This window comes from Zalophus californianus, chromosome 10 (assembly GCF_009762305.2).
Source record: "Zalophus californianus isolate mZalCal1 chromosome 10, mZalCal1.pri.v2, whole genome shotgun sequence".
Taxonomy (NCBI): Eukaryota; Metazoa; Chordata; class Mammalia; order Carnivora; family Otariidae; genus Zalophus; species Zalophus californianus.
Genome location: NC_045604.1, coordinates 96,985,480 through 97,038,585, shown reverse-complemented (window position 1 = coordinate 97,038,585; position 53,106 = coordinate 96,985,480). Strand labels below are relative to the sequence as shown.

The 53,106-nt window shown below is 49.1% G+C and overlaps 3 protein-coding genes across 5 annotated transcripts; 2 read left to right on the top strand and 1 right to left on the bottom strand.

The window, feature by feature from the left end:
• The first annotated feature begins 20,368 nt into the window (after positions 1-20,368).
• Positions 20,369-22,677, top strand: LOC113933101 (cardiotrophin-2). Its single transcript, XM_027612858.2, has one exon. It carries the CDS (start codon positions 20,764-20,766, stop codon positions 21,226-21,228), a length of 465 nt encoding a protein of 154 aa, XP_027468659.1. The 5' UTR covers positions 20,369-20,763; the 3' UTR covers positions 21,229-22,677.
• On the bottom strand, positions 22,620-26,211 carry CTF1 (cardiotrophin 1). Of its 3 annotated transcripts, none has more exons than XM_027612856.2 (3): positions 26,148-26,211; positions 24,863-24,981; positions 22,620-23,171 (listed from the first exon to the last, which is right to left on the bottom strand). In XM_027612856.2, exons 1-3 carry the CDS (start codon positions 26,170-26,172, stop codon positions 22,689-22,691), a joined length of 627 nt encoding a protein of 208 aa, XP_027468657.2. In that variant the 5' UTR covers positions 26,173-26,211; the 3' UTR covers positions 22,620-22,688. The 3 variants fall into 3 exon arrangements, 2 of the variants coding, with proteins under 2 accessions (XP_027468657.2, XP_027468658.2); XM_027612857.2 differs by having other exon boundaries at positions 22,678-23,171; positions 24,863-24,978; positions 26,148-26,172; XR_003523237.1 differs by lacking the exon at positions 22,620-23,171 and adding an exon at positions 24,749-24,762 and having other exon boundaries at positions 26,007-26,188.
• A 2,321-nt stretch (positions 26,212-28,532) lies between these two features.
• BCL7C (BAF chromatin remodeling complex subunit BCL7C) lies at positions 28,533-32,633 on the top strand. The gene is made up of 6 exons (XM_027612855.1): positions 28,533-28,886; positions 29,409-29,487; positions 29,810-29,918; positions 30,021-30,182; positions 31,802-31,887; positions 32,438-32,633. The coding sequence occupies exons 1-6, from the start codon at positions 28,795-28,797 to the stop codon at positions 32,561-32,563; spliced, it is 654 nt and encodes a 217-aa protein (XP_027468656.1). The 5' UTR covers positions 28,533-28,794; the 3' UTR covers positions 32,564-32,633.
• The last annotated feature ends 20,473 nt before the right edge of the window (positions 32,634-53,106 follow it).

Genomic DNA, 53,106 nt, shown 5'->3' with positions numbered 1-53,106 from the left:
CGTTAACTCTGGCCAGTGTAGTGTGGTCTTAAGTTTGCAGGGACTGGCCTGAGGCTGTACTGAGGCTCCTTCCATTTCCCACCTTATCAGGAAATCCTTGGTTTCCACAGGATTGTCTCCTCTGTGTCCTGTGGTAGAGCCAGGATTCAAACCTAGAACTCCAGAACCCATCCTGAGGACTACTGCAACATCCACAAACATCAAATCCAGCCAGATGTGTACGCTTAGTTTGGCACAACAACAACAAATTTCTCCTGCAAAAATGGATTTCCACTTTCCTGAAATCTAGCAATACTGAGCCCCTGTTCCTTGAACAAGAAACAACTGGACCTGAGCAAATGGCTGCCCCTTTGGATAAGACATGTACTCACCAGTTCAATACAGTCCCCACCCACCCACCCACCCCCCAGCTTGCTTCAGTTCTAATGTAAACATTATGGGCCCCACTCCACTAACCGAGACAACCCGTATAAAGCCTATTGAGGGTAAAGACCATTTCTTACACTGTATATATAGCACCCCAGTGCCAGGCTCATAAACCTTATTTATGCATTTTGTCTAAGACACTTTGGAAGTGGATGGCTTAGGACCACTCAGTGGTGTGGTTTTCTTTGTGAGGGCCTGGACTATAGGACTACAGACCAGTTTCAGAAATAGGTCCGACCACTCAGTATCTAGAGGAACTGCTAAAAAGGAATGAAGGGCACTTGCCTACTTTCAGAACTATCTGCAACCTTGGAATGAGCACACTGAATTCAGGAGCTGGATCAGCCCATTTATCCTGAAATTCCTTCCTATCCTGAAGGCTGCTCGCTGCTCGTCCTTCTCGATCTCTTCTGGATCTCTGTGGACATTCATAGCTTCTATATCAGGAAGGATAGGCTAGGTTAAGTTGTGATAAAAAATAACACCCGAGTTTAGGTGGCTTATAACAACAAAGGTCTGTTTCTTACTCATGCTGCATGTCTAGTGGGGGTGGTCTGCTCCTTCCAGTCACTCAGGGAAGAGGCTCCATCTCGATATGAGTTTCCATGTGACAGTTCCGCTCACATTGTATTGAACAATCCATAACCTGACCTAACTTCAAAGGGGGCAGAACAGAGATGTCTCCACATGCCTGGAAAAACTGGAACACTTGTGAGCAACCCTAATGACAAGGACAGCTTCCTAAGGGCCTTAGGAGAAGTTAGTGCCACCATATAGTGGATTTTCTGGGCAAGCACCCACTAGGAGACACCTGCTGAGTGAGCTCTTCTGTTGTCATATGGGATGGCAGCATCCACACGAAGGAGAGAGAAGTCTGATATACATTGACCTAGAATGGACAAGTGAACAGAAAATGCCTCTGAGAGGTTGATGGTCAGCCCTGGGATCAATCATCACAAAAAGCAAGGTGCCCCCTGGGGTGCCTGGGTGGCTCAGTTGGTTAAGGCTCAGGTCATGAGCTCAGGGTTGTAAGACTGAGCCCCGAGTCAGGCTCTGTGCTCAGCTCGGAGTCTGCTGGAGATCCTCTCTTTCCTTCTCCCTCTACCCCTTCCCCTGCTCTCTCCTTACATAAATAAATAAATAAAATGTTAAAAACAAAAAGGCAAGGTGCCCCAAAAGCTGCCTGGATCTGATTAGTGCAGATACCAGAAGTGAAATGCTCAGCAATGGGTGTGGCTTCATGTGGCCTGCTTCTCCCTCCTCCTCTGCCTCTCTCCCCCACTTGTGTTCTCTCTCACTCTGCGCTCTCTCTCAAATAAATGTTCTTAGAATCTTAAAAAAAAAATAAAATAGAAACAAACAAACAGGGGCTCCTGGGTGGCTCGGTCAGTTGGGCATCTGCCTTTGGCTCAGGTCATGATCTCGGGCTTCCTGCTTAGCAGGGAGTCTCGTTCTCTCCCTCCCTCTGCCCGTCCCCACTGTTCTTTCTCTCTCTCTCTCTCAAATAAATAAAATCTTAAAAATAAATAAAAACAAACAGACAGAAAATACCAAGTGTGGGCAAGGATGTGGAGAAATTGGAATCCTTGTGCATTGCTGACAGGAATGTAAAATACTGCAGCCACTGTGGAGGACAGTATGGCAGGTCCTCAAAAAAACCCCATGAATTTAACGTGTAATTAATGTGTAATTAATTAGTTAATCAAACAAAGAATTACCATAAGACCTAGCAATCCCATTTTGGAGTATGTATCCAAAGGAATTGAAAGCAGAGACTTGAACAGATACTTGTACACCCCCGGTCATAGCAGCATTATTCACATTCACCAAACTAAATGTCTGCCAATGGGTGACTGGGTAGATACAAGGTGGTGTGTATATACAATGGGATATTTTTCAACCTTAAAAAGGCATGAAATTCTGATACACGCCACAACATCCTGAAGACAGGATGCTAAGTGAAACAAACCAGAAAAAAAGCACCAACACTGTATCGTTCCACTGATCTGGGGCACCTGGACAAATTCACAGAGACAAAGTGGAATGGTGGTTACCCAGGGCCTGGGGCAGAGGGAATGGGGAGTTATTGTTTAATGGGTACAGAGTTTCAGTTTGGGAAAATTAAAAAGTTCTGGAGACATATGGTGGTCGTGGTGCCCAAGAATGTGGATATACTTAATGCCACTGAACTGTACACTTAGAAATGATTAAAATGGTAAATTTTGTTATGTTTATTTGACTGCAATCAACAACAACAAACCACTATAATAAGGGGGGAAGAAGAACAGAATTGCAACAAGTTTTCTAGTTTATTTTTTTAAGATTTTATTTATTTATTTGAGATATAGAGAGAGCACAGGAGCGTTGAGGGGCAGGTGGGCAGAGACGGAGAAGTAGGCTCCCCGCCAGCAGGGAGCTTGATGCAGGACTCAATCCCAGGACCCTGGGACCATGACCCGATCGAAGGCAGACGCTTAACCAACTGAGCCACCCAGGCACCCCAAGTTTTCTAGTTTAGAATAGATATAGAAGATATGGGTTTAAATTATGCAATGAACTCAGAATATTACTTGGAAACTTTTCACATTTATATTCCAGTCATGTTCACTTTCTTGTAAAAACAGAATAAAGAGACAAAATTGTAATTTAAAAACAAACAACTAGGGGTGCCTGGGAGGCTCAGTCATTAAGCGTCTGCCTTCAGCTCAGGTCATGATCCCAGGGCCCTGGGATCGAGCCCCGCATCGGGCTCCCTGCTCCGTGGGAAGCCTGCTTCTCCCTCTCCCACTCCCCTTGCTTGTGTTCCTGCTCTTGCTATCTCTCTCTGTCAAATAAATAAAAGCTTTAAAAAAAAAATACAACTAGTATGAAATGATTGAGTAACCTTTTAAAAATTTTTGTTTTTAAGTTTTTATTTTAATTCCAGTTAGTTAGCATACAGTGTTATATTAGTTTCACCTGTACAATACAGTGATTCAACAATTCCATACATCACCTTATGCTCATCAGGACAAGGGCACTACTTAATCCCCTTCCCCTATTTCACCCATCCCCCCACCCCTCTCCCTTCTGGTAACCGTCAGTGTGTTCTCAATTGTTAGTTAGGAGTCTAGGGGCGCCGGGGTGGCTCAGTTAAGCGTCTGCCTTTGGCTCAGGTCATGATCCTGGAGTCTTGGGATCACCCTCAATAGTAGTCTGCTTCTCCCTCCCCCTCTGCTCCTCCCCTGCTCTTCCCGTGCTCCTCCCCTGCTTCCCCCTGCTCCTTCCCTGCTCCTCCCATGCACAGGCTCATTCTCTCTCACTTGCGCTCTCTTGCTCACTCACTCTCTCAAATAAATAAATAAAATCTTAAAAAAAAAAAAGAAGAGTCTGTTTCTTTGGGGGCACCTGCATGGCTCAGTCCGTTGAGCGCCCCACTCTTGGTTTCAGCTCAGGTCATGATCACACAGGTCCTGAGATAGAGCCCCCTGTCGGGCTCCCTGCTCAGCAGGGAGTTCACTTGAAGATTCCCTCCCTCTGCTCCTCCCCCCACTTGGGCCTGTGCACCCTCTCTCTCTAAAATAAATAAATCTTTTTTTAAAAAGAGTCTGTTTCTTTGTCTTTCTCTCTCATTCTTTTTTCTCTTTGCTTTTTTTGTTTTGTTTCCTAAATTCCACATATGTGTGAAATCATATGGCATTTGTCTTTCTCTGACTTGTTTCACTTAGCATTATATTCTCTAGTTCCACCCATGTCATTGCAAATGGTTGAGTAACATTAAGTGAAAAAAACAAGGTGCAGAATAATGTGTATGATTTGCTACTGTTTGTTTTAAAAAGGCAAAATCCAAACATACATATTTGATTACATATACATAATATGTCCTTGAAAGTATTCAGAAGAGACAAGTATCTTTGGTTGCCTCCAGGGAGAGGAACTGGGTGGCTGCGGAACAGAGGTGGGAGAAAACCCTTGCACTAATCAGATGCCTTTTTTTTTTTAAGATTTTATTTATTTATTTGACACAGAGAGAGAGAGAGAGAGAGAGAGAGTGTACAAGCAGAGGGAGCAGCAGAGGGAGAAGCGGGCTTCCCGCTGAGCAAGGACCCTGATGTGGGTCTCAATCCCAGGGTCCTGGGATCATGACCTGAGCCGAAGGCAGACCCCCGACCAACTGAGCCACCCAGGCACCCCTAATCAGATGCCTTTTTGACCCTTTTGCACATTGAATCAAATGAGTTACCTGTCCCAGAATGACTACATTACCTTTGTAAAGAATCACACATGACTGTAAAAAATCAAATGGTGTAAAAAGTTTTCTGGAAAATTCTAAGGTACATATCTGGTTGAGGACCACAACCACTAGATTGAATAAATGGGTACTAAACACTTCTTGTATGCCAACCCCCATGCTAGGCAGCTATGTTGCAAAATTCCTGGCCTAATCCAGAATGTCTAGAGATGAGGGTTTGGGATTTATTCTCCCCATACTCTAGGATCTGTAAAACAGACTGTGAACCTCCTGCACGATACCGAATCCATCTAAAGCACCATGGAGAGCCCTGAATTCCCATGTAATACCTCCCCACCGCCTGCTACGGGGCCTCCTGCCTCCGCGCCCTTTCTGAAATGAGCCCAGCTTCCCTGTCCCTGTAGGCTCAGGGCAAACTCTAAACTCCAGTTGGTCCTTCAAAGATACTAATAACCCCTGGGGGCTTGGATTTGCTGCAGCCCAAAGTTCTCACTTCTACTAAGATGACCTGAATCCCACTTCCTTTGGTTAAACAGAGGTCAGGAATTAGCCACCTCCCACAGCCAGCTGCCTGCCAGGCCTAATTCTATCGTTCCTTCTTTTTTATTTCCCCCACCTCCTTCCTTTTTTTTTTTTCTTTTCATATTTATGGTCATCTAATGTTTCTTTTGTTACTGTCTTTTCTAATAGTTAAAATACAATTGATATGCAACAGCTTTAGAAACTGTGTGTTCTTTCAACATGCACTGTACCATTATCAGCTTCAATTCACTTTGATTTTTAACTCTGTCGTGGAAAATTTTGAACACATATGAAAGTAGGAGCAGTATAACAGCCCCCCATATCCATGTAACCATTACCCACATATGACTAATCTAGTTTCCACTATACCCCCAGGCCTCCCCTCCTCCAACCCCTACTGTATTATTTTAAAGCAAATCCCAGACATCATAACATTTCATTTACAATATTCTTCAGGATAGGGGCACCTGCGTGGCTCGTCGGTTAAGTGTCTGCTTTCTGCTCAGGTCATGATCTCGGGGTCCTGGGATCGAGCCCCGCATTGAGCTCCCTGCTCAATGGGGAGTCTGCTTCTCCCTCTCCCTCTGCCCCTACACCCCCTTCATGCTTTCCCTCTCTCTCTCAAATCAATAAATAGAATCTTAAAAATATATATATCTTCAGGATATACCTCTAAGACATAAGGAATTTTTTTAACATGACCACAGACATTTGTCACATCTAAATAAATGATGGTAATTCCTTAATATCACCTGATACATAGCCCATGTTCAAATTTCTCGGATTATCTCCTAAATGTCTCTGTACCATTGGTCTGTTGAAATCGGAACCCAAACCAAGTTCACACACTGCATTTGGTTGTTGAAATAGGGTGCTTCTGACATGGCTCCAAATGATCCTTGCCTGCTGGTCTTCCCTGCCCCTTGATGTAGGCTGGACCTAGTGACTCGCTTGTATAATGACTAGAGTTGACAAAAGTGATGGGACCACACTTCCAAGATAAGGCTACGAAAGACTGTGACTTCCATCTTCTCCGGTTCTTCTCTGCTTCTCTGATAAAGGAAGACGTCATGTTGTGAGCTACCCCACCGAGAGGTCCACATGGCAAGAACTGGGAGCAGCCTCCCGCTAAAAGCCGGGAAAGGACTGAAGCCCTCAGACCAACCACCCTTGAGGAACCAAATCCTGCCAACACCACCTAAGTGAACTTGGAAGCAGCTACCTGTGCCCCTCAGGATGACTGCAGCCCTGACATTGTTTGAAGGCTTGTGAAAGCCTCTCAGCCCAGGTCCCTGACCCACCAAAATGGAGATCATGAATGTTATTTCATTTTGTTTTATTTTTTATTTTTTAATTTTTTTAGATTTTATTTATTTGAGAGAGAGAGAGACAGAGATAGTGAGAGAGAGAGCACAAGTGGGGAGGAGAGGGAGAAGCAGGCTCCCCAAAGAGTAGGGAGCCCAATGCGGGGCTCGATCCCAGCACCCTGGGATCATGACCTGAGCCGAAGGCAGGCACTTAACTGACTGAGCCACCCGGGCGCCCGTGAATGTTATCCTAAACTACAAGTTTCTGGGGTAACTGGTTACACAGCAGTAGATAACTAATCCTGTTGTTATGTCTCCTGAATCTCTAATCTACACCAAGTTTGCCTACCTCTTATGGTCTTTTTCTTGCCAGGCCTGGTCCTGTTTGGAAGACACAGTTATGAGTATTAATCAGTGTCCCTCAAAGTGGGACCCAGACTCCCCCGGGAGATGGGGTAGCAGTTGGCTCCCATACAAAAATGCAGATGCCCAGGCTCCTTGGAACTTCCTGAATCTCGGAGTGGGGACCGGGCATCTGTACCTCTAAGAGCATCCCGGGGGATTCTTTTGTCCACGGTAGGCTGGAAGCCGACAGAGTTGGTTTGGAGGCTTGGCTTTCACCCTCTCTGTGGAGCATTGTGTGACCTCACCTCTCTGAACCTCTGTCTTCTCTTCTGCAGGATAGGATTCTCACAACATTTACTCTGTAGGATGGTGTGCCTAGCTTTTCCCTCTCCTACTCTCTTCATTCATGGATTTGCCGTCTTTGTGAGAAAGAAAGGGATTGGGTTACAGGTAGAGTGGGGGACTTGGGCCTAGAGGTATTCTCACACACATCCTCACACACTCAAGTGTTCCTGCTAAGCACGGACACACTCAAGTCCTTGCATAGGAGAGCCAACTTGGTTTTTCAGTTTGCCAAAGGTTTCTTCTGTGTGCTAAGGCAACTTAAACTATTTATGGGAAAATCAGCCCAACTGCATATGAACTGTTAAAGACTTAAGAAATTCTGGGGGGTCCGGAAGGTTAAACACCCTTTTTTGAACTCTTTCTGCAAATTGCTACTGAATCTATGTCATTCAATTACTCTCCATTTTTATGCCAAATATTTCACACGGTCCTTGTTTTAGTTCTCTATTGTTTCCTAAATTTAGTCACCTCAAAACAGCAATCGTGATATCTCATGGCTTCTGCGGGTCAGGATTGAGTCAGGGCATAATAAAAATGGCTTGGGTCTGTTCCACCGCATTGGGCGTCTCAGCGAGATTTGAAAGCAAGGGTGCTGGAAGCATCCGAAGGTTCATTCACTCACATGTGTGACTACTGATGCTGGCTGCTGGTTGAAGGTCTAGCCAAAGGCTCTCAGCCCGAACACCTACCTGTGGCCTTTTATGTGGCCTGGGCTTCCTCACAACATGGGGCCTGGGTTTTCAGGGCAAGTGTCCAGAGAGACACTTCTCATGACCCAGCCTCAGAAGCCACACAACATCACTCCTGCCTCATCCTGGTTTTTACTAGTGAGTCACTCGAACAAGCCCACTTTCGAGGGCAGAAGTCAGCCTTCTCCTTTCAGAGGGAGGCATGTCAAAGAATTTATGGACATATTTTTAAATCACCTTTTTACGAATGAAAATATCAGTGGAAGCATAACCCATCAGAGTTTCTGTATTGTGAGATAGTGCATGTCAGTAATTAGGAGCAATATTTGGATGTACTTATAGTAAAAAAAGAGAGAGAGGGATGTACTTAAATTTATTAACCTTTTACTTTTTACTTTATGGGTGTTGTGTCTTATGACTTGATTTAGAAGGCTTTCTCTTGGCCCAAGCTTTTCTCTTATTTTTTTCTTCCAGTTTTAAGATACAATTGACATGTGGGTGCCTGGGTGGCTCAGTTGGTTAAGTGACTGCCTTCGGCTCAGGTCATGATCCTGGAGTCCCGGGATCGAGTCCTGCATCGGGCTCCCTGCTCGGCGGGGAGTCTGCTTCTCCCTCTGACCCAACCCCCTCCCATGCTCTCTCTCTCTCTCTCTCAAATAAATAAATAAAATCTTTAAAAAAAATACCATCAACCTAAAAAAAAGATACAATCGACATGTACCACTGTAGAAGTTTAAGGTGTAGAGCATAAATACTTGACATATATATATATATATTTTTTTTTAAGATTTTATTTATTTTATTTTAGAGAGAGAAAGAGTGAGCATGCAGGGGGAGGAGCAGAGGGCGAAGGAGAAAGAGGATCTCAAGAAGACTCTGAGCTGAGCCCGGAGACTGACATGGGGCTCCATCTCACGACCCTGAGATCATGACCTGAGCAGAAACCAAGAGTCAGATGCTTAACCAACTGAGCCACCCAGGTGCCCAGGATATATATATATATATATGTAATCTTTATATATAAAGATTTCATTTATTAATTTGAGAGAGAGAGTGAGTGAGAGAGAGAGCACAACCCTGAGAGGGACAGAGGGAGAGGGAGAAGCAGACACCCCTGCTGAGCAGGGAGCCCGATGAGGGGCTCAATCCTAGGACCCTGGGATCACTACATGAGCCTAAAGCAGACGCCTAACTGACGGAGCCACCCGGGCATACACACATATATATATTTTTTAAATGATTACCACCAAAAGTCTAGTTAACATCCATCACCTCATGTAGTTACACAAAAATGTTTTTACCTATGATGAGAACTTTTAGGATTTATTCTCTCAGCAACTTTCCAATATATCACACAGCAGTGTTAACTAGAGTCATCATGGCTTATATCCTCACTACTTATTTATCTTATAACCAGAGTTTAGACCTTTCGACCATCTTCACACAATTCCTCCACCCCCCCAACTCCTACTTCGCAACACAAATCTGACCTCTTTTTCTATGAGTTCATTTTTTTGAGATTTCACAAATAAATTAGATCATCTTTCTTGGTATGACTTATTTCACTTAGCATAATGCCCTTAGAGTCCATCCATGTTGTTGCAAATATCAGGATTTCCTTCTTTTTTTACGGTTGAATAGTACCCCATTGTATGTCCATACTACATTTTCTTTATCTGCTCATCTGTCATGGATGCTTAGGTTGTTGCCTTGTCTTGACTATTGTAATTAACGCTCAAGCCCAAGCTTTTAAAATATTCTTCTATATTTTTGCTTAGTAACTTCAGAGATCTCTTTCACATGGAAATCTTTAATCTATCATATATTTATTCCTAATGATATTAGAAAGGGATCTGCCTCAGGTTATGTTCCCCAGAAACAGCCTGAGATGGGCTCGACCAACTGGGACAACGTTCTCAGAAGAAGAAGAATGAGGTCATCAGATAGGGCAGGGAGGAAATGGGAGCAAGAATGTGGTCTCAGCTGCAGACTAGCTTTGGTTTAATCCTAGAGAAAGCTCTGGAACCCAAACTGTACTACCGGGTTAGTTCCACCTGGAGGTAGGTAAGGCCTTTCTTACATCTGTGCCAGTCTGCCATTGGCCAGGGTCGGCCAGGAGGAGGGGTGCTGGGCAGTTCTCCAGAGATGGGGGGCAGCTGGGTGATGGGTGTACGATTGCAAAGGGATCTGGCGGGGCCCCAAGAGCGTGCACTACGGTTCATCTTTGCATTGCTTAGATCTACTTGCTTTCCCCCTGAAGTTCACTCCATCCAGGTACAGTTTCTCCAGGATTCTGATGGGTCACAATTTCTAGGTAAACTTAGAAGAGGAGAATTAGTTCTAGAGCCTCCCCTGAGAGTCATCATCTCCTTCCTCTGCTGCTCACTCATTCTAGCCCTCCCTTCCCTTCTACTCCTGACTTCAGCTGGTATTTCTGCTGGTCTCGATAGCCTACCTGGTGGGTTGACCCTGGCCCTCATCCCTGAAGGGGCGAGTCCCTAGTTACCACGCCCTATCAAGCCATGGTACAAATCAGACTCAGCATGGCTATCTGGAGATGTCCCAGGGAATGACCTGAGTGCTAAACATCTTCCTGCTGACTGAATTGCATAGCAGTGGTCCTACCTCCTGGTGATGACCAAGGTCTGTTAACCCTGCCAGTAGGACAAGTCCTTTCTTCGCCTGCTGGTCTGTTGGCACAAGGAGACCAAAGTGACCAGACGGCAGGCGTAGCTCAAAATTCACTGGGACTCTTGCATGGCTCCTGGCAGAAGTGTTCCTCCCCACTCTGGGAATTAGGATCTCTAGATGCACAGGGCCTGAAGTTAGGGGGCTGGCAGCACAAATTCCCCAAGGAGGTTACTGGGAGTGATGGTAGTAAGCAGGGCCACTCCTGCTTCTAATCCTAGGTTTCCAGACTCATACACCTATGCTCTGGGGCAAAGCCCCATAAAACAGCCATTGGCTTAAGGTATATATTGCATCCTAAAAGATAGTGCTGGGTCCTCTTCATGCTGGCATTCAAGCTGCACCTCCCAGAGGCTTCCTTTTCCCTAAGAGGCCGGCAGCTTCCGGATGGTACAGCAAATGGCAGTGTGTCCACCACCACACTTCCTTTGCTGTAAATGGGTCCCTTGGTCAGAGGGAGAAGGAGGCAGCTGTGGGTCATCAGTCACCAGCAGTCACATCAGCCAGGAGCTAGGTGCCCCGCTAGTAAAAGGGATCTGAGTGGGACACCGGCTGCATGCATTACAGGATCTCATCCAAATTTTTCCATATAATTTTCCAGCTGTCCTAATGCCTTTTATTTTATTTTATTTTGAAGATTTATTTATTTATGTGTGTGAGAGAGAGAGCATGAGCTGAAGGCGCAGAGGGAGAAGGAATTTCAAGGAGACTCCTCGCTGAGCGCGGAGCCCGACGTGGGGCTCGATCTCACAACACTGAGATCAGGACCTGAGCCAAAACCAGGAGGCGGATGCTTAACTGACGGTGCCACCCCAGCACCTTGCCTTTTATTTTAATAGTTTATCCTTATCTTCTCTCATTTTAAATGACCCTTTTATCATATCCTAAATTGCTATGTATCCATGGGTCTGTGCCTCGTCTTGCTATTCTGTTCCATTAACCTACTTGTCCCATTCTGCATCTCCGTCACACAGTTGTTTCATATAGTAGAGCTTTGCAGTAGTTTTTCTTATTTGGTAGAGTCTGCTCATCTGATTAGATTCTGTTTATGTGTTCCTTCCCTGGGAAGTTCAGGTCACAGAGTGAGAATTCAGTGGGTAACTGCTGAGCCGAGGGTCAGCCTTGCCAGCTCTAACTCTGCTTTCTCCCAGTTTTAACCCAACCCCTAGTTCCCCACCGGGCTCTGCTCCTAGGACAGGGCTTGTTACCCCTCCTCCTCCCGCCGAGGGCAGCTCAGGAAGCAGACGCAACTCTTGGCTGGGTTCCAGAGGTGGCCGAGGGCTGAGTTGGGCCTGGATTAGGACAGACAGGCAGGCCACTGGCGGGTCTGTGTGTCTCACTTGGTCATCGCGGTGGCCAGCCAGCTTGGGACAGACGGTGGAGCAGATAATGGGACAACGAAGGAGCTTCATCTGAGGATACCAGGGAACAGCTCAAACACTGGAGCCAGTCCTGCGTTCAAGGCCTCTACAACTCACTCTCTGTGTGATCCTCCTACGTCACTGAACCTCTCCAAACCTCAGGAGTAATCACAAAACCCATTTCCCAGAGTTGTTACAAGGATTAAATGAAATAACGTCTGCGTACAGAGGCGCCTGGGTGGCTCCGTCGTTAAGCGTCTGCCTTCAGCTCGGGTCGTGATCTCAGGGTCCTGGGATCGAGTCCCAAGTGGGGCTCCCTGCTCAGTGGAGGGCCTGCTTCTCCCTCTCTCACTCCCCCTGCTTGTGTTCCCTCTCTCGCTGTGTCTCTCTCTGTCAAATAAATAAAATCTTAAAAAAAAAAAAAAAGAAAGAACATTTGCGTATAAAGTGACTGGTAAGACAAAAGAGGCTAAAAAATGTGATTCTTTTCCTTCTTACATCTCATCTGCAAAATGGGGATGCCAGGCCCTTGTCAGATAACCCTGAAGGGAAACCAGGGCGACAGGAGCTGGGGGAAGGCCCCAGGAGCTGGGGGAAGGCCCCAGGAGCCGGAAAGTGTCAAGCCCCAGAAACTAGAGGTGATGATAACAATGAAGAACCCTGACTCTGGAGTCGGGGTTCAAACCCTAGCACGGTTCCCTGCCAGCCGCGCGACCCTGAAGTGATCACTTAACCTTGCTGTGCCTCAATCTCTTCATCTGTGGAATGGGAAGACAATACTATCCACTCCATGGGGTTCTGTAAAGGAAGCATGAGATATTGTACCGAAGAGCTTAGAACAACCCCAGGCCAAACACCCTCACTGCCCCTTTGGCCTGCCACCCCATTAGGATGAGGCACTCACATAGGTGTCCTGCTCAGCCGACCAACCTCCTTGGCTTGGCTTTGCAGAGCCTCCGGCTGGAACCTGCCTTCCTTCACCTGACACTCACTGAGGTGTCACCCTTGTGCCGGGCCCAGTGCTGGGGCTGCAGAGCTGAGAAGTCCCTGCCTCCTGTCACACTGGGAAGAAAGACTGGGAGACCGAGAATGACAACGCAGGGTGATCAATAAATGGACAGGGGAACCTGAGGACCTGTGGGAGCCCCGAGGGGGCAGAGGAGACAAGGAAAGCTTCCCAGAGGAGGTAAAACCCCGAGTTGAAGGTTAAAACATGAGAAGGATTGTGCTGGGTGAAGGGGGAGCAGGAGCGCTTTCTATGCGGGGAGAATTACCTGAGGAAGGCCTAGTGTTGAGCAGGCCTGTAAGTGGGTTGTGGGGCTCAGGTAGAAGGTGGGGAAAAGCAAGAAGTGAGTTGCAAGGCTGCTTGGGGACTGGGAGATTGCAGGCCTCAGAGGGCGGGCTGCAGAGTTAGGGCTGTATCCTGAGGGCACTGGGGAGTCAAGGAAGATGTGGAGATGGTGGGGGAGCGCAAGATGAGTCTTGCTCTTCCCAAACCTGTCATATCTCACCAACCACCAGTGTCTTTGCTCTCTGCTGGCCTTGTCCGTTCCTGAAACCTGTCACGCATGCTCCCACCTCAGGGCCTTTGTACTTGCTATTCCCTTTGCCTGGAGAGGGAGGGGTGAAGATTTGTAGTGGGAGAGGAGGATGGAGTTGGGCTTAATACTGGAGGTCAGGGCCAGGATCTGGTTTGGAGTTCCCATTTGTTGGTTCTGAATGGGCCTCATTATGTGACCTGCTGGATGACACTGAGGTCATGCTTCAGTGCCCTGAGCGAGGGATAGGATAGATCTCTTGAAAGCATATGTATGGCAGGTGGGGATTGGCCTCCAAGCCTGGGGTCATGCGGCATCAAGGCTTTTGTCATTGGTTGGAGGCTTTCTGTGCCATCGGGGTAACCCTTGAGGGACCTAGGAGGGTCCTGATGGCAGGGATCAAGGCACCTGGCAGGTGGGGTCAGCAAGAGCCCGGGTGGTGGGAAGTATTACCCAGTTTCCAGATGAGGAAACAAACTGAGGCTCAGAGAGGTGGGGGGGGTTCGCTCCAGCTAGCGACGGACAAAGGCAGGACTCACACCCAAGTCTGCTCCTGAGCTGGGGGGATCCCCAGACATTAGCTTCTGGTGAGACTAAAACAGAGATGGAGACAGATGGGCTGCAAGGTGGGGATGGTCAGGGTGGCGGAGTTGATGACCTTTGCCAAGACAGACGCCTTGGGATAAAGCTGGGCCTGGGCTGGGGGTCCGTTCCTCCAGCTGTGAAGGGCACCTAGGGGTTGACAGAGAGAGAAAGCAAAGCCCCCAAGAGAAGTAGGAGGTGGTGGGGTTGGGTGAGGGTGAGCCTGGCCTCTGGGGTGAGGCCCAGCCCCACGTCCAGCATCCACCTGTGAATAGCACCAGATCGAGTATCTGCCTCCCTCTTCCCCTCCTCCTCCTCCACCTTCCCCTTCACTATGTGGCCCTGCCTACGCCTCAGTGCACCCACTCAAAGGGCCTAGTCTAATCCCCTGACATCACCGCTGCCTAGCACAGGCCCTTTCTGGCAGCCCTGGCAGCCCCCTGCCTCGGAGATCCAATTCAGGATCCCCCACCTCAGAGCCCAACTTTCCTTCAACCTTCTCCCTCCTTCAGCTCACTGTTCAGATCAGAGATACCCCAGACCTGGTCCCAAGCTGGGAGGCGGGAGTCTAGGATCTGTTCTAGCCTTGCTGTGTGACCCCAGGTAAGTAGCTCTGGGCCTCCCAGCTAATCATATCAACCTATTTTGGCTTCTTCTCAGCACTTTGTTGCTTCAGGAAATTTTGCTTTTATCAGTTCACACATTTGTTGTTGGTCTTCCCCTCTGGACTGGGCAACCCTTGTGAGACAGGGACCGGACCCATCTTATTATTCACCCTGGTACCAGCCCACAGTAGAGGTCCCATCGAAATCTGCTGATTGAATGTAGACATGGGTGAAGGAGTGAACGGATGTATCCCCCGCCTTTTCAGGAAGGCTGTGGGCCTTTTTTCTCCACACCAGGGAGGAAGGTAGAGCAGTCTTCCATCCCCCAACTGGATAGGAGCAGGGTGGGCGTCTGACTGAGCACTCTGACCCATTGGGTGGGCAGGGGCTGAGAACTGGACAATGCTCCCTTATGGAGACACTGAGGACGTTGTGAAGAAGGACCAGAACTCAGCTACCCCCTTGGGCCGCAAGGCTTCCCCAGCTGGAAAGGGCCTTAGGTATGTGTCTGTGTGTCTGTACGGTGCTGGGTCTGGGCAGAGGGCAGCCACTGGCCCAAGATCTTCCAGGACAGCAGAGACTAAAACATGGTTAGATCTCAGGAGTCCTGCCCTCCAGCTGCATTTGTGTCTGTGTGCGCACACGTGCCTCTGGTGTGTGTCCACCCACGTATGTACCTGTCTGCGCCACGCATGTGGCTCTGCTGGGGCCTCTGGGTGTGGCTATGTGTGCACAGGTCGGCATGATTCCGCGTGGACACGTTTGCACCCTCCTTCTGTAGCATGCGTGGGCCCGGCAGGGTGCGTGTGGTTCCATATACGCAGAGGCCATGTCCGCTAGAGCATCAGCTCCACAAGGGATTTTTTTTTTAAAGATTTTATTTATTTATTTGACAGAGAGACACAGTGAGAGAGAGAGAGAGAGAGGGAACACAAGCAGGGGGAGCGGGAGAGGGAGAAGCAGGCTTCCCGCGGAGCAGGGAGCCTGTGGTGCTCGATCCCAGGACCCTGGGATCATGACCTGAGCCGAAGGCAGACGCTCAACGACTGAGCCACACCCAGGTGCCCTGAGGGCAGGGAATTTTGTCTGATTTGGTGTTTGTTTTATCCCAGCACCTGGGACAGGGACCAGCACACGGTAGGTGTCAATACTATTTAAATGAATGAATGTGAGTGCGCTCACATGTCTGGTGTGGGCCCGTGTGCCAATGTGTGTGTGTGTGTGTGTGTGTGTTTAGACGTGCGAATGCTCCTGTTGTCTAAGGGTGTACCTTGGTGTGGGTGATGTTGCTCACATGCCACCCCTTTTCCAAACTCCTCGGAAGCCAGGGCCCAACGCCTGGGTCCCAGCGGGGCGGAGCAGGAGGCTGCCTCCTCACGAGAAACTGGATCCCAGGACGTGCGGAGCAGCAGGGAGCAGGGCGGCCCCTTTGTCCCCCGATAATCCCCTCCCGCCTTTGACCCCTCCCTCCCAGCAACCAGGGTTTAAGGTCGAGTTTGGGGACTGTAGGGGACTAGGGTGTCACCACAGTGTCCCCTTCCCTGCCTGTCCCTTGCTTCTGGGGCTTCTGCACCTGTGTCTCACACACACACACCCGCCCTAGGGTGTGACTCCTTCCCTCCCTCTCGGGCGGCCTCAGCGCTCAGCCCAAGTATAAAGCCACCTGAGGGGCAGGAGGACAGGTGCCCCAGAAAAAACCAGAGACTGGAGAGAGGAAGGAGCCAAGGAGAGAGCATGAGCTATCCGCTAGGTGAGTGTGTGGGGGGGGGGGCGGATGGAGTGCCAGGGCCTAGAGACCAGGAGGGGAGGGGTGCTCTCTGGGCTCTCTGGCCCTTAGGACTCAGGTGCCTGGCTGTCTTTGCTTGCTAGGAACCTCCAAATCCTTACACACAGAAGGCTTCGTTCATCACTCATTCATTCATTCAAGAAGAATTACTGAGTGCCTAGTATGTGCTAGGTAGTTTTCTAAGCATTTGGGGATACAGCAGTGAACAAACAGACAAAAAGCTATGGTCTCATGGAGATTTCATTCTGCAGACAGACGATACACATCATCGTCATAAGTAAGTAAATTATGGGGCGTCTGGGTGGCTCAGTCGGTTAAGCGCCTTTGGCTCAGGTCATGATCTCAGGGTCCTGGGATTGAGCCCCGCATTGGGCTCCCTGCTTGGCGGAGAGTCTGCTTGTCCCTCTGACCCTCCTCCCTCTCGTGCTCTCTCTCTCTCCCCCTCTCTCTCTGTTTGACAGAGAGAGACACAGTGAGAGAGGGAACACAAGCAGGGGGAGTGGGAGAGGGGGAAGCAGGCTTCCTGCCGAGCAGGGAGCCCGATGCAGGGGCTCGATCCCAGGACCTTGGGATCATGACCTGAGCCGAAGGCAGACACTTAACGACTGAGCCGCCCAGGAGCCCCGTAAATAAAATCTTTAAAAAAAATACGTAAATTATAATGCCAGTTTGATATAAGGTGAGCGCAATGAGCCAATTTTTTGAATGAATGAATGGTCTTTTACTTTCAGCCTTCCCTTAAGTTCTGAACTTAGGGAACTCAGGAATGTAGAAAGGGGAACAAAGGAAGCCATCCCGATTGGCCTCTCATCTCCATTGCTTCCTGCTGGTGACCTTAGGCAATCCCCCCCACACCCCCACACCCCCGCTGAGCCTCACACTGGGACCGTAACTGGGCCTGAGCTGTAAGGGGACAATCCGTAGCATTTACTCAAATTTAAAATAAGCACACCCTCCAATCCAGATATTCCCTTTCTTTGTTTCTTTCTTTGTTTCTTTTTCTTTTCTTTCTTCTTCTTTCTTTCTTCTTCTTCCTTCCTTCCTTCCTTCCTTCTTCTTTTTCTTTGTTTCTTTCTTTTTCTTTGTTTCTTTTTCTTTCTTCCTTTCTTTTTTTTCTTTCTTTCTCTTTTTAAGATTTTATTTATTCATTTGACAGAGAGAGAGAGACAGAGAGAAAGGGAACACAAGCAGGAGGACTGAGAAGCAGGTTTCCCACTGAGCAGAGAGCCCGATTCGGGCCCCTGGGATCATGACCCGAGCTGAAGGCAGAAGTTCAACGACTGAGCCACCCAGGCGCCCCTTATTCCCACTTTCAAAAGTGCCCAAAGAGTCTGGGATAAGGATGTTCATGGCAGCATTCAGTCATTCAACAAATATTTATTAAGCTCTGTGCTAGGTGCTGGGGAACCAGCAGCAAATGAATCAGGGGAGGTTTCCTCTTTCCTGGAGACAAGATTCTAGGGGGAGAGACCGTAACAAACAAGCAGACAAATAAATAAATAATGAAATAGCAAGTCTCTGAAGACTATAAATCAGGGAGGGGGGGGGACGCCTGGGTGGCTCAGTCAGTTAGTCTGCCTTCGGCTCAGGTCGTGACCTCAGGGTCCTGGGATGGAGCCCCGTGTCGGGCTCCCTGCTCAGCGGGGAGCCTGCTTCTCCCTCTCCCTCGGCCTGCCGCTTCCCCTGCTTATACTCTCATGCTCTCTCTCTGTCTGGCAAATAAATAAAATCTTAAAAAAAAGAAAAAAGAAAAAAAGAAAAAATCAGGGAGGGGGAGGGGGAGGGGGAGGGGGCTTTTGATATGCGGTCAGGACAGCTTATCTGAGTTGAGGCCTGAAGAACAAGAAGGAGCCAGGGTTGGGAAGGTTTGGGGGTGGCCCGGGCGGGGCCCAGGAAGGCCTGAGGGGGAATGGGATGGGAGGCCAGTACAGAGGGGCCAGGCCTTGTAGGCTGCAGGAGGGCTTTGGTTTACACACTTCCACTGTGTGAGGTTTGAGCAGAGGGAGGGTTCAAGCACAGGAGGGATCTGGTTGAACCCGGGGGGGGGGGGGGGGGGGGTTTGTTGGGAGGGCAGCAAAGGTCGAAGCAGAGACGGGGGGTGGGGAAGGCTACTGGCTCTAAGAGTACAGGGAGAAGGGCTGGTGGCTGGGACGCAGGGGGTGGCAACGGAAGAAGGGGGAAAGTGGGTAGATTCTGGATGCATCTTTTCAACTTTTAAAACTTTTTATTGAAAAGAACAAACAGAAAAGTACACAACTCATCAAGCATACAGCTCAATGAATTTTCACAAAGTGATCATATCCTTGTCATGAGCACTCAGATCAAGAAACGCAGAGCTGGGCTGACTACCTTTTAAGGACAGAGCCGATAGGATTTACTGTGGGGGTGGATGTGGAGAGCAAGAGAGAATGAGGCACCAAAGAGGACCCCAAGTTTTGACTTGAGCAAAGGGAAGAATGGAAGCCCCCTTGCCTGAGATGGCGAAGGCTGGGGGAGGAAGATGGAAGGGGAACCCAGAGTAGAGTATTGGATACTCTGAGTGGAGATGCTTACTAATATCCAATAATGTCAAGCAGGAAGTTGAATACATCGGGTCTGGGGTTCAGGGGAACGTTCTGGGCTGGAAATAATCTTACAGGATGATGCTGCCCCGACTTGGATACACAAAATTGTTGCAGGCCACAAGGGCTGTGCCCATTTGAGGAGCTGTGACACAGAATGAATGAACCAGCAGGCGGGCTCAGGGTCAGATTGGATGCAGACCTTTGATTTCCTCCACCAGCCCCGCTCTGCCTGCTGACCCTGCTGCTGCCACCCCTCAGTCCGGGGGCCCCCATCTCCCCAGCTGAGCCCATCAGTCAAGCCTACAGCCTGGCCCTCTACATGCAGAAGAATACATCAACGCTGCTGCAGACTTATGTGAGTGACACTGGGCATGAGCAGGGGAAAGGGCAGCGGCACACTGCCCTCCTGACCCAGCCCTGGGTAGGGGAAGCACAGCAAGGCCAGGAGAAGTTTCCTCCATGAGTCTGAGGGTTCCGGGGCTCTGTCAACTAGAGACTCACTCGGACAGTGTCACTGATGGCTGGTGACCTTGGGCTAGTCGTTCCTTCTCTCTCTCTCCGGGTCAGCTCCCTCATCTGCAAAATGGAATTGTGATCCTGCTTTTGCTCACCTTTCAGGGCTGTTAAAAGATTCAAAGGCAGCACGAACAGAGAAAGACTTTACAGGCTCGTGATTATTTCCACAACCACTCTGCGCTGGGTGCTCACCTGAGCCCTAGGCTGTGCTAGGCACTCAACCCCATTATCTCACTGACTCCTCAAACAGTTCTGAGGGACAGAATTATAATCCAGAGAAGGAAACTGAGTCTCAGAGAGGGTAAATAATTTGCTCAAGGTCACACAGCTCAATCACTGGCAGTGCCAGGATCTTAAGCCAAGTCTGTGGCATTAGACACCTCCCCCACCCCCCACACTGTCTAGAAGCTCAAACTAGCAGCCTGCTGGCTGAATCTGACCCACAGATGTTTTCTGTTCGGGCCATGAAATACTTGTTCAAATTTTGAATGTGGCTGCCTGTCTCAAACAGGCACAGGGGCCCTCCTAGCCCCTCACCCCATCTTAGTTCTGCCTTCTTCCCCAAGTTACACGATCCGCCTGGCCCCTAGCCAGGGTTTGTGACTCTGCTTACTGTACTATATTCCAGGCCCATGTGAAGTTACTAAATCTAGTTTCTAGTCCCATAGCTGCCACCATTCCCTGGGTAGCTTTGGGCACCCTAAGCCTCAGTTTCTTCACCTGTGAAATAGGGATGTAGGACTAGGAGGTCTATCAATTTGGGGATTCATCAGTGTGCACCAAGATTCTGTGGGTCTAGGTTTGTGGAGGCGAGAACTTTAATGGAGAAGGCACTCAACTAAATTTAATAATGTTAACAATTATTTATTAATGATTCTAATAAAATAAGCACAAACAACTAAATGCTATGAATAAAAAAGAACCATATAGACTCTAACTACATTGTCAATTATTTAGACTGAAAATAGTATAATAAATAACAGAATCACAGTGTCATGATATTAAGATATTATAAACAGTGGCTTATTATGTCCTTATTGGATGCCAGGAGCTGCGCTAAGTGCTTTCTATATACTACTTCTTATCATTTGCACGAGACTACCGATGCCTGGGAATTATTGAAGCTGCCATTCAAAGTTGTACAACTTGTACATGAAACTGCGACCTCACAGAGCCCAGGCTCTGTGTCAGATGTGAAGTCAGGGGGAGCCCCGGGGGACCACTTTAGTCCCTAAACTCCCGTCTGTCTCTGTCTCTCATGCAGCTCCAGTACCAGGGCAGCCCCTTCAGTGACCCCGGCTTCTCAGCCCCTGAGCTTCAGCTCAGCAGCCTGCCTCCTGCCGTCGTCTCCTTCAAGACCTGGCATGCCCTGGATGACAGGGAGCGGCTGAGCCATGCCCAAGGGGCCTTCCTGGCCTTGACCCAGCACCTCCAGCTTGTGGGGGACGACCAGAGAGACCTGAACCCTGGCAGTCCTATGCTGTTGGCCCAGATCGGGGCTGCAAGACTCAGGGCCCAAGGCCTGCTGGGCAACATGGCTGCAATCATGACTGCTCTGGGCCTGCCCATCCCCCCAGAGGAGGACACTCTCGGCGTTGTTCCCTTCGGGGCCTCAGCCTTTGAGAGGAAATGTCGAGGCTACGTAGTGACCCGGGAATATGGCCACTGGACAGACCGAGCTGTGAGGGACTTGGCTCTGCTCAAGGCCAAATACCCTGGATAGAGGAGGCAGGACATCCTGTCAGAGGCTGCAACATTTCTTTCCCAATGGACTCTTTTCTGCCTTTCTTCTTGGCTAGAAAGGAGACACATCTTGTCTAGCAGACAGGGCGTGTATGTTTGGGAATATTTCCTAGGAACCAGGCCCCAAGTCCCTATTGCCTGGGCCTTTCCTGCCTAGGTCCTGTGGCCTCCCTTCCAGATCCGGGTGGGACTCTGTGGGTATCATTTCGTGGAGTCTCAGTCCAGTGGTCCTGGTTGCCCACATCCTGGGTGGAAAGAAGTGCCTTTTTGAAGAGGCTTTACTTCCCACTCTGCAGGGAGAGGACAGTTGGTCTCTTTCCTGGGCTCTCCCTGAGACCTTCCTCTTCCTTTAAGTTTAGGGAGGTCCAGGGGCTGCCTTCTTGTCTCTACCTCACTTCCTGTGGGAAGCTATGGGCTTTCTGCACAGAGAGGCCTCCCTTCTTGCTGGAGTTCATTGCCTCCCCTAGTCTACCTCCCTGACTAGGGCCACTGTTCCAACTTTCCATCTTGAGGGACTTCACTTCCTGATCAATAGAAGTCCAGTTGAAAAAAGTAAGGAGGACTCCCGTAGATGTTTCCAGCTCGGGGCACATCCACTTCCTGTTCTAGAGTGACTGATGTTATCCCTGGCCTGGGGGCATTTGCGACTCCCTATTTATACTGTGGCCTTTGGGTCTGTCTGGGGGACCAGGCTGTGCCCCAAGGAGTCTAGTCTCCTCAAAGGTGTCTCCCCATTTTTAACAACTATATATACTGGTAACTCTGGTGTTTTTTTTTTTATTTTTAAACATTTTATTTACAAAAAATTAATTTATTCTCAGAAATAAACTCTTTTAAGGTGTTGATCTTTTCTCTCCATAGACCTGGCTTGAGGGGAGGGGAGGTGCAGGGACAGAGCAGAGGAGATGAAGGAGGGGAAGGACATCCAAGGGAGAAGCAAGCAGGGCCCACCCAAAGGGCCGGGATGGGGGAGGGAGAGCGCAGCAGGGGGAGTGACCCTGTGGAAAGGGGGCTGCAATCTGTGTGGAGGAGCCCTCCCACCCGGGCTAGCAGGGAAGGCCAGAGTTGATGAGGTGTCCCCTCCGTGAGATGAGGCTGAGAGGTACACATGCTCACATGGGGCCAAGGAGAGCCAAGAGATGGAGAAAAGGGGAGACAAAGAGGCCCCGCAGAGATGGGTGAAGGGGGAGGCCAAGAGAGACGGAGGCGGGCCCAAGCGATGGAGAAGAGGGGGAAAGCAAGAAAGCGTGGACACGGGAAGTCACGAACACACGGAGGTCCGACAGGGAGACGCGGAGAGCACACAAAGCAGAGAGACGACAGAGGCAGGGAGAGAGACGGAGACGGTCGGAGCTCCCGAGGCACCGACTGAGACAGAGACGGAGAGACGGAGACGGACGCCGAGCGGATGACAGCGAGCCGCAGGCCCGCGCCCCGCGCTCAGGCCGGGCCCCCGGGCACCAGTTGGCCCAGGTCGCCCTCGGTTCGGCTCACCCACTCGCGGTAGAGGCCGCACACGCGGAGCCCCAGCACCTTGGCAGGGAAGACGCCCGCGTCGGTGGCGGCGGTGGCGGCGGCGACGGCGGCGGCGGCGGCGGCGGCCGCGGGCTCGGCCGGGGGCCCGCGGGTCTCGGCGCCCAGCGCCGCCAGCACGGCCTCCACCGCGGCGCCCAGGGCCCGGGCCTGGCGCGCCGCGTCCTCCAGGCGCCGCAGCAGGCGCGGCGCGCGCGGGTTCAGCTCGGCCTGGTGGCGCCGCACCACGTCGAGCAGCGGCTGCAGCGCGCTGAGCGCCGCCGCGTCCAGCCGCAGCCGCTCGGGGGCGGGCAGGCCCGCGTGGCCCGGTGCCGGGGCGCTCAGGCCGGCCACCGGCAGCCGCGGGGGCGAGAAGCCGGGCAGCCCGAAGGGGTCTCCCTGGTGCTGCACCTGCGAAGACACGGCAGTCAGGGGCGGGGGGGGGGGGGGACCCGCGAGGCGCGACGGAACTCCTCCACTCTCCGCTCCTCCTCCTCTCCCTAAGGGCCTCAGTTTACCCCCTCGCAAATGACGCATTCCTCCCAACACAGCTGTTGCGTTTGCGATACTACCAACACACACACACACACACACACACACACACACACACACACACACACACACACGAAGTGGGCTTTACACCGGCGCCTGTTTCCTCGTCTCTAAAATGGAGACAACAGCATCAACTTCGTAAGAGTAGTTATGAGCATGTTAAAATGGTTCAGGCAAATCCCGGCCCACCGGAGGGGCACAATAAATGTTAGCGATTTTATTAATGCTATCCTACAGACAGGGGTGCCAATCCTGTCTCCACCACTTGCTAGCTGTGCAGTTTCATGCAAAACCATTTCCCTTCTCTAAGTCTCAGTCTTCTCATCTGTAAAATGGGGGATCAGCTCCCCAGCCTGAGAATCACACAGATACTGCAGAAACCTGGTCTGTTTCACTCTCTCCCCCCATCCTCCACCACCTCTGCACCTGTCTGCTACACAGCAGGGGCTCAATGAATAACTTATATGAACGAAAAAATTAAAGGAGATTTGTAATTTGTAAAAATGCTACAACAATACCATTTATCCTTTGCTAACATCTTGTCTCTGGTTCAGGCACTGTTTGCTGCTTTAAACACATTATTCCTAATCTTTCCAAATGGGTATGATGATTATGATGATGATTTTTACAAATGAGGATATGGAGCGTGACGAGGTAAACTGACTTGCCCTAGGTCATACACCTAGGGAAAGGACAGAGCTGGATTTTGAACCAAAGTTCATAGCACTACAAAGCTAGTTCTTTCTATTACCCCACTTTCAGAATTGTTACATCATTATTTTTTCATATTACCATTAGTGCCCAAGGTCACAGCAAGTTAGCAGGCCTATACCTTCCTTCCATTACACTAGAGTAATTGATGGAACTACCCTCCTTCCTTGGGCAAGGCCCTATGCCCAACCAAAGATATTCGCAGATTCCCCTCCTCTGTTAAAGTCCCCTCTTGGGCTGGAATTTTTGCCCCAGACTGAAACCCTTTTCGGCCTCTCTGCATAGCATAGGTAGAAGAGTTCACAACTCATCTTGTTAAACTGTCTCCTTTTATAGCTGGGGAGACCAAGGCGCATGGAACTGAGGTGAAAGATCACAGAGAGCCTGGAACCTAGGTTTCCTGACTCCCAGATCAGAATTCTTTTCACTCTCTCAGCCTGTCTTTTTTTTTTTTTTAAGATTTTATTTATTTGACAGAGAGACAGCAAGAGAGGGAACACAAACAGGGGGTGCGGGAGAGGCAGAAGCAGGCTCCCCGATGCAGGGAGCCCGATGCAGGGCTCGATTCCAGGATGCTGGGATCACGACCCGAGCCGAAAGCAGACGCTTAACGACTGAGCCACCCAGGCGCCCCTCAGCCTCTGTCTTAATGCACTGTGGGGGGAACCTCCAAGCTGAGGCAGACAGAGGGGCATTTGGAGCACAGGGAAAGTCCTCCGGTTTGCTCCAATTTTTGTATCTGGGAAATGAGGTTGGAAAAATGGGTGGTCAGGAACCTCTGTGATCTGTACTTCCCCATTCCTCAGGCCTCTGGCACCCCCATCCCCATTCCCACTCACATATTCCTGGAGCAGCTGCTCAGCATATTTGGTGAGGAGGCGGGCAAGGCTGTGTGTCTGACGGATCTTGGCCTCCAAGTGGGGAAGGGGTGAGATTGAGGAGTCAGCCTGTGGATCTTCTGGTGGGAAAAAGGGGGAGGAATGAGGGCAGCCCAGACCGCTGCTCCTTGACTACTTCTTCCAGGCTGGCTCTTCCTTCCTGAATCCACAAGTTCTGCTCTGAATTCTCCAACTTTTAAGCCAGGCAGCCTCTGTCCCATTCCAACTGATGGTAAACGAGGCACCGGACATTTTCCAAACAGTTGTCCCATCTGAAATGTATTCCCTGACCCCAAATCACTGTTAAATCCTATTAAAGCCAAATTCAAATATTGCCTCCTCGGTGTGGCCTCCGGATTCTCCTCTCCCTTAAATTAACCTTTTCCTTTTACTTAAGGCCATTTGTTCATACTCCCAAGGTTGTTTTTTTAACAGCTCTTTTATCTGTGTGAATCGGCCTTAGCCTGGGAACCCTTTGAGGGAAGATTTCACATATCCCCGTGCATCACTGATTGTTGGTGAAATTTAACATCACTGAAGCACAGAACTTCAAAACGGAATGCTCCTTTAAATCTATTCTACAGATTGGGAAACTGATGGACAGTCTGTGCAAGACGCTGGACTGGACGGACACCTGCAGCATCAATGACTAACCTTTCCTAGCGCAAACTAGGGGGTGGAGCCCCGGAAGGACGACTACATTTCCCGAGATGCCAGCGCACATGCCAAGGCATGCTGGGGAATGTAGTCCTGGCGCGGCAACTCCCGCCCCGCCCCCACTTCCCCGCGCCAGTTTCCCACCGCTTGCCTCTATCCTTAACAGCCTCGACTTTCGTCTCCTGTTGTCACTCATTAGCTCCTGAGGCCCAAAGACTTCCTTCCCTAACTCTATCCCTCCCTCTGGTCCCCAGTTCTGATTCTTTCCCAATACTCAGAGGATTCAGGCGTCCAGCCCCAGCTGCGACCCCAGTCCTCTCTCCCAGGGTGTACTCGAACCTGTGATCTAAACCCTGAGCCCAGATCCCTGAAGTCACAGCCCAGGCCTCCGCTAAACTCTGGCGCTTGTCCCTTCCCACAGCTCACCCACAGCTCACCCGCTCGTTACCTGACACCGGGGCCCTGCTCTCCCCAGCTCAGGCCGCTCCCTTCCCGGACCCGGGGGTGGTGGGGACCCAGACCCCAGCTTCCAGCCCTTCTGACCCCTGCTCCCCTCGGGCATTCGACATCCAGTCCTTCAGCCCCTTACCCAGACTTCCCTCCCTCCGGCTCATGCTGGCCCCTGGCTGATCCCGGTTGCCTACACGCCCCCCTTCCGAGGGGGGGAAAAGGGGGGGAAGGGGTAGGGGCGTGGCACGGGCGCAGCCAATCAGGGCTCAGACCCCAAACAACCCCCCCCCCGCCACCGCCCGCCCCAGGCTGGATTCCTTGGCTCTGAGCTCAGCTCCTTACTTGCGCTGCCCAGTCAGGAAAGGGGCCTGAGGAGGGTTGGCAGGTTGTCTGCGTGGTGGGCTCAAAACCTTGAGGTTTGAGTGTGCCGGGGCCTGGGAAGCAGCCCTGGTACCACCGGGAGGAGGAGGCTCAGGCTCTGACCTGGGGCGAGGCTTAGTGAGCGAGCTTCTTTTCGGAGAAAGCTGGGAGGGGGGCGCGGTGGATAAGAGAGGGTGGAGCGGGCAAGACAGGAATGTGCTGGTCCTCCCTCCTGTCTGGGGGGGAAGGGGGAAGCTGGGTGCGAGAGAGGCCTCGCCAGGGCCCTCAGGCTTGGGCCACACCTGCCCAGACAAATACCTCCTGGCCTATCTTAGATACTTTCTGCTCGCCCTCTCTCGGCACACCTACTACACGGGGAATAGATAACAGCAGCTCCCTTCACCCTACCCAGTCCGAGAATCCCTCTGATCTACTGCATGTAGACCTTCATTCTCACCTGGGAACAAGCTTCAGAGTCAGGTACAGGGGGTCATACCGACATGTCAACCCCACTGACCTGGTGCAGATAAACGATGAAAGGTCTGCACGCACTTATACGCATAAGTGATTCCCAAGCACCTACTTGTCCTGGGCTCTGGGACCCAGAGACGATCCATACTTGGTCTCTGGCCCCCTGAGGAGCTCACAGTCTGATGGAGGCGACCATAACCAACAGCAGGTAATGGGGTTTGTGAGTGAAGGGACTGGGAAGGAGGCCTGTGTTCCTTCCGTGAGGATATTACCATGGGCAGACAACTGCCAGAATAAAGGAAGGTATTAACTGGAAGAGAGCATAGCAGGTGCGGTTGGAGCCAGACTGTTGGTAGGGGCCACAATCACACACTTAATTAACGGTGAATATTTATTGGGCATTTACTATGTGCAAGGCATTGTTTCAGGAGTTACATATTAACTTACTTTCATGTTATGGTTGAGGGAATAGAGATAAGTGAGTTGTCCAAGGTCACTGGACAAGAAGAGCTGGGATTTTCCCAGGGGCAGTTTGGCTCCAGAAATTCGGTCATAATCCCCCTCCTATACCTTAACCCATCTGGACATAATCATACCAAATCACAGGGACAAGAGCCAAACCCTTGAAACACACACATATAGTAACACATGTCCTATCTGCCGGCAAACACAAATTCAAATAAACTCAACCAAAACACACTCATTTTACGTAAACTTTTAATTGAAGTATAATATACATAGGGAAAAGTGTGCAATTTGATGAATATTCAAAGTAAATATACTGGGGGGGGGGAGACCAGCACCAGAATACCAGATTAAGAAACTGAACACGAGCGGTCCAGGGGCTCCCTTTTAGCCTCTTCCAAGGGTGACCACTATCCTGACTTCTCACACCACAAATTAGTTTTGTCTCTTTTGAACTTCATATAACAGGAATCATACAGTGTGTACTGATGTATCTGATTTCTTTCGTGAGACATGTCCCTGTTGTGTAGCAGGACATCACTTCTCTGCTCTGTGCACTGTATGAACAGGCTACAATTCATTTCCACTCTCCTCTTGATGGGCCGTTTCCAATTTGATGCCACTATCGACAGTGCTATGAACATTCCAGTACACATCTCTTGGTGCTCATACCCACGCATTTCTATTGGGTGTTAATGACCTACGAGTGGAATTGCTGGATCGTGTGAGTTCAGCTTCTCTAGAAAACTGCCAGTTTTCCAAAGCGTCTCTACCCATTTCCACTCCCCCAGAAACATGAGAGGTCTAGTTGCTCTACTTCTTTGTCTACACTTGATATGGTCTGTCGTTCTCATTTTAGCCATTCTGGTGGGTGGAGACTTACTCATATTTGCAGCGTCTGGCCCGTCATGGGCACTCAGTGAATAGACCGCTGAATGAATGGCTGGAGGAAGACCTGGACAGTGCGGGAGTGACAGCCAGGCGAGGCTGGACACACACCCTGCACACAGCATTCGGGGCCGCCCCCCGCCCCCCGCCCCCGCGCAGAGGACGCTGGCCAGGACAGTGACCCTCTCGCGCCCCCCTCCTCCTCCCCGTGCCCACGTGGTCTGAACGCACCTCCTCAGCCCAGCCGCGCGAGTCCTGGCGCCAAGCTGTCCCCAACCCTCCCTCTTGGCGGCGGGTAGGGGGCGCTGCGGTCGGGGCGCCCCGAGGGGGCGGGCCCGGTCGGGGCGGGGCTGGCCGGCTTCCAGGCAAGGGCTCTGGCCGCCCGCGCAGCCGGGCCGCTCCGGGGACGGGCCGGGGCGGGGCGCGGCAGCAGGAAACGGGGCGGGGACTCGCGGAGGCGTTGGGGAGCGAGGGAGGGCGCGGCCAACTCCCGGAGGGACGGCAGGCCGAGACAGCGGCGCCCGGCTCTGGCGCCGAGCCTGAGCCCGCCGGACAGGAGGCGGCCCAGCCGCGGGCTCGGCCTCGGCCCCAGTCCCGCCAGCATGGCCGGCCGGACCGTGCGGGCCGAGACCCGGAGCCGGGCCAAGGATGACATCAAGAAGGTGATGGCGACCATCGAGAAGGTCCGGAGATGGTGAGCGCTGCCCGGGGGGCCAGGGATGGGACCTGGCGGGACCACACTCTCCCAAATGCGTCTTTCCTCCCTTCGCCAGCCGTGGCCCCCAGGTGTTAGGTGTGCCCCCCAGCTGCGCCCTGGAGCTGCAGGGCTCTGTCCCCGTTCTGGTTACACCCTAGGGTCTACAAAGCGTGTTCCCAAGCCGTACCCTCATTTATGCCCCGCCCCCTAAAGCTTTGACACTCTTCCTTCAAGTATGTCCAGGATCTTCTTTGCTATGGTTCCCTGCCAGGCCCTCAGCCTTGCTCCCTTGTATACCCCAGGGGTCTGCAGAGCCATGGCCCCCCAAGCCGTACTCACTCCCCAGAGGCACCCCTGTGTATGGCCTGCGGTCTGCAGGACTCTCTTTCTCCTTCTAACCATATGCCCCATTAGCAAAACCGCACCACCCCCACTTCGACAGGTCTCCCCTGATGTGTTCAGCACCTGGAGGGGTTCTCTCCTCAGAACTCTGACCCAGTCCCCCCCACCCTCCCACAGGGAGAAGCGCTGGGTGACTGTGGGCGACACTTCCCTTCGTATCTTCAAGTGGGTGCCAGTGGTGGACCCCCAGGAGGAGGTGAGCAAACTCTCCCACACTAGGCCTTTCATCTGTGCGACCTCAGGCGAGCCCCTCCCAACGCTGGCCTCCACCTCCAGTCCCACTGTGAGACCTCAGATGCAGCAGATGTTAACAATTATTAGCAACTCCACCCCCTTCTCCCTTTTTCTTGCTTCAGACCCCAGAGTTCAAGACCTAACCCAACGGTGTGGTGCCAACCTCTGTCACCTCATGCAGGGCCTTTTGCTTCTCTGTGCCTTAGTTTCCTTATTTGTACAGTGGGGGCTTTGTAAGTACTAACTGGAAAACTGTCACTGACCCTTATCCCTCTAACCCCCAGGAGCGACGGAGGGCAGGTGGCGGGGCAGAGAGATCCCGAGGTCGGGAACGGCGGGGCAGGGGCGCCAGTCCCCGAGGGGGCGGCCCTCTCATCCTGCTGGATCTCAATGGTATGTAGGAATCCTGGGATTTCGGGGGGTGGTGTGGGCTGGGGGATTGAAGGAGGGGATTGAGACCTTCAGGCCCAAACTTCTTGGCTTTTGCTCCCACAGATGAGAACAGTAACCAGAGTTTCCATTCGGAAGGCTCTCTGCAAAAGGGCACCGAGCCCAGCCCTGGGGGCACCCCCCAGCCCAGCCGCCCTGTGTCACCTGCTGGACCACCAGAAGGGGTCCCAGAGGATGCTCAGCCCCCACGGCTGGGCCAAGAGAGAGGTAGGACTAGGTGACTCCCTGCAGCCCTCTCGTCTGAGTCTTCTGCAAAGTTGAAGCCACCAGCTTACCCCTACCTACACCTACTCTCCTGTGTTCTCCCCTCCCAGAGGCCTTCCCTGACTCCTGCAGAAAGTCACCGTCCTACCTCCAGTGACTGTCTCATTCATCTGGCTTCTTTGGGTCTTTAGATAACTCATCACCGTCTGAGATTTTCATGTAAATTTTATTTTTTACTACTCAAATTTCTTCCCCTGCTCCCACCTCATGTCAGCTTCCTGAACCTTGGGCCCATGTTGCTCTTGTTCATTATTGAATCCTCAGAACAACATGGGACACATAGAATGTGCTCAATAAATATTTGTTGAGGAGTAAATAATAGTGATATTCCTGAGGGTGATTAATAAGTGAAAATAACAGCTAGGACTTATTGAGCTCTGTGTGCCGGATATCCTAAGCACTGAACATGTTTTAGCTCATTTAATGCTCACTATAACCCTATGAGGGTTATGATCCTCATATGTGGATGAGAAGCTGAAACCCAGAGAATTAAGTCTCCCAAGCTCACATAGCCAGTGAGCCAGCATCTTGGGCATAATTCCTCCTCAGCTCCTCTTTGTTCCATATAGTCAATCCCCTGCCTGGTCAGAGCTACCTCCCAAATGTGTCTACCTTCCTATAAGAGCCATCTCTTCCCCCCACCTGGCTCCAGCCTCCTTTTTTTTTTTTTTTAAGATTTTATTTATTTATTTGACAGAGAGAGACACAGCGAGAGAGGGAACACAGGCAGGGGGAGTGGGAGAGGGAGAAGCAGGCTTCCCGCTGAGCAGGGAGCCCGATGCGGAGCTCCATCCCAGGACCCCAGGATCATGACCTGAGCTAAAGGCAGATGCTGAACGACTTGAGCCACCCAGGCACCCCAGGCTCCAGCCTCCTTATGGGTCTCCTCTCCCCCGGTCACCTCGACACAGCTGCCAGAGCAATTTTTTCTAAATCACAAATTTGGCAGGCTCATTTTTGTGCTTCAAAGCCTTCAATGGCTCCCTATGGCCTTTGACTCCTCTACTTGGTACTTTGGACCCTTTGTGAACTACCCCTGCTGGTCTCATTGTTCCTTTCCAAGAATACCATGACCTGGGCCTATGGGCTGTGTCTAGATTGTGCCACCCACTTGTGTACCTTTACTAATGTAAAAACTGCAGGCATTTATTGAGCACTTACTATGTGCCAAATACTGTACTAAGGGCTTTACCTGTATCATCTCATTTCATCCTTACCACAGTCTCATGTGGTAATTATTTATCATTATCCCCACTTTACAGATGGGTTAACTGAGGCCCAGAGGAAGTAAGTCACATGCCCAAGGTCAGGTTTGAACCCAGGGAGTCCAGTCTCAGAATCTGTACTCACTAAACATATGTTCTGTCTGCCTAAAATGTGCCCCATTTGTCTCCCTGATCAAATCCTACTCATCTGTCAAGATCCCACTTCCATGTCCTTCCTGTGGCTTCTTCCTGGCTTGCAGCCAGGTTCCCAGCTCCCTCCTCAGTGTCCCCCAGCCTGGGCCTGTGCTGTAGCACAGAGCAGTCGCTCAGGGAATGTCTGTTAACTTGATGTTCCAGATCCTGGGGGCGTAACTGCAGGCAGCACCGATGAACCCCCAATGCTGACCAAGGAGGAGCCTGTTCCAGAATTGCTGGAGGCTGAGGTGAGAGAGGCCAGAAGGCTGGACTCCCGGGTCTCTGAGGCAGTGGGGGCTCTGGGGCAGCTAACAGCTAGGGGGCTGCCCTCCTGAGGTCCAGGCAGGAAATGTAGACCTCAGGCACAGCTCAAGTCTCAGAGGCTGGGTTCTTGGGACGGAAAAGGAAAGGGTGCTTTAAGACAAAGTCCTGTGGGCTGGATCGGGGCAGATTTAAGACCATTAAAAGCCTGAAAAGATCGTGGTGCTCCTCCAAGTATTTTATTTTATTTTAGTCCTAAACTATCAAATCAGCTTAAGAGAGTCAGTCCCCTACAACTTCTGACTTTTCCCACAAGGACTACCTTGATGCATTTTCCAGAAATATCAAGTATCACCTTCTTTTCCCAAAACGGTGTTGTTGTTGTTTCTAGTGCCCTACTTAATCTGCTCCCTGGGTCCCTGACCAGACTCCTAGGTCCAGGAGGGGAGTGGAGTGGAGGCGTTGAGAAGGCAAAGGCTAGGAGGCTGCACTCCTGGGTTTGGGTGGAGCTCATGCCTGTCCGCCCTTCCTCTCCAGGCCCCTGAAGCTTACCCCGTCTTTGAGCCAGTGCCACCTGTCCCCGAGGCAGCCCAGGGTGACACAGAGGACTCGGAGGGCGCCCCCCCACTCAAGCGCATCTGCCCAAATGCCCCTGACCCCTGAGAAGCTGGCCTGCCTGTCCTGTCGCCCCAAGGGCCCCTTTGGCTTTTTACAAATAAAGACCCTTTTGTAATTTTGTGTCATGTCATTTCCCCTCAGGGCTGGGGAGGGTCTTTGGAGACAGTTTTGTCTCATGCTCCATTTCTCAGATGGAGTCACTGAGGCTCTAAGGGGACCTTCCTATAGTCATACCAGGAGTCAGACATAGAATGGGAGCTTGAGCCAGGACCCTGCCTCCCAAAACTCCCTCCACCCTGCCCTGTCCCCTTACCTTTGACCCTTCCTGACCTTCAGCCCTCCTCTGGGAATCCCAGGACCCCTCTTCTTCCTGTTCAGCCCTCCCCTGGGCCCAGCAGTTACCCAAGCTCTGGGCAGCTGCCCATGATTCCCGTTCATACACAGGAACATAGAGGCTCGGAGGGACTTTGGGGTCTGACCTAACCCGTTCCTTGCCCTCAAGAAGCTACAACATTGTACCCCCTGCCTCTGCTTAGCCATTCCTCCACTGGAACCCCTGCCCACACTTCTGGCCAAGTCTTTCTTGTCTTCCCCTCAATCACCACCTCCTCCAGGAAGTCTTCCCTGACCCCTGGCTCAATCAGTTTCCCTTCTTTTGGGCTTCCATTACCTGCTGTGTCTCCTCCTCTTTGTCTTGGCATTTATCAGGCTGTTTGGGATGGCTCATTTGTGTGTCTGTCTTGTCCACTAGGTTTTGAGCTCCTGAGGGCCGATCTTAGTCCCTAGCCTTATCTAGGATCACATTGGGCATAGAGCAGTCATAGCAACTGTTTGGTGAATGAATGAGTAAATGAATGTGCTGAGGCTATCCAGGAAGGCTTCTCTGAGGAGGCAGAATGTGAGATAGGAACCTCAGTGTGGTAGATCTGAAGAAGTCCTGGTTCAAATCCTGGCTCTGTTACTCACTAGGTATGTGGCTCTATGCATGCCATTTCCCCTCTCTGAGCCTTAGTTTGTGCATCTGAGCAATGGGGACAATAACTAGGGCTCATCTGCCCTAGTGGTTTTGGGAACCTTCAAATAATGTAAGGTACCTGCACTCTGTGCCTGGCAAAGTGGTAGAGTTAGGTGTATTAGCCCTGTTTTTATTTTTAACAAAGGCTAAAAGGTTCAGAGGGACCAAACTGGAACTTTAAAGAACGATTTTAAAATGTAGGGCTGTTTCCTGATAGCAGCTAAGGTTGTAATAGTTGAGCCAGGGCCGGCCAGGGGAGCCAAATGTAGAGTGACGTGGTATATTCATTTCTTCTTGCTGCTGCAACAAATTACCACACATGTACTTAGTCACTTAAAGAAACACAAATTCATTATCTTACCATTCTGGAGACCAGAGGTCCAAAATTAGTCTCACTGGGCTAAAGTCAAGGTATCAGCAGGGCTGGTTCCTCCAAGAGGCCGTAGGGGAGTATCTGTTTCCCAGCCTTTCCCAGCTTCTACACACCACCCACATTTCTTGACTTGGGCCCCTCTCCCTCCCTTCCCCACCACTCCCCTCCCTTTCACGTCTTCATCATGGCTTCTTCCAATCTCTGTCTCTTCTTCCGTCATCACATCTCTGTCTCTGCCTCCCCTGCCTCCCTCTTCTAAGGACCCTGGGACTGCATTGGACCCACCTGGATGATGCAGGAGACTCTTCTCAAGACCCTTAACGTAATCACACCTGCAAAATCTCATTTGCCGTGTAAAGTAACATTCACAGCTTCCGGGGATTAGGTCGTGGGCCTTTTCAGAGGGCCATTATTCAGCCTACTACATGTGGTAATAATCTCAGCATTTTCTGGGTGTGGAGGTCCTCTCACTAGTCCCCTCAGCCACCGCAGGAGGTGATGTGAGTGCTCTGTAAACTGCAGAGTGCCTTCTGTGGGTTAGTAGTACAGTGTTAAAGCCCAGACAACAGGCTCTGGGTTTGAATACCAGCATCTCCATTCGTTCGCTTGTGACCTTGAGCCACGTGACTTAACCTCTCTGGGCCTCGGTTTTCTCATCTGTAAACTGGGGATAATATTAACATCAGCCTGGTGAGAGTGTTGTGAGGATTAGATGAGGAAGTACGTGGGGAGGGAGTGTCCTTGGCTTGACACATAGTGAGCGCTCAATAAATGACAGCCGTTTTCCTATTATTCCGTTTTACCGATGAGGATACGAGGGTGTAGGGATAGAGGCCAGAGACTTGTTTGTTGGTGAGACTGGGGAGGAGAGTCCATTTCTGAGCACACTTGAAAGGCTGAAGTTTGAGTCACCCCCATTCCTGTCCCTCTCTTGGCCCCAGACCCCAGCAGTCTGTCCCCACTCCCAGGCCTGCCCCCTCCGGCTCTGTGATCCACTCTGTGACCTGGTTTAAAATCCACTTCTTGGGGCACCTGGGTGGCTCGGTTGGGCAACTGCCTTCGGCTCAGGTCATGATCCTGGAGTCCCGGGATCGAGTCCCACATCGGGCTTCCTGCTCAGTGGGGAGTCTGCTTCTCCCTCTGACCCCCCCCCCCCACGCTCTCTCTATCTCATTCTCTCTCTCAAATAAATAAATAAAATCTTTCAAAAAAAAATAAAATCCACTTCTTCCATGGCGAGCCCCGCCCCCCAGTCATCACCTTACCACGCCCTCCCTGCCTCCGCTCTTCCCACCCCCTCCCAATATCCACGCTCTCTTTTTGGAAATTCTTCCACCCCTGACTCTCGAGGTCCTGGCCTCTGGTGCTCCCCCATTCTCTTCTGCTCTGTCACTCTCTCCTCCTGATCCCTTAAATATCTCTTGTCCTGGCCTAGCTCTTCTCTTCATAAACGCTCCCTGCCAGATCCACCTACTTTTGGAATGAATGGCTCCCAAGTCTCTGCATCCAAGTGCTGCACCCTCCCTTTATAGACTCAAAGACCCCTGGGATGCCCAGACCCTCGGCCTCCTCCTCCCCCTCCCAACCTGTTCCTCCCATCGCCTGTACCCAGAAATGGCCCCTCAGTCCCCCAGAGTTGGCCCAGATTGGAGTGCCCGGAAGTCAGAGTCCCGTGAGCAAGTCTCTATCCTGAGTAACTCCCCCATCTGCCCCTTTCTTTAGGGTCCTCCTGTTTGCCTTCCTGGTGGGTTTCCCCGCTTCACTCTTGCCCACCCCCAGTCTGTCCTCCACCCAGCAGCTGGGCAGTCTCAGAAACCCACCGATACTGCCCTGGGCGAGAACCCTGCCGTTGTCCTCCTTCCTGGCAGGATGGAGCTGCCCCTTCCACCCCACCCCTGCACCGCTCCCCTGAGAACTGCTTATAATCAATCGCACCTCGCTGTTTCTCACCTGTGGGGTTTTTCTCATGCTTTTGCTCGGCCAGGAGCGCCCCTCTTATCCTCTCTTCATCTGGGGGAATGCATTCTTTTTTTTTTTTTTCCAAGCTTGGCTTCCTGGTGACTTCTGTTGTCCCGCCCCCTGCCTGCTCCTCTGCCATTTCACGGAACATCAGGTATTGCCTTGTGATGGTCTATGTTGGCTTCGGTCTTTGGTGCCAGACTGCCAGCTCAACAAGGGCAGGAGAATTCCTTTACTCGTAGCAACATGTATTTATTGTGCACTTAACTGTTTGCTAGGGACTATTCTAGGCCCCGGGAATAAAGCATAAACAAAATGGAAAAAATCTCTGCTTTCGCAGAGTTTACCTTCAATAAATTATACCATCTGTAGGAAGTTATAAGTATCTTGTTAAAAAAAAAATAGAGTCAGGGAGATGGGAAAAGAGCAGATTGCAATTTTAAATAGGGAGATCCTCCTACTGAGGAAACATTTGAAGAAAAGCTTGAAGGAGTGAGGAAGAGAGCCATACAGATTTCTCGAGGAAGAGCATTCCAGGCCAAGAGAATAGCCAGTGCAAAGGCCCTGAGGGGGAGTGTGCCTGGAAATGAGATCAGTGCGGCAGGGGGCAGAGGGAGGCAGGGAGAGAGCAGTGGGAAGTGAGGTCAGGTCATGTAGGGCCTCATAGGCACAGCAGTCACATAATATGTCAGTCAAACTTTGAGAATAAAAGAGGATGTATTAATAATTATGCCCAGGCAACAAGTGAAACCTGTGATAACCAAAATGTATGGCCATCCTGCTTGGAGGCCGTTGTCAGGACTTTTATTCTGGGCGAGATGAAGAGCTATGGACGGGATCTGAGCAGAGGAGTCACATGATCAGACTTAGGTTCCCCCCCCCACGATATTTTATTATAAAAAGTTTCAGACATGTAGCAAAGTTGGAAGAATTATACAGATGATACCCATATACCCCCACCTAGATTCTATAACATCTTACCGTATCTGTTTATCACATATCCTAATTCATCCATCCATCTATCAATCTAGCTTATTTTCTTTTTTTTTTTTTTAAACAATGTTTTCTTTTTTTTTTTTTTTTAAAGATTTTATTTATTTATTTGAGAGAGAGAGAATGAGAGATAGCACGAGAGGGAAGAGGGTCAGAGGGAGAAGCAGACTCCCCGCCGAGCAGGGAGCCCGATGCGGGACTCGATCCCGGGACTCCAGGATCATGACCTGAGCCGAAGGCAGTCGCCCAACCGACTGAGCCACCCAGGCGCCCTAGCTTATTTTCTTGATACATTTCAAAATAAGTTGCAGACAATGGGGTACTTCCCTCTTAAGTACTTGAGCATTCCTGTCATTACCTAGAGTCCGGTATTTATTTACCGGTTTGTCTTTCTTTTCCCTTGAAACAAAATATCCACATAGTGAAGTGCACAGGTATTAATTGTGTGATTCGATGAGTTTCAACAAATGCACACATCTGCATAATGCAAGCTCTTACCAAATACATCATTATCCCTCCTGAAAAGTTTCCTGTTGCCCCTTCCCTCCCCCCCACCCCCAACTCCCCAGAGGCAATCACTGTTCTGGTTTTGTTTTGATTAGGTTAACCTGTTCTAGAACTTCATATACATGGAATTATACAGTATGTACTTCTTTGCATCTGCTTTTTTTCACTCAGCATAATATTTTTGAGAGTCATCTGTACTGTTGCTTGGATCAATAGTATGCTCCTTTCTATTGCCAGGTGATAGTCCATAGACTTGGCTTTGACTAGGAACGCTCTGCGGGATGGAGAACAGATAGGTCCAAGTCCTCTCTCCCTGTTTCTAGCTCCCTGCACAAGCCTGTCAAGCCTGGGGATCAGAGCCCCGGATGAGTGTGCCCTGGGAAGACAGACAGCTTGTTCCCCAGGACCTTTCTAGAATGTAGTCAGTCCATGACTTCAGTCCCCCAGAAATCTAGGGAGACAGAACTATTTCAAGAGGCAGGATGTAGGGTGATCAAGCATCCTGGTTTGCCCAGGACTTTCCCAGTTTTAGCATCTCAAGTCCTGTTCCCGGGAAACCCTGGGAAAACTGGGATGGGTGGTTGCCCTGGCAGGACCCCACCACTGCCCCTGGGGCCCCAGGCCCTTTCTCACCCCAGACTACACTTATACTCCCTTCCTCCTAAGGATTGATTTTCTGTAAACTCTAAACTGATCTGCTTCTTCCCTGCCCTAAAACTTCCCACAGCTCCCCCATGGCTTTGCCTGGCAACCCAAAAGATGTACTGACCTATGGCAGTGGGTCTTGAACTTTGCTGCACAGTGGAACCACCTGAAGAATTCTGAGGCCCGGTTTCTACCCCAGACATTTTAATTGGTTTAGGATGTGACTTGGGCATTAGGAGTTTTAAGAGCTCCACAGGTGAGGCTGATAGGCTGCAGAGTTTGGGAACCACTGGCCTATGGATATGATTTGCTTGTTTATGTTGCCAACATTTAAAATCAAAAGATTTCGTATAAAAATCTAGACTCCTAGCTACCTTTTTTTTTTAAAGATTTATGTATTTATTTTAGAGACAGAGAGATGAGCACGTGTGCATGCACGAGACAGGGGAGGGGCAGTGGGAGAGGGATCGAGAGAATCCCAAGCAGACTCCCCACTAAGCACGGATCCCAGCACGGCGTTCAGTCTTACAACCCATGAGACCATGACCTGAGCCGAAGCCACCAAATGCTCAACCGACTGAGCCACCCAGGCGCCCCAACTCACAGCTACCTTAGACAAAGCGGAAGGTCTGAGACACTGAGTGCTTCCAAGGATGGAAATCCCAGGGGGTGTGGAGCACTGCCTGCTCTTAGAGACAATACATGTGTCCTCTGGTCACCGCAATCTCCACCACTCCCTAGTGCTTCCTCTGCTCCCATTTGTCCACGTACATGGCCTATAGGCCAAGGCCGCAGCTCCGCAGCCTCTTCACTAACTGCTCCACACACTCCTCTCACTTCCTGCCCTCTGGCCACATGGGCGTCAGGGGGCCCTTTCTAGACCGGCTTTTGCCCAGGCAGTTTTTCCACCAAACTCCTCATCAAGGCAGACGAGGCCTTGCTCCGTTTGGCCACTGCCACCTCTCTCTCTGCTCTTTCCCAAGGTCATCGAACACACTGAGGCTGGCCAGCCTGGTCCCCATCCCCACGGTTGTTGCTCCCTCTGCCTGGGGAACTCTTCCCTCCCTCTCTTCTTTCTTCCTGGCCAGTGCCGACTTCTCTTTCAGGCCTTGGCTTAGATTTCACCTCCTTCAGGAAGCTTCCCTGAACCTCAAAGAACTAAGCCAGGTCACTGGATAGTCACTGTACTTCCTCTTTTGCTTGACATCTCACTTCCCTTGCTAGAATAAGGCTATGATGTTCATCTCTGTCTTCCTAGGGTCTAGGTAAATAGTGTAGTGCCTGGTAAATAGGTGTTCATCAATGACAAATGAATATAAGGAAAGGAAGCACATCTCCCTTCCTCCACTGGCAAAATTCTACGCTTGTGGTTGCATTTCTACTATAGTATTCAACTCTGTGCTCGTGGAGACCCCAAACCTCACTAAGCTCAGGTCTATCGCACAGTGAGTCCAGTGGATCACCAAACCCATTCTGTGGTTGTTTCCCCAGTATCAGAATGCGTAATTGGATCCCAATTGCAGAATCCGCACATTGGTTGACTGGGTCTCTGCGCATCTGTGAAGGCAGGGCTGTGTCTGGTTGGCCACCCAGGGCCCCCCACACAGGGCAAGCACAAGGGCAGAGTGTAGTAACTTACTTTCGAGTCCCTTACATTTGTCTATTGATTTTCAGTTGGCAATGCCTTTTCTGCCAATCCCCTCCTTTGCTCGTCCAATCAGCTCTGAGAGGGGGCTGTGGCGTAATGAACGGTCAAGATAGGATAGGAATGAAGCTTTTCAGATTCAACTGATTTGTATTAACTTGTGTAATCCTGGGCAAGTCACTTCCCCGCCTGGACTTAAGTTGCCTCATCTGAAACATGGGGCCAACAATCTTTTCTTCGTCTTTGGGGCCAAACATCTTTGAACATGTCAGGAACAGTGGGAACCAAGCGCAGTGCACCTGAGAAGCTGTATGTAAACCAGATTTTTGTAAAGCAATAGTTATTTACAACCTTTAATTTTTAGAATCACCGGTAGGATTGCAGGAACTCTAGGAAGGTAGGAAATGCAGTGCCAAAGAAAAGTCAAAGTCCGTGGTAGTCTGTAATAACCCGAGTCGAGGTTTTAATGTATATATTTTTAAGATACAGTGACGGAGGCCAGAGAGGCGGTTGGGGTAAATGGGAACAGCCCCAAATGGGGCTCCTGGGCTCTGGTTCAGCTGCTGTGTGACTTCGGTGGCCTCGTCTGTAGAATGGGATCCGCAGGCCCTCTCCCCTCACAGCCTTTTGTGAAGCGCGGACGAAACAAAGGAAGGACGCGGGCCTCCGAAACGGCCCAGCGCGGGCGAGCGCGCGGCGGCGTCGCAGGGGTTAAGGGCACCGAGAGCCGCGCTCCCGTCCTAGAGCGGCCGCGGCGGACTTCCGGCGCGGGGCGCTCGGGGCTCCTGGCCCGCGCGCGGCCGCTTCGGAAAGGGCGGTGGGCGGCGGTACGGCGTGCCCCCGCCCGGGTCGCGGTTTCTCCGTAGGCCGCCGGCGCCAGGGTGGAGGACTGTGCCTCTGAGGCTCGGCGCGCGCTGCGGCGGCATCCCGGGGTCATCTAGGCCGGGTCCCTCGCCAACGTGCCCCCCCTCCCCCCCAGTCCCCGAGTTCGGGACTAGCGGTGTTCGACCGTGTGCGGCGTTTGAGCCCCTCCGCGCCTTGGTTTCCCGTGCTGGAATGCGGGGCCTGAGGATCCCGGGCCTGGCCGAGGACGGTCGGGTTCTTCCAGTTACTTGCACCCTGGAATCCGGTGTATCCCCATTGCACAGTCAAGGAAACCGAGACCCAGGAGCTCGAAGTTACTTTGGAACAGCAAAGGCATGCTTTCCCGCCAGCTTTTCTAGTCGGGGCAGACGCCTAGTTCCAAGCCGTAGCTCTTGGTTTCGAGCGCTGCCGCCGCCGGCGCCGCAGGGGAGTCTAAGGACATCTGAGTGTGTCAGGAGCAGTACCTATCTCCTCTCAGCCTTATTACAACCTCTTGAGGCAGGTGCTGTTACCCACATTGGCAAGTAAGAAAAGTGAGGCTCAGAGCGATTTTCTCCAGAGTCATGATGCAGGTCAGTGGCTGAGTAGCGAGACCTATAAACTCAGGTTTGTCTCACTTGACTGGCCGATCTGTTTTGGGGGAATAGTAGCTAATACTGAGTGCTTGCGACTGAATCCTTCCACAAAGGGCAAAAGCTTAGAGATGATGGGATGGGAGGGAGTGTCACAGACTTGGCTAAGTCAAATAATAGTGGTTTTGGGTCAAGTGTCTTTGCATCCCTTTGCATCATTTTCCTCAAGGTGAAAGAATCAGATTTAACACCTCTCTCTAGTAACAGCTTTATTATTTTTTTTAAATTATTTATTTATTTGACAGAGAAGGATAGAGCAGGAACAAAGGGAGGGTGGGAGAGGGAGAGGCGGGCCTCCCGCCGAGCAGGGAGCCTGATGTGGGGCTCGATTTCAGGACCCTGGGATCATGACCTGAGCCGAAGGCAGACGCTTAACGACTCAGCCACCCAGGCGCCCCTCTAGTAACAGCTGTATTAAGATAAGGATCACATATCGTACAGTTCACCCATTTATTTTATTATTTTAGTTACAAACCCTTGTGTCTAGGGTTGACTTTGAGTCGATCTCTGCTACCTACAGAACCGACCTCACCCGTGTAAGATGTACAGCTCAGTGGTTCTTAGCATATTCATAGAGTTGTGCACCTATCGCCACAGTCAACTCTGGAACATTTTTATCACCCCACCCGACCCCCGGTCCCCCAGTCCTAAACTATCACTAATCTACTTTCTGTCTCTATAGATCTGCCTATTACAGACATTTCCTATAAGGCCGTATAAAGCCTTTTGTGACTGAGATAATCTTTTTTAAACAAAGTCCTGGCCTTAGAGCTTTGGCTTGTAACCATACCCAGCTAGAATTGAATAGCACTGTTTAGATTTTGTTGTATTTATTTTTACCACTCCAGGGTGAATGATAGGTATTTCCTGTTTGTGAGAATGATACAAAATTTCCTTTTTGAATAAATTTGTTTCCACAAAAAAGTGAGTTGACATTTTTAAAGGACAAGATTAAATAGTAGTAGAGGTGGTACACAAGTATGTCCAAAAGGTGGGAAGATAGGACGTGAATGAAGTTTGTAAAACACTAGATTGTCTGATTTGAGGTTCTCCAGGACATGGTTTGAAAACCACCCTACTATTCCATTTCGCTGTCCTCACAGCTACTGTAAGGAAACACATCAATTTACTGAGGAAGAAACAGATGCAGAAAAGTTAAGTATGATAACCTGTCCAAGGTCACACAGCTAGTGACAGAACCTAGACTTAACCTAAGGTCTAATTCCGAAGACCACCTACTTACCAAATCTGGACCTAAAACGGGGTGAGGAATGGATGAGCAGGCTTGAGGGAGGATTCTAGCCAAAATACCAGAACATGTGGGGACCAGGCTGGTGACCTTGTTTTTGGTATCCCAACAAATATTCACATATTTCTATAAAATAACTTAATTTGTGACTTTAAACAGAAATCCCATCTCAGTCACTGTTGGGGCTTTCTTTCTCTTAAGGGCACACCAGAATGCAGGAGGTGTTGCCTGGATAACGAGGGGTGTGTGTGTGTGTGTGCGCGCGCACGCGCGCTTGAGCACATGTGTATGTTGGTGCTGGGTCCATCTAACGAGGGGTGTGTGTGTGTGTGTGTGTGTGTGTGTGTGCGCGCGCGCGCGCGCGCTTGAGCACATGTGTATGTTGGTGCTGGGTCCATCTTGATTGCTGTTGGTAATCAGCGTCTAAGCCCACAATGTTCCCTTCAAGTTCATGGCTTCTGCCCTATATCATGTGTGGGGCACCAGAATCTCTGGGCTGGCTGAGACTCCTTGTATGTAGGGTCCCGTGTTTCCTGGAAGATCAGGCAGCTACCTGCCCTCAGGGCAGGCTACTTTCTGGTGCACGGCCATGGGGCATGCACTAGGACTCCCTCTTGCCTCTTCCAGGCCAGGAACCTTCACCAAGATCCTCTGCCTACACCCCCCGCCCCCCCCCCCCCCCCCCCGCAAACCCTTCTTCATATGAATTCCACTTCATATTTTTTCACTCTGGGTTTCAATAACACATTAAACTCACAGCCCATTTCCAATAAAACTAGTTTCCTTTTCCTTAAGGGCAGAGAGAGCTTAATTTTTAAACCTTAACTTAAGCAAAAAGTAGCAAGTAGAAGACAAAACAATCAATTCCTGCCCCACTGTTGTCAACACCTTTGCCACTCAATCCTCTCATCTCATAGCTGTGCAATTCAACTTGGACCCAAACTTGTTACTCAGCTTGAGTGAGTCTCAGCCTTAACTCCAAACAACTTAGATCTAAGAGTAATTTTTGACCATTGTGAGACAAAATAACTGACTTTGATCCAGGTAATATTCTAAGAGCTCTACATGCATAATCTCAAAAATTTCAGCAACTGTGTGAGGTAAGTGCTATTACTGTGTCCATTTTACAGATGGGAAAACTGAGGCATGGAGTTCAGTCTCTTGTCCATGGCACCACAGTTAGTAAATAGTAAAGGCAGATTTCAACCCACATAGTCTGATTTCAGAGTATGTGCTCTGTTTCCTGTCATTTACAGCAACATTTTAGTATTCCTTATATATTGGAAAGTAGTTCGCAGCTACTTGGGAAGCAGAATTGGGGAGGACTCCCCTCCCCAAAGAGGAGTCTGAGCACTCTGAGACCTGGGTCTCTCAACTCAGGACACCTTTCTCCCTCCCCAGCTCCTGCCTCTCTGGGCATGTGTTAACTAAAGCTGTTCTCCCTGCCCCAAAACTGCCAACCCAACTTACTGTGATGTGTCCACATTGGGCTAGATAGATGTATAATTTCTCTGTTCTTTGGTACAGCCCCAGCAAGGAATTATGCCCATTTTACAGACAAGCAAACAGGTTTAGGAAGGCCAAGTGACTTGCCCAGGATCACACAGCTAGTGGATGGAGCAATGTAATTGGAACCTGAATGCCCATTTCTTTTTTTTTTTTAAGATTTTATTTATTTATTTATTAGTGAGAGAGAGAGAGAGAAACAGCATGAGAGGGGAGAGGGTCAGAGGGAGAAGCAGGCTCCCTGCTGAGCTGTGAGCCCGATGTGGGACTCGATCCCGGGACTCCAGGATCATGACCTGAGCCGAAGGCAGATGCTTAACCAACTGAGCCACCCAGGCATCCCTGGATGCCCATTTCTGAGTCTCCTGCTCTGTTAACGCTTTAGTGACCTTACAGAGTTGAGAGCCACATAAGTGGGTTCCTGGGAGGTGATGACTACCTGTGGCGCCTGAGAGAGTCTCTCACCCTCTCTGGCTCCATTTCCTTATTTGCAAAATCTCTTTTTACCTTCCTCTTGTTTCTCAACTTCCTAATGAAAGTAGGGGAAAGTTTTTTGTTTTTTAAGGATTTTATTTATTTAGAGAGAGCACACACATGCAAGGCGGGGGAGGGGAGGAACAAGTAGACTCAGCACTGAGTGCTCAGCGGAGCCCAGTGCAGGGCTTGATCTCATGACCCTGAGATCTCAACCTGAGCTGAAATCAAGAGTCGGTTGCCCAACCAACTGAGGCACCCAGGTGCTCCTGTTTTGTTATGTTTTCAGTATCAAAATTTGACTCAAAGACTACTGTCAAGAGGGTGTTCCCATAAAGGAGTTTCCCTTTTGGGGAGTTGTACAGTCTGCTCTAAGGAGACATTTTCTGCCTAGGGTTCTAGAACAGCAATTAGACTGGGGAGTTGGAGTTTGGGGAAAAGATGGGGACACTTGAGCCGGTGTGGGGAACAAGGACAAGATGATAACAGTGCTTCTATTTACTGGGTCTTAACGTGCCAGGCCCTGGGCTAAGTCGTGTGTGTGTGTGTGTGTAATGTGTGTGCATACACAGCACATATGCTAGAGGTCATGTTTTTATCCACCACTCTAAATTTTTAGAGGGGAGTTTTGTTGACATCACTTCATCCTACCTCCTAATTTAGAGGCGAGGAATCATTTCTGCTCACTCCTTCAGCAGTCATGATGGTTCTATTCTCTGCTAGTCCCCATGGCAGGCTCTTAGAAAAGATAGAAAAGACCAATTTTAGGTGTTAGCGATAGGAATCACTAGGTGGGGGCGCCTGAGTGGCTCAGTTGGTTAAGCGACTGCCTTCGGGTTATGGTCCCTCGAGTCCCGGGATTGAGTTCCGCATCAGGCTCCCTGCTCGGTGGGGGGTCTGCTTCTCCCTCTGACCCTCTTCCCTCTCGTGCTCTCTGTCTCTCATTCTCTCTCTCAAATAAATAAAATCTTAAAAAAAAGAAAAGGGAATCACTAGCTGGTGTGACTATAGTGTTAACTCTTATTTTTGCTTATCTGTATTAACTTTCTACAATGCACATATACCAGCTTTACAATAATGATCAGTTCCCTCATAGGATGCCTCTACTCATCACAGTACTGTTTCTACAATTTAAATGATTACATGCCTCACAACCCCCATAGTGGGAGAAGTTCCAGTTAAAGAAGTCAAGATCTTGTATTAGAGGGGTGTACCCTTAATTCAAGTGGTAGCCACATCTGCAGCTCCTGAGTAAAGGAGCCAAATGTCATGACACCCCACGTCTCCCTCAAATCCCTGATAGTCCTAGGGATTGGCATCTGAACCCAACTTTCCATAACAGGGAATCTCAACAGGGCAGTCCTGGGCCTGAGCATTAGGAAAGTTATGAGGCGAGACTTGATTGTCATAACTTTCAGGGATGCTAGAGGCATGCAGTGAGCCAGGCCAAGGGAGGCTGATTGATCATCTTGTAACTCACGAGGCAGCCCACCCAATAAATGTCCTGCCCAGAATGATAGTGGATTCCTATGGGTGGCCTGGTGACCTGGTGGTGTCTGGACCTGGAAATGCTGCTTATTTGGATCATGCCTACCCAGCTAATCAGCTAATGTCTCGGAAAGGTTGAAAACCAGACCCAGAAAAAGTAGACTGAAACAGGGGGAACCATGAGAACCTATATCAGGAGTCGGGGGGGAGGTCACTGTTCTGGGAATGAATGTGTCACTTTTTTAAAAAATTTTTTTAAAGATTTTATTTATTCATTTGAGAGCGAGAGAATGAGAGATAGCATGAGAGGGAAGAGGGTCAGAGGGAGAAGCAGACTCCCTGCTGAGCAGGGAGCCCGATGTGGGACTCGATCCCAGGACTCCAGGATCATGACCTGAGCCGAAGGCAGTCGCTTAACCAACTGAGCCACCCAGGCGCCCTGTCACTTTTTTTAAAAAGATTTTATTTATTTATTTAACAGAGACACAGCAAGAGAGGGAACACAAGCAGGGGGAGTGGGAGAGGGAGAAGCAGGCTTCCCGCAGAGCGGGGAGCCCGATATGGGGCTTGATCCCAGGACCCTGGGATCATGACCTGAGCTGAAGGCAGACGTTTAACTGACTGAGCCACCCAGGTGCCCCATGAATGTGTCACTTCTAAGTTGGAACAAGGATGTTCTAGGGACCCCATGACTTTCATGAGTCTCATGGGGTATGACCAATATCCCAGGTCTGTAAGACTGTATCATGAGCATTCAGCAGCTAGATGGGATACATAAACCTATGAATTTTTTTTTTTTTTTTTTTTTTTACTGAAAGTCAGTGAATAGGCAATAAGTGACACTTTAAATTATGTGAAACTACTTCCTCTATTAAGGGGTATTCTACATACCCTTCCTTATTTTCTTGAAATGTTTTAGGATTCATTCATTCTTTCCATAGTTTATTTTCAGAAATGTAATATGCTCTCTAAGAGGGATATTCTATGAGATGTTTGCTGTCTTTTTAATTTTACAGCTTCAAGTCCCAAAGTCATGACAAAGAATGACTTGAGATTTGTATATACTGGATCTGAATATCTCACAGTTGCCTAAAAGTTGAACAGAAAGAAGTAAACCCACATATTTAAGAATTTTGTGTAAGTAGACTTTGTGATTAGGAAAGGATTATACTCCTTAGCAATGCCTAGCTAAATATTTTGTTCAATTTATAATTATAGTTACAAGTCCAATTAAAATAAGGGAAAGCAATAGGCTCAGAGTCACACAGCAAGTTAGTGCAAAGCTAGAACTACAACTTTGGTCCTTTATCTTCAAGCTCAGTGCTTTCTCCACTTGTTCTGTCCCCATGACTGCTGCCCCGCAGAGTTATGGCTGTGAAAACTGTAGATTAATTAATTAATTTTTTTGAAGATTTTATTTATTTATTTGAGAGAGATGGAGAGTAAAAGGGAGAAGCAGACTCCCGCCTGAGCAGGGAGCCTGATGCAGGACTCGATCCCAGGACCCTGGGATCATGACCCGAGCCGAAGGCAGATGCTTAACCGACTGAGCCACCCAGATGTCCCAACTGTAGATTAATTTAAAAGTGATACTGAGAAGACGAAGAGGGCAAATTTTTTTTTAAAGATTTATTTAGGGGCACCTGGGTGGCTCAGTTGTTAAGCATCTGCCTTCGGCTCAGGGCATGATCCCAGGGTCCTGGGATCAAGCCCTGCATTGGGCTCCCTGCTCCGTGGGAAGCCTGCTTCTCCCTCTCCCACTGCTTTTGTTCCCTCTCTTGCTGTGTCTCTCTCTGTCAAATAAATAAATAAAATCTTTAAAAAAGATGATTTATTTTGGAGAGAGAGGGCATGAACAGGAGGGGCAGAGGGAGAGACGCAGACTCCAATGCTGGGCGCAGAGTCCGACTCAGGGCTTGATCTCAGGACCTGAGCTGAGTCAGATGCTCAGACTACTGAGCCATCAGGTGCCCCAGGAAGGCAAATTTTTAAAATATTTTTTTTGTTGTAGTATTAGTATTTTATTGTTGTAACAAATTACTACAAATTTAGTGCCTTAAAACAACACATTTATTATCTTACAATTCTATAGATCAGAAGCCCGACATGGGTCTCACTGGGCTAAAATCAAGATGTGGGCAAGGCTGTGTTGCTTCTGAGGATCTAGGGGAGAATCCACTCCCTTGCCTTTTCCAGTTTCCAGAAGCCATCCACAGCCCTTGGCTCATGGTCCCCTTCCCCATCTTCAGAGCAGCAGTGTCACTTCTCTGTGACCCTTCTTCCACTGTCACTTCTCCCACTGTCTGTAGCCAGAAAAGGATCTCTGATTTTAAGGACTCTTGTGATTACACTGGGCCACCTGGATAATCCAGGATAATCTCCCCCATCTCAAGGTCTTTAACTTAATCACATCTGCAAAGTCCCTTCTGCCATGTGAAGTAACACACTCACCAGTCCTGGGGTTTGGAGCATGGGCATTTTAGGAATTAGAGCAAGGGTGATTATTCTGCCTATCGCAGTTATGAAATATCATCCAGATGCATAAGCATTCAGAGGAAAATAGACATTTTAACATAATATTATTAAAATACCCTAGCCACCATCGTCCAAACCAAGAAATAAACATTGCCAGAATCTCTGCAACCCCCGCCCGCACTTAATCATGTTTTCTGTTTGCATTTGCCTGAAATTTTTTTGTCCATCTATTTATTTCCAATATATTTTCACTTTTGTTTTATGTGTGTTTCTTATAAATTGCTCATAGCAGATTAAAAGAATTTTTTAAAAATTTTTCTTCTGTTTATAGCGGGTCTTAAAAGTAACTTAGCCCGACAAGTTCTGTCATAATGTTAATTCAGTGTGTTCCTGTTTATTGCATTAATCTGTATACTTTTTTCTTTCCACCTTATTTTACATTTACTATTTATTTTTTCATTAATGTTTTCCTGTTTGCTTTAAAAAAAAACTTCTGTGGGTTTGGTCAAGTTTCTATTTATTACCTTTACCCCTCTTTGTAAAAGTGCCAGTGTTTATCTTCTTTTTCCTAGGAATCACAATTGTTCTAAATTGTTCTATCAGTGCATGGTCATAATCCTACTCCTTCATCAAGTAATTTACTTGCCCACTCTTTCACAAACCCCCAAAAGACGATCGCTCTAGAATGCTTTGACCTTCCTCACTCTCCAAGAGTTTTGCTAAGATAGCTTGTAATTTTTTGTTCTAGTCTATTATTAGGTTTTTCATTAAAGTTAATCACTTATACAAAAGAATCCTTATTTAACACTTAAAGCACAAATTAAAAGTCTACTGCTAACATTTAAGCTGAACTATCTATATCTGTGTATCCATGCATTGCAAGATTCATTGCTCACCTCTGCTACCTCACTTCTTCATCTGTCATTATCTTGAGCTCTTCATCACAGCTGGAGGATTTCTTGAGCACTTCCCTCAGACAGGTCATGCATGTGATCTATGCACCGAATTTTGTATGCCAGATGTCCTTCTTTTGCCCTGGTTGGAAAGTGACATGATTGCCACTTTTGATTCTTGGGTTACATTCTTTTCTCCTGGAGTCTGTATTCTACTATCTTCTAGCGTATAGTATTACAGATGGGTGGCTTTAAACGAGTCTGATTCTCATTCCTTTTTAAATAACCTAGTCCAGAAGCTTGTAAGTTTTGCTTTTTTGTTTTATTTTGTTTTGTTTTGTTTTTTCTATTTCTGAAGTTCAGGAATTTCATCAGGCTATGTCTAGATACCTATCTTTATTCATATGAGTCCTTTTAATCTCCAGGCTCAAATCTCCCTTTCCATCTGTTCCTTTTCTCTTCTTTTGGGACTCCTGTTATTTGCATTAGGTCTTTTGGATTTGTCCTTAAAAATTTACATGTAATGGCATGATTCCCTTTCCTTTATATGTCTGATGTGTTACAAGATTTCATCCAGTATCTTTGAGTCTCATTATTGTCTGTGTCCATTACCAAGTGTACCTATTCTAATTATAAATTCATTGAGGAAATAACCACAGGATGGGCCAGCCTATGAGCTACCTGGGCCCACTGAATTGGCCTGGAGTCAAAAGATGCCATCTATCACCTGATTGCAATAAGCCCCTACTTTGAATGGTGGACCACAGTGGCGTTTTAGGTCCCCAGGAATAAGTACATTTAGAGCCAATATATAATGATCCTAGAAATATCTGGGTATTCCTTTTTTCCAGTGCACAGATACCCTACTAAATAGCTGTAGGTCCCTCTGGGGAAGGCTAGGAGGAAGGTTTATGAGTACATGCAACAATGATGCAGGTTCCTTCCTCTAGGAGACTCGGCATCACCTTCAATCAAAGGGCTCTGTGTCTGTGATTGACTTGTGTCTGGGAACTGGTAAGAGGCTGTGACTCTCCACTTCCTATTTTGGCTACCAGACCTAGGATTTCTCCAATTATATAGATAGATCAAGCAGGAGAGAAACACTTCCAGAATAGTGGAGTAAAGATTTCCAAAAATCCACTCCTCTGGGGTGGCTGGGTGGCTCAGATGGTTGGGCGTCTGCCTTCTGCTCCGGTCATGATCTCCAGGTCCTGGGATTGAGCCCCAGGTAGGGCTCCCGGCTCGGCGGGGAGTCTGCTTCTGCCTCTCCCCCTGCTCATGCTCTCTCTCTGTATCTCTCTGTCTCAAATGAATGAATGAATAAATAAATAAATAATCTACTCCTCCTTAAAAGCAACAAGAACTCTGGAAAAACATTGTCAAAATAAGCTTTTTCAGAACTCTGAAAACTAACCAAAGGTTAGCTACAATCCAAGGAATGTTTATTAAAAAAAAAAAAAAAGCTGTATCCTAGTGAGAGCAGTGAACTTTGTGTTTTGTGGTTTGTTTGTTTTTTTAAGATTTTATTTATTTGACAGAGAGAGACACAGCGAGAGAGGGAACACAAGCTGGGGAGTGGGAGAGGGAGAAGCAGGCTTCCAGCTGAGCAGGGAGCCCGATGCGGGGCTCGATCCCAGGATCTGATCATGACCTGAGCCAAAGGCAGACGCTTAATGACTCAGCCACCCAGGCACTCCAAATTTTGTGAAATTTTAACTTGCCCTAGTCCCATTCTCCTCTCCCCAAGTCTACAGAAACCTTGAAAACTAAAAACCTCATAACCAAGGGAGCTGTGAAAACCAATGGCTTAGCAGCCACCAGCGGAGGCAGAACAGGCTTGAAGCTCTACAACAGTTCCATCCTCAGAGAAGTGCCACTATTTGACCTATCTGTTAGCTCTCTGGAAAGCCTGTTGTGAGTTTGGCCCTAAGTCAGAACTCTCCCTGTGCTAATAGCCATAACCGTAGGGCATGTGTAGAAAACGATCAGTGGCAACGGTTTAACATTACAGCTGCCTGAAGTGACCATACCAACCAGTTGGTGGTCAGGAGAGGCTGACAAAACAACTTAAAAGGAAAAACTAGGGAATGAGAGATATTCGTAGGTCCTTGAAAAGCTTTGACATGTTCCTGGGAATTCCTAGATGTTCACAAGCAAATGTAGGGCTGTGTGCATACCCAAGAAAAACCAAAGGAAATCCTAAGCTCTCACCTCTACCTGACCTTGAGGGTCTGTACAGTCAAGAAGTGAAGATTAAAGCAGTAGTGTGCGTGCACGCACACAGACACACACACACACACACACACACACAAAGGTCCCACAGGAGACTTACTGGTTGAAGGCATTTAAGGAAATCTCTGTCCAACTATTAGCTGACCTTTAAGCTAATTGAGTAGAGACTTAAGTGGCCACACAGCAAAGGACACAGTTTTTTATAGAATTACTCTAGGAAAGTCACTAAACAAACAAACAGCAACAACAACAAAGTCTGGGGAGGGGTGGAATCTGATTTGCAGAGTTGCCATATTATAATATTTAAGATGTCACTTTCAACAAAAAATTATGACATGCAAAGAAACAGCAAAGTATGGCCCTTGCAAAGGTAAAAAGCGGAAAAAAGAAACTGTCCCTGAGGAAGTCTAGACATTGAAGTTACTGGAAAAAGTCTTTAAATCAGCTATTATATAGCTTAATATTCAAAGAACTAAAGAACTAAAGGAAATCACGTCTAAAAAACTAAGTATAAGAACGTCTTACCAAATAGAGAATATTAATAAGCAGATAAAATCACATATATGTAATCTACATATAATAAATATAATAATATAAATTATATATATGTAAAATAAAAATTCTGGAGTTAAAAAGTAAATAACTGAAATGAAAGATTCACTAAAGAGGTTCAGTAGCAGATCTGACCTAGCTGCAGAATCTGCAAACTTGAAGACAAGTCAGTTGACATTATTCAGTCTGAGAAATGGAAAGAAAAATGAATAGCACCCCACAGGCTTGTGGGACAACATCAAGTGTACTAACACACATATAATGAGAGTCCCAGAAGAGAGGAGAGAATGGGGCAGAAAGAATATTTGAAGAAATAATAGACAAAACCCTCCCAACTTTGTTTTCTTTTTTAAGATTTTATTTATTTATTTGAGAGAGAGAATGAGAGATAGCACGAGAGGGAAGAGGGTCAGAGGGAGAAGCAGACTCCCTGCTGAGCAGGGAGCCCGATGCGGGCCTCAATCCCGGGACTCCAGGATCATGACCTGAGCTGAAGGCAGTTGCTTAACCAAATGAGCCACCCAGGCACCCAACCCTCCCAACTTTGATTTTAAAAAATTAATCTACATATCCAAGAAGTTCAAAATAGGATAAACTGTAAGAGTTTCACATCTAGACATACCATAGCCAAACTTTGAAAGACAAAGAGAATATTGAATGCAACAAGAGAAAAAAGTAATTCATCATGTACAAGGGATCCTCAGTAAGATTAGCAGCTGACTTCTTATCAGAAACTATGAAGGCCATAAGTGGGATAACATATTCAGAGTTCTAAAAGAGGGGCGCCTGGGTGCCTCAGTTGGTTAAGTGTCTGCCTTTGGTTCAGGTCATGATCTCTAGGTCCTGGGATCAGGGCCCTCTGTCAGGCTTCCCACTCAGCAGGGAGTCTGCTTCTCCCTCTCCTTCTGCCCCTCCCCCTGCTCATGCTCATGTGCGCTCTCTCTCTCTCTCTCCAAATAAATAGTTTTTAAAAGGTGCTAAATTAATAAACCCATCAACCAAGAAATTTATATCCAGCAAAACCATTCTTCAAGAATAATTAAGACATTCCAAGATAAAAATGGAGGAATTTGGTCCTAGCAGACC

Bases quoted from the DNA above. Each gene is read 5' to 3' on its own strand.
- LOC113933101 (XM_027612858.2), top strand. From the start codon at position 20,764: ATGCAGCTCCAGTACCAGGGCAGCCCCTTCAGTGACCCCGGCTTCTCA.
- CTF1 (XM_027612856.2), bottom strand. From the start codon at position 26,172: ATGAGCCGGAGGGAGGGAAGTCTGG. The intron at 24,982-26,147 runs GTAAGGGGCTGA...TTTTCCCACCAG, and splicing joins CCGGAGGGAGGGAAGTCTGG to AAGATCCACAGGCTGACTCC. The intron at 23,172-24,862 runs GTGAGTGGGAAT...GTGTCTTCGCAG, and splicing joins AGCAGCTGCTCCAGGAATAT to GTGCAGCACCAGGGAGACCC.
- BCL7C (XM_027612855.1), top strand. From the start codon at position 28,795: ATGGCCGGCCGGACCGTGCGGGCCGAGACCCGGAGCCGGGCCAAGGAT. The intron at 29,488-29,809 runs GTGAGCAAACTC...TCTAACCCCCAG, and splicing joins TGGTGGACCCCCAGGAGGAG to GAGCGACGGAGGGCAGGTGG. The intron at 31,888-32,437 runs GTGAGAGAGGCC...CTTCCTCTCCAG, and splicing joins CAGAATTGCTGGAGGCTGAG to GCCCCTGAAGCTTACCCCGT.